A 72,089-nucleotide genomic window follows, 5' to 3' on the forward strand; every position below is an offset into this window, starting at 1 on the left:
TCACTCTTGCCATCTCCTATTTGACCACTTCCAATTTGCCTTGATTCATAGACCTGACATTCCAGGTTCCTATGCAATATTGCTCTGTACAGCATTGAACCTTGCTTCTATCACCAGTCAGATCCACAGGTGGGTATTGTTTTTCCTTTGGCTCCATCCCTTCATTCTTTCTGGAGTTATTTCTCCACTGATCTCCAGTAGCATATTGGCCACCTACCGACCCAGGGAGATCCTCTTTCAGTGTCCTATCATTTTGCCTTTTCATACTGTTCATGGGGTTCTCAAGGCAAGAATACTGAAGTCATTTGCCATTCCGTTCTCCAGTGAACCACATTGTGTCAGACCTCTCCACCATGACCCGCCCATCTTGGGTGGCCCCACACTGCATGGCTTAGTTTCATTGAGTTAGACAAAGCTGTGGTCCATGTGATCAGACTGGATAGTTGTCTGTGATTGTGGTTTCAGAGTGTCTGCCCTCTGATGCCCTCTCTCAGTGCCTACCATCTTACTTGGGTTTCTCTTACCTTGGATGTGTGGTATCTTTTCATGACTGCTTCAGCAAAGCACAGCCGGTGCTCCTTACCTTGGATGAGGAGTATCTCCTCACGGCCACACCTCCTGACCTTGAACGTGGAATAGCCCTTTTCGGCCCTCCTGCACCCTTGCAGCCACCGCTCCTTGGATGTACAGTTGCTCATTTTGGCCACCGCCCTGACCTCGGGCATGGGGTAGCTCCTCTTGGCCACCGCCCCTGACCTCAGATGTGGGGTAGCTCCTCTCGGCTGCCGCCCCTTACCTTGGATGTGTGGTAGCTCCTCTAGGCTGATCCTGTGCTGTTGCAGCCTGGTGATGGAGGAATTAGTTCCCCAACCGAGGGTCAAATCCATGCCCCCCCCCCTTTTTTCCCCTTTTTCCTCTGTGCTTAGTTTCACTCACTCATAGTCACATGGTAATGTTTCAGACATTTCAGACCTCAAGCCAGAGTTCCTGGTGCAAAATGACTGCACAGATACCTCAGTTCGGAGGGCGGTGTGCAGACGTACTGCACACGACACTCAATTCAAGATGGTGGCGCCAGGCTGTACATTTAAGGAAGCGTTATTATGTGTATCTTGCAAATGCAATTTGGTTTGTCCCCAATTGTAAGCACTATGGTTGAACCCAAGAGGAGTGATACAAAATTGAGTACAATTCCAGTTGCAATTTAATAATACTTGTTTTTGTAAGTCTATTAATTGATCTCCAGTCCATTGGATGGCTCTTTTTAAATCCTGAATTTTATCTTGGACTTTTTCATATATCTGAACCTGTGTCCCATATACTATGAGCATCTTTAGTCCAGTTTTGAATAAAGTTTTGTGTTTGAAGTTTGTAAAGCAATGTCTGCGACAGCAGCAATGGTGTAAATGGCTATTAACCCCCATATGCCAAGAATCAACCATCCGATGAATCACTTAGATCGTCGGAGTTATTTAGTGAGTAACTGATAGGTAAGTCTTGCCATGGGACCCTCTTTCCAGGGTCGTTGGAGATCTACTGGCAACCACAGACTATGTTGAGACCGAAGAATCAAAAGGGATTCGTTTTTTGTTTTTTTGTTTTTTTTTTTTTTTAGAGAAATAGAGGATTTAAGGCAAGTATACAATGTGCAATCTATACAAGTCACAGAACATAAAGTCTTATTAAATTGTAAGTTTCCTATGGCAATAACAAAAGGAAGGGGAACACAAGCTTGCATAAAATATGAATGAGTATAATGGAAGGAATAGTTACTATGACTATGACTGGTCCCTATGAACTATCCAGTCCAAGTTCCAAGTTTTTCAGTATTTGTAGCAAGTTTCCAGATGTCCCATTGTTCAGGCCCAATTCGTTTATTGAGGACAATTTGAGGGCGAGGAGGTGCCATTCCGCCATCAAGACAGCCAAGGAGTCCTTTGTCCATTGCACTGTTGGTAATCTTCCCTGTTACTTGAGTAACATAATCACACATAGTACTGTTAATGTCATCTGAGCAGTTAGATAACCACACACCATAGGGTCCCCAATCCACAATGGTGTGATTGGCCACAAACATTAATTTCCATGATTTAGCTTGACATCTATCTCAATAAATAGGAGTATATTTAAAATCCTTATAAGTAAACCCCTTACATTCCAACTTTTGTCCTTTTCCTAGAGTTTTGGTAGTACTGACATGGTTCTCATAAAAGGATAGGGCAGTAAACAGTCTAAACAATGTGCGGAAGTTCTTTTTTGGAGGCAGGATGAAAGCCCACGTTTGTTGACTAACATTAATACATAATTCTACTGGGCCCATGCATAAAGGAAGGATTTCATAGCCTAGAGAAATGTTAATTAATCTTTCTTCCTCAGGATGAGAGGGCCCCTCCAAGCTCCAAGGAGGAGGCATATGTACCAAGTCATTACTGGATACGACCAGTCCTATATCTGTCCATTCTACAACCTGCAATAAAGGGGGGTTAGGTATTTAAGGCCAATAAGTGTGATTAATCAAGTCAGCCTGAGCAGGGGAAGAAAAGCAAGCAAAGCATGCATAGCGACAAAAATGTTTTCAGGATTCCGAGACATTCCCTGTTGAGAAACCAGATTTTCAGCTTGATTAGTAAGGGTTTTTAATCTGTCCCCAAGTAGGGAGATCATAAGATTGATGACCTCGAGTCCAGTGTGTCTTGGAAATTTTTAAAGTCGCCATGGCTAGTACTGGAAACTCCTCCTCCTGGAGAGTTCCCCGTTTCTTCTCTATTTTGAAATACGGTGGCTCCCCTGGGGTGGATCTTCCGAAGAGGGAGCCAACTGATTTTGTTGGGTCCATCTGGAGAAATAGAAGCATACCCCTTTTCCTGTAATATTAATTTTCCAGATTTCCATTGTTTAGTCAACCCATCTTGATACCAAATGGGCAGAGGAAGGGAGGTATCTATCCTTCAATGCTTTGAAATGATTTTCTCTTTTGTCAAAATATCTCCTTGGGGTAAGTTTAAAAAATTTAAAACAAAGCTGTATTAACAATAGTTATAGGATTAAAGAATATATTGCATTGGAATCTAGTAAAGTCTGCTCTGGATAAGTGTCAGGGGACCTTCAACTTTAAGGGATCCAATATGTTGCATTTTCTTTCTTTGTGTGCCGTTTCTCAAGGACTCTCTGTTCCTTACCAGTTCCTGGAATACAGGATCGAGCAGCACTGCACGCAGTTCTCAGCACTGAGATCATGGGAAAGACCACCTGCTTGGATTCCCTTCAGTGACTCCCTTCAGTGACGTTTTACTTACAGGAGTATCCATTTTGTTGCAGCTGATGAAATTTCGTTCTTAATGGCTGAGTAATCATTTTATTGAAGATATATAAGCATGCATTTCTGCAATAAGGTACCGTTGTTTCACTGGAGACTTGGGTGCCTCGCGTCTTTGTTTTCTTTGCCTTCTTTTCATAGACTCCAGTCCCCAGGTACCCGTCTGTAAAAACCATAACAAGTGGTGCCCTAACAGGGACCTGGAGAATGCCCTTGTGAAGCGGACGGAGTGACTGTGGACCTACAGAGGTTGGTAAGTGCGGGCATATGGGACAAACGGCTGGAAAGACCCCCCACTTTTCTACTTTACTTCATCATTTATTTAAAGTTCAAGGACTTTCAGTTTCACATTAGCGAATAAAGGCTTATCTCCAAACGGTGGTTGAACATAATCCCTGATTCCCTGATGAAGGCAGTTTCAATTTAGAAATTTGGAACCAGATTAATGAGAATGTTAAATGAGCTTCAAGACAGGGAAAAACTATTCCAATAGATTTCTGGCCCATATGGGCTCTTATTAAAGCTGTGATTCTGCCATTTCAAGGTAATTCTAGCCTCCCCCCGATATTTGACAACAGGTGGAACACTTGTTACATGAATATGAATTAGATGATGAAACTTTACAAAAGGCTCAATTAGAACAACATGAAATATTTCAAAATTTCCCCACCAACCCTGCCCCAAGTGCTCCTCGTTTAATACAAAGTAAATTGCAAAACAGTTTCTTAGTTGTATTAGACTTCACTTACCTCTAGAGTTTTTTATACTCCCTTCTCTCCATTCCCCGACGGGACTTCTTGCCTGAGAAGAACACCCAATAGAATGGATCTATACCCATTTTAGAAGGACAAGGTCACTTACGCCCTATCTTGATTTGATCGCTCTAATAATTATCAATGGGAGAAATAGAACTAAGACTAATTGGCTCCAATCCTCATAAAACTGTAGTACCTGTTAGTAAATCTCAATTCGAGAACACATTACAAACTTCTACCGATTTCCAAATAGCCTTTCTGGAATATTTTGGAGAAATTTCACTTCATTATCCTTCTAACAAACTCTGGAATTTCTTCAAAAATACTGAATTTATTATCTCTCGCATTGTCACATCACAACCTATACCTCAAACTGATGTTTTCTATACAGATGGGACCAAATATGCCAAAGCCTCATTCTGGTCTCTCAAAGAATATAAAGTCTTTTATACTAAAATTTTTGTGGGCTCCAAAATCACTGCAGATGGTGATTGCAGCCATGAAATTAAATGATGCTCATTTCCTTGGAAGGAAAATTATGACCCACCTAGATAGCATATTAAAAAGCAGAGACATTACTTTGCCAACAAAGGTCATCTAGTCAAGGCTATGGTTTTTCCAGTGGTCATGTATGAATGTGAGAGTTGGATTGTGAAGAAAGCTGAGCACTGAAGAATTGATTCTTTTGAACTGTGGTGATGGAGAAGACTCTTGAGACTCCCTTGGACTGCAAGGAGATCCAACCAGTCCATCCTAAAGGAGATCAGTCCTGGGTGTTCATTGGAACGACTGATGCTGAAACTGAAACTCCAATACTTTGGCCACTTTATGCGAAGACTTGACTCATTGTAAAAGATTCTGATGTTGGGAGGGATTGGGGGCAGGAGGAGAAGGGGACGACAGAGGATGAGATGGCTGGATGACATCACCAACTCGATGGACATGAATTTGAGTGAACTCCAGGAGGTGGTGATGGACAGGGAGGCCTGTCGTGCTGCAATTCATGTGATTGTAGTCAGACACGACTGAGCAACTCAACCGAACTGATACTAAATTTCATTCTGCTCAACAAAATGAATTATATACTCTTATTCAAGTTATTCACCTACATCCTTACCCAATTAATATAGTCTCTGACTCCTTATACTCAGTTTTTATATTAGGAAATATAGAAACCTCTATTATAAATTCCAATGAACCTATTATTCAACAACTTTTTCTCGAACTAGAGTCTCTTATTGGGGACTGCACTTCCCCCATTTATATTACCCATATTTGAACACATTCCTGCCTTCCCGGCCCTATGACTCATGGTAAAGAACAAGTTGATAAAGTTGTTTCTTTTGCTACTCCTGAGGAACAACATGCTCTATTGTACAATAATCCTGGCTCCTTAAACCAGATTTAGAAAATTCCATACTGCCATGCTAAAGAAATCATTAATAATTGCTATACTTGTAGACCCCTACATCTTCGACCCATTGCACAGAGTGTTAATCCTCGAGGATTACAACCTAATGAATTATGGCAAATGGATGTAACTCATTGCCCTGAACTTTCTCCATCTTCTTTCCTACATGTCTGTATCGACACAAATTCTTTTATATGGGACACATCTCTTTGAGGTGAGGCTGCACAGCACGTCATAACCCACCTATTAGCTTGTTTTGCAATAATGGGAACTCCTAACTCTATAAAAACAGACAATGGCCCTGCCTATACTTCTAGGCAATTCAAACAATTTTTACAATCATTTTCTATTAAACATATTACAGACATTCCTTACAATCCACAAGCACAGGGCATAGTTGAATGAGCACATCACACACTGAAACTGCAAATAAAAAAAATTTTTAAAGGGGGAATACACAGGAAATTTCTATCTTCCTTATCCAGAGCAGATTTTACTAGATCTCAACACTATATATTCTCTAATCCTATAACTATTGTTAATACAGCTTTGTTTTAAATTTTTTAAACTTACCGCAAGGAGATTTCTTGACACAAGCAGAAAAACATTTCAAGGAATTGAAGGATACTTGTCTTCTGAAACTCCAGTACTTTGGCCACCTCATGCGAAGAGTTGACTCATTGGAAAAGACTCTGATGCTGGGAGGGATTGGGGGCAGGAGGAGAAGGGGACGACAGAGGATGAGATGGCTGGATGGCATCACTGATTCAATGGAGGTGAGTCTCAGTGAACTCTGGGAGTTGGTGATGGACAGGCAGGCCTGGCGTGCTGCAATTCATGGGGTCGCAAAGAGTCGGACACGACTGAGCGACTAATCTGATGTGATCTGATAGTCTCTTAGATGTTGGCTCAAGGAGTCAGTCGACAGAAGAATAACCAGTAACCAATAATTTTTTCCTCCCTCTGTATGCCATCCTGAGTCGGTGGCACAGAGACAAACAAGGGTGGGTGCCCCCTCAAAAGAGGAGACCATTCGGATGTCCATTTGGCTGGGTCCCCGGGGGGAGGGGGGTGGAACTTAGGTGCCTCTTAGCATTGACTGCTGCTGCTGTTAAGTCACTTCAGTCATGTCCGACTCTGTGCGACCCCATAGACGGCAGCCCACCAGGCTCCCCGGTCCCTGGGATTCTCCAGGCAAGAACACTGGAGTGGGTTGCCATTTCCTTCTCCAATGCCTGAAGGTAAAAAGTGAAAGTGAAGTCGCTCAGTCGTGTCCGACTCCCAACGACCCCATGGACTGCAGCCCACCAGGCTCCCATCTCCGTCCACGGGATTTTCCAAGCAAGAGTACTGGAGTGGGGTGCCATTGCCTTCTCCGCTTAGCATTGGCAGATCAGTATAAACCCTTGATCTGGATGTGTCTCACAGGCTGACACACCCTTGAGCCATATGAGGTCACCACGAAACTGCAAGCTAGGGCCCACTTGGACTCCATAGCCTTGAAGGCCGTGAAGCCACACAATCCAGCTTTAAGCGCCAGAAAATCAGGTCGCACAGTCGTCCACATTCATTTTTCGTCCGCCTGGCTGCTCTCCCGAGGGAGACTTAAGACGTATCTTATCACTGGCAGGTCGGTATAAATCCCTGACCTAGACCAGCCTCACAGGGAGGGATCAAATCCCCCAGAGACTGGCACCACCTTTCAGCCTTATGAGGTTGTCATGGAACCACAGGTTTTGGACCCTCTCAGACTCCGTACTCTGAGGACTGTGGAGCTCAGTTTTACTTCCTTCAGTCAGCAATCATGCATACACAATCACTCAGTTTATCACAATATGTCCCTTTTCCCAAGTTCCCAGGTCTCCCTATCTGATACTCCCTTCCCAAGGTGATCTGTCTCCTCTTCTACCCACTGGGGTAGGACCTCCTGACTGGGGACTGGCCCTGTGGCCTTACCTTACCCTGTGGCCATTCCTGGTGAGTCCAGTTGGGGTTTGGCCATCTGGAGTCAGAATGCTGGTCCAAAAGAGAATCTGGAATGAGGAGGTGGTGCGCCTTCTGATTCAACTCGGGGATCCTCTGCTCTGACTCAGCCAAGCCACAAATCCGGCAGCTCAAGAGGCCAGTATGGGTGGAATCTAGCTAGGGCCTCCAGAAATGCTGCACAAACCAGTACTTGAGAAACCAAGCACCACACTTGGGAGGTTGGAGAACTCAGGTTTATTATGCTGCTGGGCCCAGAGGAGTTAACACTCCAAGGTTTGAGCCCTGAACAAAGGGGTTAGCGTTTTTCTACACGGAAAGGCATGATTAAGCAGGTTTGCAGGGGCTAGGGCGATTGCAGACCATTCAGGTATGACCTAAATCAAATCCCTTATGATTATACAGTAGAAGTGAGAAATAGATTTAAGGGCCTAGATCTGATAGATAAGACTGCCTGAAGAACTATGGAATGAGGTTTGGGACATTGTACAGGAGACAGGGATCAAGACCATCCCCATGGAAAAGAAATGCAAAAAAGCACAATGGCTGTCCGGGGAGGCCTTACAAATAGCTGTGAAAAGAAGAGAAGTGAAAAGCAAAGGAGAAAAGGAAAGATATAAGCATCTGAATGCAGAGTTCCAAAGAATAGCAAGAAGAGATAAGAAATCCTTCCTCGGTGATCAATGCAAAGAAATAGAGGAAAACAACAGAATGGCAAAGACTAGAGATCTCTTCAAGAAAATTAGAGATACCAAGGGAACATTTTATGCAAAGATGGGCTCGATAAAGGACAGAAATGGTATGGACCTAAGAGAAGCAGAAGATACTAAGAAGAGGTGGCAAGAATACACAGAAGAACTGTACAGAAAAGATCTTCATGACCCAGATAATCATGATGGTGTGATCACTGACCTGGAGCCAGACATCCTGGAATGTGAAGTCCAGTTCACATTCAGAGAATCCCATTCACCAAACAAGGGTGAATGGGATAAGCTCCAGTTACTAGTATTGTGAGTTCCCACTTTCTGAGACCTATGTGATTTAGAGTTTGCAAGAAGCAAGCTGAGTTACAGAGGCAGAAGGAGAAGGAGGTAAAATTTTAACTTTTCCTCTTCAGTTTCTCTCCTGTATGAACTGCCTAATGGTCAGTTAAGGCTGAACATGAAATAGAAGCTTTGCCACATTCATTTCATTTGTATGCTTTCTATACAGTATGAATACTCTGATGAATTAGAAGGCCTGAATTCTAACTAAAGACTTTGCCACACTCATTACATTCGCACTGTTTCTCACAGTTGTTCCATTTGTAACGTTTTTCTCCACTATGACTTAATCTGATGCTTCCTATGATGGTCATTTCAAGCACCAGCCATACATCACATTTCTATGCTTTCTCTCCTGGATGAACTGCCTGATGGTGAGTTAAGGCTGACTGTGCACTAAAACCTTTGTCACAATTCTTACATTTGTAAGGTTTTGATAACTTATCATGAATAGTGTGGGATTCATGATCTCTGAAGATTTAGCTTTGGGACCAGGGACCAGGGTTGATCAATCAAGAGCTTTTGTGTAGCAGAGTTTTATTAAAGTGAAAAAGGGATAGAGAAAGCTTCTGACATAGACATCAGAAGGGGGATGGAGAGTGCCTCCCTGCTAGTTTTAGCAAGCTGTTTTATGTAGGTTGGAAAGTTATGCATCAGATAAGAGAGACACCTCAAGGCTGAGGGAGTTTCAGCAGGCCCCTCTCCCACAATATGCATTTTTTAGATAGGATGGCAAGAGATGTGTCATCCCCCAGCCATAAAACAACTGATACGAATACTGTTTTGTTGAGCTATCATCAGCCCATGGTTTGATGATAGTCAAATCTGATGATAGTCTTAGGAAGAATCATTCTGAAGAAAGGCCAATTCCAAAGCAATTACATAGTTTCATTAACATAGCTTAAGAAAAACATTGCCATAAGAAAAATGCTCGAGGTTTAGCTCGAGGTTAGAGAAAAGTTAAGTTCAGGTGGAACCAGGTGTCATCATAGCAACACAGAATTTTAAGACACTTGCAGCCTATTTCCTCTGTTTGGAGACCCATGTCCTTCCTGCATGTTACCCTCTCAGTTTCTCTCCAGAATGAATTCTTCGGTGAACTGCAAAGGATGCAGTTTGTCTAAAGGCCTTTCCACACACAACACACTTATATGGTTTCTCTCCAGTATGAATTCTCCGATGAACTGCAAGGCTTGCGTTGAAACTAAAGGCCTTGCCACATACATCACATTTATATGGTTTCTCTCCAGTATGAATTTTCTGATGAGATGTAAGGCCTCCATTTACACGAAAGGCCTTGCCACATACATCACATTTATATGGTTTCTCTCCAGTATGAATATTCCGATGAGATTTAAGTCTTCCATTTACACTAAAAGCCTTACCACATACATCACATTTATATGGTTTCTCTCCAGTATGAATTTTCCGATGAGATGTAAGGCCTCCATTTACACGAAAGGCCTTACCACATACATCACATTTGTATGGTTTCTCTCCAGTATGAATATTCCGATGAGATTTAAGTTTTCCGTTTACACTAAAGGCCTTACCACATACATCACATTTATATGGTTTCTCTCCGGTATGAATTTTCCGATGAGATGTAAGGCCTCCAATTACACGAAAGGCCTTACCACATACATTACATTTGTATGGTTTCTCTCCAGTATGAATATTCCGATGAGATTTAAGTTTTCCATTTACACTAAAGGCCTTACCACATACATCACATTTATATGGTTTCTCTCCAGTATGAACTTTCCGATGAGATGTAAGGCTTCCATTTACACTAAAGGCCTTACCACATACATCACATTTATATGGTTTCTCCCTGGTATGAACTTTCCGATGAGATGTAAGGCTTCCATTTACACAAAAGGCCTTACCACATACATCACATTTGTATGGTTTCTCTCCAGTATGAATATTCCGATGAGATTTAAGTCTTCCATTTACACTAAAGGCCTTGCCACATACGTCACACTTATATGGTTTCTCTCTGGTATGAACTTTCCGATGAGATGTAAGGCTTCCACTTACAAAAAAGGCCTTTCCACACACATCACATTTATATGGTTTCTCTCCAGTATGAACCCTCTGATGAATTGCAAGATATGTGCTTCGAGTATAGCCATGGCCACATACTTCACATGTATACGGTTTCTCTCCAGTATGAAGGGTCTGATGAACTGTACGCCTTGCTTTTCGACTAAAGGCCTTTCCACACACATCACATTTATATGGTTTCTCTCCAGTATGAACTCGCCGATGATATTGAAGGTGTGTATGCTGTTTAAAGCAGTGGCCACATACATCACATTTATATGGTTTCTCTCCAGTATGATTTCTCTGATGAACTATAAGGGTCGATTTATCATTAAAAGCCTGACAACATATGTTACATTTATATGCTTTTCTTCCTGTATGGATTCTTTGATGTCTAGTGAGTTCTGAGTCCTGAAGAAAAGTTATGTTACACTCATTACAACTGTAAGTGTTTTTCTTGTGTGCTTCCTGGTCTGGTACCAGTTCTGAGGGATGTATAACAGCACTCTCTTGTTTATGAGAATTGCCTTTATGGACACTACGAGTTCTCTGAGGTGGTAAACCTGAGGCGCTAATGTTGATATTCGCCACAACCTGACTACATTCAGAAACTGTCCCTTCAGATTCAAGTATCTGCAACTGATCCTGAAAGCTTGATCCATGCCTTTCAACAGGCTTATTTCCTGCATCACTTCTACTATCATGATCTCTTCTATTGGTGAGATTGTTGTTATGGGATGTAGACGTTCCTCTGTCATTTCTTTCATCATCTGTCCACAGACACTCAAAATCATGCATATTTTCTTGTACCTTCCTGAGGAAAAAATCTTCGATTTCATGGCTTTCAGCTGTTCCAAACACCACTCTTTGAAAACTTTCTTCTTTACCACTATTTCCTTTTGCCTGTAATTTCTTGATCATACGTATTTGAGACACATCTACAAAATATAAAAACCATATGCATCCTATCAATTACAATTCATAAATAAATTGTTTCATGCCAAATACATGGTATTATACCAAAATGCATATTCATGCTGAACAGGATTACACATGTTCCCAATGATGATCTTAAAAATATTTGAAAAGCTAAATAAATAGAACTCTTTAAAAATGAAAGAGCAATCATATGTAATCCAAATTAATTTTAGGATAGCCTAGCTTTAAAGATACAGTCAGACCATATTATTTTTTTCTAAACTCATGTCAGTTCTCAAAGAAAAGGGTATTTTCGCACCATGACTTCTAAACTCATTCTACTTGGTAGTAAACACACTGCTGTCTCATAATTGAGGAGAATTTTTAGCATATTGTATACACTTTATGCATACTTATACATAAGTAAATGGTAAAGAACAGACAGGGCTACGTAGGTGACTTGGTAGTAAAGAATTAGCCTGCCAATGCAGGAGACATAGGATAGGGAGCTTCAATCCCTAGGTGGGGGAGATCCCCTGGAGGAGGAAATGGCACCCACTGAACTATTCTTGCCTGAAAAAAATTCCATGGATGACGAGCTTAGCAGGCTACTGGCCATGAGATCTCAAAGAGTCAGACAGAACGATCAACTGAACAAGCATTCATTAACAGGCAATACACTGCAATGATAAATAATCAAAAAGAAGCACTTTAACGAACAATGGAAAACATAAATAGCAGTTGACAATTGTTCATGAAATTCCCTACAATAATGGGAAAAAAAAAAAAAAGAAAACTTTCCTAAATACCTCTTATAAATCTATCAATAGATAGACCTATAGGCATTTCAAGACATTGACAAGTGGTTCATGTCAGTTACATTGTGTAATACATAAAGACCATCATCTTTAAATAACAAAATATTAATAAATGAAACGTTGTCTACTTAAAGAAAAGTCATTCAGTAGAGCAATTCCCTATCTATACAGTAACTTTAACTTACCCAGTTCATTGGTTCCAAGATACATGTCAAGGAACAAGTTTTGGGGCCTCCCTTCTGGCTCAGAGGTAAAGAATCCACCTGGTAATTAACACAGGACACAAGGGTTCCATCCCTCATCTGGGAAGTTCCCACATACGTTGGAGAAACTAAGCCTGTAGGCCACAACTCCGTGTTCCAGAGTTTGGGAGTCACAACTACTGTGCACAGGCATAGAGCCCATACACTGTAACAAGAGAAGGCATTAGAATGAGAAGTCTGTGCACTGCAAGTGGAGAGTAGCCCTTGCTTGCCACAAGTAGCGAAAAGCCCCTGAAGCAACAAAGACCCAGTGCAACCAAACATTTTAAAAATGTAATGTATTGGTATGAAGAAAACCAATATTATTTGAAAACTTATTAACCAGAGTCAGAGACAACACTCACAAAAATGAAAAGTAAAATAAAAACATACAAGATGTAAAGTAGACAAAGAGATGTCACAATAAACAAGACAGGAAGTAAATATATTCTTTAAGCAAAAGTAATCTTTCAGGCAAATTCCCTGGTGGTCCAGTCATTAGGACTATGCACATACACTGGAGGGGGCACAGATTCCATCCAGGAATGGGGAACTAAGATACCACCTGCCACATGGCACAGGGAAAAAAACAACAACAACAAAACCAAAAAACCAGTAACTTCTGACCTTTTCTGTAAAACAGGCAACATTCTATGCCACATAACAGCACTAATAACCTCAATCTTACAAATAAAGGTAGTGGATTCACAGGGTTCCTGTACACAACTCCATGGAACATGAAAGTAAATGAGCAAAAGCAGGACTGACACCGAGACTTACAGATTCAGACATGCTCTGAACCACCAGGGCCCACTTGGGCAGAACAGAGGACAAAAAGTTACAATGAACTCTAGGAGTGTAAAAAGGAAACTTCAGATCAGACACAAGAACTGATGGCTGTGTTACTCAGCCATCCCTCTTGGAAATCATTTCCAAAGTACCAACAAGATATCAATTCAGGTCCTGTCTAAGAGAGGACCTCAATATCCACTGCCCTTACAGGTTTCCTGAGTTACAATCACAGAAGATCCAAACCACATTCCTGTTACACACACCCCTGAAGGATGTGGCAAAAGAAGTAACAACAGGAATAGCTGAGGGCTCTGAACAGGAAGACAGGTTGAAGGCAGCTCTGTGTAGGATCTGAGACACCAAATGCAATCAAAGAGCTGCTAGTCTTTCCCTTCTTCCAATGAGGTCTCCCAAGTGCAGCAAATAGGAAGAGAAACAGGCTGGGCCCGAAATAATCTCTGGAGGTGTCAGCGCTGTTCTACACAGACCAAAAAGCAGGGATCCGATGGAATCCAGCACAGAAGGGGGACAAAGAGGAAATAGATCCCATTGAAACACCACATCACATGCTTCCCATAGTCAAGCAAAAACATTGATGGGGGTCAAATGACAGATTGTTACAGATCATATAAAGACTTTGGCCTTTTAGGACCTCTTTTCTTGGAGGTCTACTTTGTATAAAAACTCTCCCTCTTTTCCCTAATTAAATCATTTTGTTCATTGAGAAACAGCCACCTGTAAGTCAGACCTACTTTCTTTCTCCCTAAAAAAATATAATTTTCTGGTAGGAGCCTGATGGGCTTCATGTTAAATGTCTTGAATGCTGTCATCTTCCCCTTTGCATTCCCTGAGATAAGAGATACATGGGATGGAATGTAAATTCCAGTTGAGGAATTTACACCCAACAAAAACAGGGTAAATAGACAGTCATTCTCTAATCTCAGGGAATAATTATGGCAAGGACAAAGAAAGGAAAAAACCCTGTTTGTTAAGGGAGACACTACACATGCCCAGAAAGGTTTCGTGGAGTCAAAACTCACAGGATAATTCCAGGCCATAATGAGTGTTGCTCCTCCCAGAAGCCTTCACTTTGAGATCCAACTTGGCTAAGGTGTGCATGCACACTCCACGGAGGGTCCTGAGACAAATTAACCAGGGAGAATAAACAAGGTGATTGGCCTGAGGGAAGATGAAAACCTGGAAAACCGCCCCTTTGTAAATAATTTACACTTCCCAAAGGCGTCTCTCTCTCTCAGGCTGCCCGTGTGCCTTGCCACATGTACTTTTCCTTTCAATAAACTTTTTCCTTTATTCTCTATCTTCTGCCTCGTCATCTGAATTTGTTCTTGACTAGGCAAGCCACACTAGGGACCTTAGCCCTAAATGTTGGCTCCTGTGGTCCAGGGGTTAGGAGTCTCGATCTGGGAAATTAGGAACTTGCTTCCAGCTTCTGCTCGCTCCCACTCACTGCTATGAGCATCCCAAATCAATTTCACTGCTCATACCTTTTGTTACTAAAAACACGGATCTTACTTTTCTTAAGCAACCATGAACTGTCCTTTATATTAGCATTTTGTAGCATGGTGACCATAAATACCAGTGATAACTTCTAAAAACATTTGCTTCTTATGGAGAACATCTCAGGGTAGCAGCAGACATATTCATTAATAATCCAAAATCTCTTTAGTTTCTCTATGAGAGGAAATTATCAGTAATCAGTGCCTATGTGAGTGCTAAGTCACTTCAGGCATGTACGACTCTGACCCAGGGACTGAACTCTCAAAAATCAGTGTAATACAATAAAAGCATTACACAGTTTGATAATTCAACTCATGTCTTACTCAGATGAGCAAACAATTGTTTTTACTAGATATTTAATGTTGAATATTTCCCAGTTCATGTGCCTCTGAAATTCATTTAGGTTAATTTCTCGTAACTGTTTGATCTGTAACTGCTTACTTTTTTTTTTTTTAAGCCAAGTGAATTAGATCTCACTTACAAACTAACCTCAGCAATATTATCCAAAAACAAAGACACACAGTGAGACATGCATAAATCCAGACACACAGATGGACAGACAGAGACCATAGTTTTCTGCCTGAGATTTAAAATGTCTCTTTGACCTTTGTCTTTCCCCTTGGTTTGGAATTTCTAATTTGCCCAAGGTTAAGGCCTCAGGGAAAGTGGGTTATGTATCAAGGACTTGGTAAAGGTTTCGTGCTGTGCTAAGTTGCTTCAGTCACGCCCTGTGATCCCATGGTCTGTATCCTGCCAGGCTCCTCTTTCAATGGGACTCTCCAGGCAAGAACACTCTGGTGGGTTGCCATTCCCACATCCAGGGGATCTTCCTAACCCAGGGATCAAAACCACCTTTTCCACACTTGCAGGCAGGTTCTGTACAATTAGAGTCATCTGGGATGCCCTGGTAAAGGTTAACTTCAAGCTTTTTTCTAGGCTAGCTGTTTCAAGGAGTTAGTTGCTTTTAAATCCATATGCTGGAGAAGGCAATGGCACCCCACTCCAGTACTCTTGCCTGGAAAATCCCATGGATGGAGGAGCCTGGTAGGCTGCAGTCCATGGGGTCGCTAAGAGTCGGATACAACTGAGCGTCTTCACTTTCACTTTTCACTTTTATGCACTGGAGAAGGAAATGGCAACCCACTCCAGTGTTCTTGCCTGGAGAATCCCAGGGACCGGGGAGCCTGGTGGGCTGACGTCTATGGGGTCGCACAGAGTCGGACACAACTGAAGCGACTAAGCAGCAAGCAGCAGCAAATCCATATGCAAAAAGAATCATTTGTGCACTTTCAAAGAGAAAAAAAAAATTCATTTTAACCAGTTTTATCCAGAGTCTAGAGAATATCACAGCTATCCTATGTCAAAAAACTTACCTATCCTTTCTATAGTCATAGTTTTGTAGCTAAAATACAGACCAAATAATGCTCAAATTGACTGTGAAAACAAGCGCTGATAGCCTGATAAAAATCTTGGATTGTCCCTCTGGGAAAATGGGGGTCTTGGATTGTTCAGAAGAATCTGAAGGGGTAAATAAACTTCCTAGAGTTGGGGGCAGGAGTGGGGGAAGCTGGGCTTATCCTCCCCTCTGAGAGACAGGGGCAGTTAGAAGGGGACCAGCTGATGGAGAGGGAGACAGAGGGGTTGGGAGGGGTGAAAGGCCACAACAGGACAGAGAATGGTGAGAGAAAGGGCAGTGGGGGACACTACTGGAGCTCTGGGCCGGCTCAATAGAGAGCCGACTTAAAAAGTGAGGATTTGATCAGCCAATATATGATTTTGACACTGTAATATGGACAAACATCCTCACTAATCACATAATTATTTTTCCAGTAACTTCTCTAAGACAGTTTTAAGTTCGCTTTCTGTACCTCACGGTAGGAGAGAGGAGGATCCAGCCTCTCATCCAGCAGGGCAGATTCTTATCCTTTCTCAAGGGGTGAGAGTCACGAACATTCAGTAACTACTAAGGGTTCAGCCCTGTTTAATTTACGGTTCCAATTCTCACACAATCCAGAGAAGATGTCCCATGTATTAGCTAATGAGTAATAAGGTGAAACTTACCATGTGGGAATGAAAATGTCATCAATCTTAATCTCTTGAATCTTAAAGAGTGGCATTTTGTCTCACAAATCCTGCTCACAGTGCCAATTAATGCCTTGCCAAAAGTTTTCACTTTCGTCTCAGGTTCCAAGGATTTGTTAAGAAAATAAGCCACTCGTTCTATACAAATAAATATCCCAGTATTTATTAGAGAATTATCTAGCTGACTTTCAATATACTAATCTAACCAGTCCATCCTAAAGGAGATCAGTCCTGGGTGTTCATTGGAACGACTGATGTTGAAGCTGAAGCTCCAGTACTTTGACCTCCTGATTCGAAGAGCTGACTCATTTGAAAGGACCCTGATACTGGGAAAAATTGAGGGCAGGAGGAGAAGGCGAGGACAGAGGAGATGGTTGGATGGAAGCACCGACTCAATGGACATGAGTTTGGCTAAACTCCGGAAGTTGGTGATGGACAGGGAGGCCTGGAATGCTGCAGTTCATGGGGTCGCAAAGAGTCGGACATGACTGAGCAACTGAACTGAACTGAAAAGACAAGGAAATAAAAACAGCAGAGGCTACATCACCAAATTGGCTTCTGACCAGCATCTAGACTGGAACAGCCCTGGGAAGTCCCAGGACACAGCACATCTGGAATTTCAATTGGGAAAAGGTACCAGGCAGCATGTCCACTCCATGGGTGAGGCTTTAACACTGCAGTTCGGGGTTCCTGCTTATCATCCCAGGATGCAAACCGATATCATCAATCTGTGAGCAAAATCTCACAGCAGCTCTGGTTTCATCTTAATGCTGTTTGTTTTGTCTTATGAAACTTGGATGTTCCTAAGCCTGGGGCTGGGTTGTTCAGAGCCTCTTTGAACAATCTCAAGGGTTTACAACCTGAAGATTTGTGTCCAGATTTATCTATGGTGCTGCAAGCCTTGCACTCACAGCAGGCAGTCAGGGTACTCACAGTCAGGGTGTGTCCAGGCAGGTTAGAGGAAAGCACAGAGGAATGCACTGCTTTGTCTTGAAGCCTAAACAGGATTATTTATTTAATTTCCCTAACACTCTGGTGGCCTCATGGTAAAAAGTTAGCTTGCTGATGCGGGAGACATGGGTTCAATCCTTGTTCTGGGAAGATCTCACATGCCAGGGAGCAACTAAGCTGATGAAGGACAGATACTGAGCCTATAGCAAAACTACTGAAGCCCATGTGCCTAGAGCCGGTGCTCCACAACAAAAGAAGCCACCGCAATGAGAAGCCATGCACCCTGCAAGCAGAGAGTAGCCCCCACTTGTCTCAAATAGAGAAATGGCCATACAGGAAATAGACCCAGTACAGCCAAAAAAAAAAAAAACAACCCAAAAGGCCTTGTCTTTGTCTCTGTGGGCACTAAAGCACCACTGGAGGGTGATGAACGTTTCATACATCAAAGAACAGAGCAGGAAGTTGAAGAGAAGAAAAGTCTCCTGTGAGAGTTCATAAACACTAAATATCTGTTTTCTCACAGAACTCTCACACTTTGAGAGCTTCCCAAACATGATGAATGGTGTGGCTTCCTCTCTGTCCTTGTGACAGCTGACCTGGGATCACAGTGTTGATCCTTTCCCACTCACCTGATTTTCTGCTATTAATACCTCATTCTCCACAATCCAGGGATCTTTCTCGTGCTACAAAAATAGAGTTATGATTCAGGTCAGAATCAGAAATTCCTGCTCAGAAGAAATGTCATACTTGGCTTCTTCCAGAATCCAAATTTTCATTTTTTAAAATAAATACATTTGCTATATTTAATAATTTTATTTATTCATTCATTTTGGCTGCAGCGAGTGCTCCTTGCTGCTTGGACTTTTCCTGAAGTTGGGCAAGTAGGGGTTACTCTGCAGTTGCAGTGCACGGGCTTCTTATTTGCTTTGCCTTCTCCTGGGTGCACGAGCTTCAGTAGTTCTCCCATGTGGGCTCAGTAATCGCAGCTTCCAGGACTAGAGTGCTGCTTTAGTCGTTCTGGCCCATAGGCTTAGCTGCTCTGTGACATGTGGGATCTTCTAGACCAGGCATCGAACCTGTGTCTCCTGCATTGGCAGGTGGAAAATCCCAGCTCTTTTGTCAGTCAAGAAATGAGGACATTATGATGGACAGAAAATATTTCACAAATTACTTTACTATCTGCCTCCTTCTGAACGCACAGGGAACAGTATACTATACAGTACAGTATATATCAGTTATCTAGTTCCTTTCCAAGAGTTACGAACCAAGAACAAAGGGATATAAAATAGGCAACTGGATATTTCAAAGTTTGAAATCAGCTTTATAAACACTCAAGCTCTGGAAAAATTCCTTGTGTATCACACAGTGGGCAGGTCATCAGAAGGAAAGACAAGTTTAACCTCCTGATGCCAATCATGAAGCCTTACATGTCTGAGTGAACAAGGTTTTCAGCTCAGTCAAGAAAAACAGGGCTCCCAAGACACAGTGAGGGAAAATGCAGAGATACCCCAAAGTAGATCCCTACTTCAGAGGGACGTGATCCTCACCCACAGACAGCAGGTTCCTGAGGGTCTCCACCATCACGTCCTTGTACAAGGTCCTCTGGGCAGGGTCCAGACAGTCCCACTCCTCGGGAGTGAAATCTATGAACACATCCTTGAAGGTCAACTGTGCCTGAAATGAAAACACATGTCACCAACGGGCCCTGAGGAGGGTCATTATTTTCACAGAAAAGGAGAAGAGGTGAGACAAGTGAGGTCAATTCAGCTGAAGTAATATTCTGATAGATCCATGCAAATCTATATGGAGAAATTGTTGCTCTCTAATTTAGTTTCCTATTTTTTCTAAGATGATGATATCCTCCAATCAACATGAATTCATCATGGGTGTGGACAAGACATGAAAAATATACAGATTACAATCAACAGTGGGTCATTGATGCAGAAGTGTTACGTTCAACACACTGAGTGACATTCACTATCTAGATGAGTTACAGCAAGACTGCTGTCTTCAGAGAGGACAAAGTCCACAGTGGCTTTAAAAGAACACAGACTGTGATGAGGATGTCATCATCACACTCACGAGAGGTGTCTCAACACTTCATACAAACTAAGCATTACTCTAAAGACTTTACCCATATGAACTTGTCATCAACATAACAGCAACAGTAGAGAAAAATCTGTGTCCATCTTACTGGGGAGAAAACTCTGTCACTCTAATAAATAGCTCTGATCAAACAGTTAAGAAATGAGGCAATAGCACCTGAGCTCAGGTGGTTGGGAGAGACAACTGAACCTAAGGAATTAAAGAGTTAAGTAACAGTTTAAAAGACCATCCCCAGAGAGTCCCCTGAGAATACCTGAAACAAGTTCAAGGGAGCTGAAGGGCAATGGAACAGCATGAATAGTCACTGTACAGGGTCACCCCCTCTACCCAACCCACACAATGTCAATAATCTGACTACTAATTACATTATTCATGTGATGAGGTAGAAAATATTAAAGGCCATTGAATACACACTTAAGATACAACTGCAACTGCTCTAAGCATAAACCGTATTTATGAGATGGTTTTGTAATAAAATCATGTACATCCATGCACTCATGCATGTACATGTAAACACATTATTGATTGAAAAAAGAAGACTTGTCTTTATCTTTTTCTTTCATTCAATCAAAATTTAGTGAGCATCAACTCTGTGTCCCTAACTGGGAGTACAGCAGTGAACATGACGGAGCTTACCATCCAGCAGCCAGCGAGTCAATTACATCCATAATTTTAACATCACTATTGTTATATGTGCTCTGAAACAGGCCTGGTGCTAAGGGAAGATTCAACAGAAAGTGTTGACCTACATCAAGAATCAGACAAGGTCTCTGTGAGGAAGAAACACTTAGGATTGGCAAGGTGGGAAATGGAAGAGTTTTGTGAGCAGACAGAAGAGCCTCAGTGCCGGCTCTGATGCAGGAAGATATTTACTGAACAGAAAGCCAGCCAGTGTGACTGCAAAGTAGGGAATGAAGAAAGGGTGATGCCAGGTAGAGGCTGATTTCTGCAAGGCCTATAAATTGAGGATGTTATTTCAAAAGCAACTGGACATCACTTAAGAATCTGCAAGAGGAAAGTTAGAAATTTAGGTTTGTTTTCAGCACTCTGCTTTGTGAGGAGGTTGTTGTTCAGTTGGCTCAGTCATGTCAGACTCTTTGGGACTCCATGGACTGTATGTAGCCTGCCAGGCTCCTCTGTCCATGGGATTGTCCAGGCAAGAAAACTGGAGTGGGTGCCCATTCCCTTCTCCTATTCATGTGTATTTTGGCATCTTTGGCACATTAAAAATGAATCAAATGTAAGTTTGATTCAGTAAGTTTGTTAACATTCTATTTCCTTTTTACAGCTTATCTGGTTTGGTTATGCTGGGCCTTCGTTGCTGTGACCCAGCTGTCTCTACTTGTGGCTGCACTGCAAGGAGTTGTGGCTGCAGTGCCCAGGCTCTCATTGCAGTGGCTTCTCTTGTTTCAGAAGACAAGCTCAAGCATGTGGGCTTCAGTAGTTAAGGATTCCAGGCTCCAGAGCACAGCCACAGCAGTTTTTGGGCATGGGCTTAGTTGCTCTGCGGCATCTTCCAGGAATTGGGATGGAACCCGTGTCCCCTACATTGGCAGACACATTGCTATCCACTTTATCACCAGGGAAGTCCTCAATATTATTTTATACTATTAAGAACATAAAAAGTAGTACGAGCAGAAAAAAATACACAAAATACTTTAATGCCATCTGTATAACATATCTGTATTTAAAAATAATATGAGGGTGTCCCCAGAGATTCAGTGGTAAAGAGTCCACTGACCAATATAAGAAACACAGGTTGTTGCCTGGTCCGAGAAGATCCCACATGCTGAGGGGCAACTAAGCCTGTGAACCTCAATTTCTAAGCCAGAGGTCCAGAGCCCAGGAGGTGAAACTACTGAAGCCAGCACGCTCTAGAGCCTGGGCTGCAAGACAAGAGAAGTCATGGCAATGAGAAGTTCGCACACTGCAACTACAGAGTGGCCAACTCATCAGAATTAGATAAAAGCCATTACAGCAATGAAGAGTCAGTATAGCAAATAAATATATTTTAAAAATAATATGTGACTTTATTCTTAATTTTAGGTATACAGTTATTAACTCAGAGTTTACTATTTTATTCCAATAATAAAACATTAAATCAAAATTAGTAAAGTTGGGGAATTCCCTGGCGGTCCAGTGGTTAAGATCCCACACTTCCACTGACGGGTTTCAGGCTGAACCACTACTCAGGGAACTAACCCCTGCAAGCTGCACTGTGCAGCCAAAAAAGAAAGAAAAAAAAATTAGCAAACTATATTTCATAGTTTAAATGAGATGATGTAATGAAACACTCTCCAGCCCTGAGGTCTTTTTTTGATCTTTCCATTCAATTCTGAAACACTAAGATTTTCAAGGAGGTCCTCATTTAGTTTTAAATGTACTATAAAAAGTGAGAACTAATTTCTCTTGGTTAGTTCCTTTTTCCAGATTTTACCACATACTCTGCATATGAACCTCTGACTCCAGGTGCAGCTTCTTTACCCTGGTTGACAGAGACCAGACAGTGCATCCAGATGGGCCCTAAGCAATCCCTGCTGCCCAACAGCACTGAGACCCCGTCTCCAACCCGTGGGTGAGAAGCCCTGTCGAGGACGGTGCCCAGGGGAGCCTCCTCACAAGGGCCAGGTCACTGGGTCATGGGGAGACGAGATCTAAGTGGAGATGACAGGCCCCGAGGTAAGTGTGCATGTACAGGAGTCAGATAGGACACTCCAGAGTCGGACATGATTAGCGAGTCCAGAGAAGGGCAATTCAGGAAGGACAGACTGAGAATCCTCTGAGAATATGACCTTACCTGAGAAAGAGCCATGCCTAACTCCTGTTCTTTCATCTTCCTTCTCTTCTGGGCTTCCTCAGGCAACACAAGTCTTCAGAGGTCTATCATGAAAGTGGAAAACATGCTGGCATCTGGTCCCATAACTTCATGGGAAATAGATGGGGAAACAGTGTCAGACTTTATTTTTGGGGGCTCCAAAATCACTGCAGATGGTGATTGCAGCCATGAAATTAAAAGACACTTACTCTTTGGAAGGAAAGTTATGACCAAACGAAATAGCATGTTGAAAAGCAGAGACATTACTTTGCCAACAAAGGTCTGTCTAGTCAAGGCTATGGTTTTTCCAGTGGTCATGTATGGATGTGAAAGTTGGACTGTGAAGAAAGCTGAGTGTCGAAGAATTGATGCTTTTGAACTGTGGTGTTGGAGAAGACTCTTGTGAGTGCCTTGGACTGCAAGGAGATCCAACCAGTCAATTCTGAAGGAGATCAGCCCTGGGTGTTCTTTGGAAGGACTGATGCTAAAGCTGAAACTCCAATACTTTGGCCACCTCATGCGAAGAGTTGACTCACTGGAAAAGACTCTGATGCTGGGAGGGATTGGGGGCAGGAGAAGGGGGCGACAGAGGATGAGATGCCTGGATAGCATCACCGACTTGATGGACATGAGTGTGGGTGAACTCTGGGAGTTGGTGATGGACAGGGAGGCTTGGCGTGCTGCAATTCATGGGGTCGCAAAGAGTCAGACATGACTGAGTGACTGAACTGAACTGAATGCTTAGGGTCATCACACCCCATTCCTGAGCCCCAACCACAGACGCAGGGAAGCCCTCACCATGAGGAACAGACAGTCCTCTGTGCCCACTGTCTCAGGAGGGACTCAGGACAGGCAACTCCGGCAGAGACCAACACAGGACTTTCACACTTTCCCTCGGATCACACTCCCCTCCTGGTGAGGCCTCATGCACACAGCAGCAGGGGGTACCTCCACTGACCCCACAATCCACTTCAGGTCACACAGCAGGCCCTGGTCCAGCCCCACTGAGAGCAGAGCGCCCTTCCCTCCCCCAGGGCCTAATCTCAGTCTCAGAAGTGGAGGCTAAAAGCCCTGGTGCTCAATGCAGGATCCAGATCGGAATCATCTGCAGTCTGTGCACATTCCTGGGGCGAGGCCCCACACGAGAACCTGAGGAGCATGTCTGTTGGGGGAGGGGTATGAAACATGCCCGGGCAAAAAGCCTCATGAGCTCATGTGAAGCCTGGGTTGAGCACTAGTGAAGGATTAAGCCCAGGCCACCTCCCACTTTCTTGTTTTCCAGCTTTACTGAGACTAATGAGAAGGGTTATGTATATATACCATACACCATATGATCATGTGACACTGTGAAATATTTATCACAATCTACGAACCAACACATCCATCACCTCCAAATTCCCATGTTGTTTGTGTGTTGCACACACCTCCCCAGGACCCACTCATTTTACAACTCAAAGTCTGTACCTTTCAACCAACATCTCCCCAACCTCCCCACCTCCCAGCCCCAGATAACCACCATCCCACTGTCTGGTACTAGTGAGTTTCACTTTTTTACATTCTACAGATAAGCGAGCACATACAATATCAGTCTTACCCTGTCTGTCCTAAATTCACTTAGCATAATATTCTCTACATTCATCCAAGCTATCCCAAGTGACAAAAATCTCCATCTTTACAGGAAGGGATAAGAAATCCTTCCTCAGTGTTCAATGCAGAGCATGAAAGTGTATCCACAGAGAGTTTTCTGAGAATACCTGAAACAAGTTCAAGAAAGCTGAAGAGCAATGAAGGTGTAGAATCCCAGATCTTTTGTCAGCCAAGAAATGATGGACATTATAGACAGAGAAAAAAATATTCACAAATTAATTTACTATCTGCCTCCTTCTGAATAATAGGCAAGAGTATAATATACAGTATAATATGTAGGTATCTGGGCTTCCCCAGAGGCTCAGCAGTAAAGAATCTGCCTGCAATGGAAGTGACATGGGGCTGATATCTGCATGGGGAAGATCCCCCTGGAGGAGGGCATTGCAATCCACTCCTGTATTCTTGCCTGGAGAATTTCAGGGGCAGAGGAGCCTGAAGGGCTATGGTCTACTGGGTCGCAAAGAGGCAGACACGACTATCAAATAAATGGTTACTGTATAGGGTCACCCCCTCTCCCCACCAACCCACACAATGTCAATAATCTTACCACTATTTCCATCAGTCATGTGCTGAGGTAGAAAAAACTTAAGGCCGTGGAAAACACTTAAGATACAATTTCAACCGCTACAAAGCATAAAACGTATTTATGAGATGATGTTCTGTAATAAAACCATGGAATTACAGATCCATGCACTCACACATGCACACATAAACACACAACTGGTTGAAACAAGGAAGAGTTGTCTTTACTTTTTTCTTTCAATCAAAATTTACTGAGCGTCAACTCTGGGCCCCAAAGTGGGAATATAGCAGTGAACATGATGGAGCTTACCATCTAGCAGCCAGCCAGCCAATTACATCCATAATTTTAACATCACTATCGTTATATGTGCTCTGAAACAGGCCTGGTGCTGAGAGAAGATTTAACAGAAAGTCTTGACCTACATCAATAAATCAGACAAGGTATCCGTGAGGGAGAAACACTTGGATTGGCAAGGTGGGAAGTGGAAGACTGATGCAACCAGGGAGTACAGCCTGAGTGCTGGCTCTGAGGCAGGAAGGTATTTAGTGAACAGAAAGCCAGTCAGTCTGACTGGGACACAGCAAAAAGAGCGGTGATGCCAGGTAGAGGCTGCTTTCTACAAGGTCTTTGGATTTAGGACTTTATTCCAAAAGTACCTGGAAGTCACTGAAGAATCTGCAGGAGGTAAATCAGAAATTTAGTTTTGTTTTTCAGAGCTCACTCTCCAGTGTGTGGAGGTTTTTATTGTTTAGATACTCAGTCATGTCAGACTCTTTGTGACCTCATGGTAGCCTGCTATGCTCCTCTGTTCATGGGATTTTCAGGCAAGAATACTGGAGTGGGTGGCCGTTCCCTTCTCCAAAAAGATGCCTTTGACACATTCTGGGATAATACTCCTGTCTTCTTTTATTCATGTGTATTTCAGCATCTTTAGGACATTAAAAAGCAATTAATTGCACTTCAGTAATGTGTCAGCATTCTCTGTCTTTTCTAAAGCTTATTTATTTTGGTTTTGCTGGGTCTTTGTTGCTGTGAGCACACTTTCTGTACTTACGGCTGCAATGCCCGGACTTCTCGTTGCAGTGGCTTCTCTTGTTTTTGAACACACGCTCCAGAGTGTGTGGGCTTCAGGAGTTATGGCTCCCAGGCTATAGAACACAGTCAGTAGTTGTGGCACATGGGCTTAGTTGCTCTGAGGCATCTTCCTGGACCTGGGATGGAACCCGTGCACCCTACCCTGGCAGGCACATTCTTACTCACTGTACCACCAGGAAAGTCCTCGACATTATCTTATACTAGCTCAAAAAAAATAATAATAATAATAATAATAATACAAGCAGAAAATAATATACAGATTTAAAAAATAATACGAGGGCTTCCCCTGTGGTGCCTGATCCGTTAAGATCCCACATGATGAGGGGCAACTAAGCCCATGAGCCTCAATTTCTGAGCAAGAGCTGTAGAGCCCAGCAGGTGAAATTACTGAAGCCAGCGTGCTCTACAATCTGAGTTGCAAGATAAGAAAAGCCACTGTAATAAGAAACTCATACACTGCAACTAAAGAGTGGCCACCACACACCAGAACTAGATAAAAGCCACTGCAGCAATGAAGATCAGTACAGCCGATATATATTTTTTAAATATATTAAAAAAAAAAAGTAATATGATTTTATCCTTAACGTAAGGGAGGTAGTTATTAACAGAATCCAATGTTTACCTTTTTACTCCATAACCAAATATTGCATGAAGATTAGGAAAGTTGGGGGAATTCCCTGTCAGTTCACTGGTTAAGATCCCACACTTCCACCACTGGGTTTCGGGTTTAATGCCTCCTCAGGGAACTGAGACCCTGCAAGCTGCATTGTATGGCCAAAAAAGAAGAAAAACTAATTAGCCAACTATATTTCATAGTTTAAAGTAGACACTGTAATGAAATACTCTCTAGACCTGAGGTCTGTTTCTGAACTTTCCATTCCATTTCCAAATATTTCAGATTTTCAAGGAGGTCCTCATTTAGTTTTAAATGCTATTTAAAAATTCAGATCTGATTTCCCCTTATTGGCCTCTTTTCCAGATTTTAGCACGTACTGTGCATGTTAATACCTCACATCTAGTGTGCAGCTTCCTTACCCTGGTTGACAGAGGGCAGACAGGGAATCCAGGTGGGCCCTAAGCAAAGCAATCCCTGCTGCCCAACAGCACTGAAACCCCATCTCCAACCCATGGATGTGAAGCCCTGCCCAGGACAGTGCCCAGGGGAGCCTCCTCACAAGGGCCAGGTCACCGGGTCATGGGGAGACGAGATCTAAGTGGAGACGACAGACCCTGAGGGAAGGCCCCAGGTGAGTGTGCATGTACAGGAGTCAGACAGGACACTCCAGAGTCAGACATGATTAGCGAGTCCAGAGAAGGCCATTTCAGGAAGGCAGTGTGAGAATCCACTGAGAATATGACCTTACCTGAGAAAGAGCCATACCTGACTCCTGTTCTCTCCTTCTTCTCCTCCTCCTCCTCTTCTGGGCTTCCTCAAGTAACGTGAGTCTTCATGGGGTATCAAGAAGATGGAAAACATGCTATTTAATGTTTAGAGTCAACAAATCCCCTACCTGAGTCCCAACCACACACAGAGGGAAGCCCTCACCATGAGGAACAGACAGTCCTCTGTGCCCACTGTCTCAGGAGGGACTCAGGACAGGCAACTCCTGCACAGAGTCCAACATGGGACTTTCCCACACTTTCCCTCAGATCACATTCCCCTCCTTGTGAGGCCTCATGCACACAGCAGCAGGGGGTACCTCCACTGACCCCACAATCTACTTCAGGTCACACAGCAGGCCCTGGTCCAGCCCCACTGAAAGCAGAGCGCCCTTCCCTCCCCCAGGGCCTGATCTTAGTCTCAGAAGTGGAGCTAAAAGCCCTAGTGCTCAATGCAGGATCCAGATCGGAATCATCTGCAGCCTGTGCACATCCTTGGGGTGAGGCCCCACACCAGAACTGATGAGCGTGTCTGATGGGGGAGAACCAACTAATGAAAGGGTTCAGTTTGGTTCAGTTCAGTCGCTCAGTCGTGTCCGACTCTTTGCGACCCCATGAATTGCAGCACGCCAGGCCTCCCTGACCATCACCAATTCCCAGAGTTCACCCAAACTCATGTCCATAGAGTCGGTGATGCCATCCAGACACCTCATCCTCTGTAGTCCCCTTCTCCTCCTGCCCCCAATCCCTCCCAGCATCAGTCTTTTCCAGTGAGTCAACTCTTCGCATGAGGTGGCCAAAGTATTGGAGTTTCAGCTTTAGCATTAGTCCTTCCAAAGAACACCCAGGGCTGATCTCCTTCAGAATTGACTGGTTGGACCTCCTTGCAGTCCAAGGGACTCTCAAGAGTCTTCTCCAACACCACAGTTCAAAAGCATCAATTCTTCGACGCTCAGCCTTCTTCACAGTCCAACTTTCACATCCATACATGACCACTGGAAAAATCATAGCCTTGACTAGACGGACCTTTGTTGGCAAATTAATGTCTCTGCTTTTGAATATGCTATCTAGGTTGGTCATAACTTTCCTTCCAAGGAGTGTCTTTTAATTTCATGGCTGCAATCACCATCTGCAGTGATTTTGGAGCCCCTCAAAGTTAAGGCTGACAGTGTTTCCACTGTTTCCCCATCTATTTGCCATGAAGTGATGGGACCAGATGCCATGATCTTAGTTTACTGAATGTTGAGCTTTAAGCCAACTTTTTCACTCTCCACTTTCACTTTCATCAAGAGGCTTTTGAGTTCCTCTTCACTTTCTGCCATAAGGGTGGTGTCATCTGCATATCTGAGGTTATTGATATTTCTCCCGGCAATCTTGATTCCAGCTTGTGCTTCTTCCTGCCCAGCGTTTCTCATGATGTACTCTGCATATAAGTTAAATAAGGAGGGTGACAGCATACAGCCTTGACGTACTCCTTTTCCTATTTGGAACCAGTCTGTTGTTCCATGTCCAGTTCTACATGTTATGTGTACATATGTGTACATACACCCTGTGACACGTGTACACTGTGAAATATTTATCACAAACCACTAACCAACACATCCATCACCTCCAAATTCCCATGTTCTGTGTGTGGTGACAACACTGACGAAGCATTCTCCTGACAAATTCCCAGCATGCAATAACAGAACAGGATTAACTATGGTCAGCATGCTGCGCATACCTCCCCAGGACGCACTCATTTCACAACTCAAAGTCTGTAGCTTTTGACCAACATCTCCCCATCTTCCTGGCCTTCCAGCCCCAGATGACCACCATCCTACCCTCTGGTACTAGTGAGTTTCATTTTTTTTTACATTCCATATAATGGAAGGACATATAATACCAGTCTTTCCCTGTCTGTCTTAATTCACTTACCTTAATATTCTCTACATTCATCCAAGTTGTCCCAAGTGAGACAAATCTCCAGAATTGTTTACAAGAAAGTCGCTATTGAACGAACAAATCATTATCCCAAGTTACAAAAATAATTAAATGTAAAGAGTGCAGAAAGCCAAAAGTAATACCATCACAAAGAACATGTTTAAAGTTCCTTGAAAAGGCATCATGTAGTAAGAGTCAGTCAGTTCTTGCCCCATTTCTTCTCTCACATAACCTCTACTCCTCACCAGGAATAGGGAAGGGGGTGACCCACACCTGAGAGAATCAAGTCACTGCCACAGCCCCCACCTCAACCGGCTCTACACATGCATGCTCTTTTAATACAAATAATTACAAAATACACATGCCTCACAGACAGAAGTTTTGCAATTCTCATTTGTATCTGTATAATTTAAAGAAGCAAGATTTGCATTAGATTTTAAAGCCAAAAATCAATGTATAACAACTTAATAATTCTTACCCAACTGATTCAGCACTCTTCGGGATCTAGTCCCCACCATCACCTGCACACTAGCTGTTTACACTTCATTTGGTTGATCTGTTTCCCTACTTCTTTCTACATGTCCCTTTCTCTGCTCTCATCTCTGCTCTCCTGCTGTGCGTGTCCTCCCTCTCTACTTCTTCCCTGTCTCCCATCCCGCCTTTCTCTGCCATCTGTTCGCATTCAAGTTGCTTTCTCTCCAACCTCCCTGGTGATCCTCAATCTCCCTGGATTTCTGCCTTTCATCCTCCATCTCTGCCCGCCCTTCCTGCCAACTCTCTGGCACCCCCAAGTGGCTATGCTTCCTTTCAGCTCGCTTTTTTCCCTCAGCTCCTCCAATCTCTAGGAGTCCCCTTTCTCTCCCACTAGGATATTGTTGCTCTGTAAGCCAAGGTCCGAACTCTTGTATCCCCTCGCGGGCTGTCTGTGTGCACTGCGTCTCCACTGTCGCCCTCTTTGGGACCCCTGATTTACATACCCTCTCCCTTGAAGGCTATAGAAGGGGGCGGCAGAGGATGAGATGGTAAGATACCATCCCTGGACTCAACAGACATGGATTTGAGAAAACTCTGGGAGATATAGGGCTCGCAAAGAGTAGGAATGACCAACCAGACCTCCCTATGTTGCTCACCCTTAACTCTCCAGAGACCATGCTTTTCTCTGAAGTTCTCTCCTTTCCTCACCCGCTCCCTTCAAGGCTCATTCTCTTTCATGAAGCTGTCTCTTCCAAGTTTCTCACAATCCTTTTCACTGCCATCGCTTGTCCATGCTTTTCTCAATTTTCCATTTCTCTAGGAGTCGCTGTCTCTGCTTCTCCTGATCCCGCCTTCCGCCCACTATTTACAGGGTAGGAGACTGAATAAGAAAGGCCCTCCCGCAAGAGCCAAATTCCAGCGGGTGGTATTTGGGGCCGAAGAACCATGGGTGTCCCGTGGCTGGCTCAGGTCACCTCCCCCGACCAGGGATCAGGGGAAAGGTCACTCTGAAGGGCAGAAGGACCGGCCTGAGGAGACATGAGTACAGAGGGCTGGGAGGGAGGGGGTCTCAGGAGCGGGGCGGGCTCTCCAGAATGCCAAGACTGCGGAGAGAACGCGGCCTCTCTGGGAGAGGGGCTTCCGGCGAGGCCTCCAGGGCCCAAGAAGGAGAGGCTGAAGAACGTGGAGCGAATAAACCACCTCGCCTAAATAGAATTGTTATGTGGTGCAGAAAGGGTAGAGGGATCACTGAGGTCAGTAAACGGTTTTAAGCTGGAAAAAGGTGCGAAACGCAGCGTTTCAGTGTTCCAAAAGCAGGAACCGGCTTCAGTGCGGATTTTTAAACCAAAAGGCTTAAAAGGCCTTCGCCGCTTACGGAGACGTCTGAATTTGGTGCGGGTGGTGGGGCGGGAGAGGGGATGTAGAGTCAGTAGCGACCCTCAGACCCGGGGTACAAAGAAAAGGAGACTGCGAGAGGCAAGTTTGACTCCAAAGAGAGAAACTCACGCTGCGCTGGGACCTCCACTCGCCGCTCTCCACTTCCGCGTGGGTCACGGTGCGCGCAACAGCAGACAAATAGCTGAACGGCCTGCAGGCGGGGCCCTGCCGTCAGTGGGTGGGTGGTGGAGAGAAGCCGGACCAGCATAGGGCCTTTGAAAGGTGAGGCGGAACCTCGCTGCCCGGAGGGGCGGGGCGGAGCGTCCCGGCGCGGCGGGAGGGGCGGGGCGTCCCGGCGCGGCGGGAGGGGCGCGGCGGCGCGGTGCAGCGGGCGGAGGAAACAGCTCAATACTGTGATCACTGCTAAAGGGGACTGCATCCAGGAAATAAAAAAACCAACTGCTTCTTGGAAGGAAAGTTATTATAGAACTAGATGGTGTATCAAAAAGCAAAGGAATCACGTTGCCAACAATAGACAATCTAGAGTTTTTCCAGTAGTCAGCTAGGGATGTGATTAAAAATGTGATGAGAGTGGTCCATAAAGAAGGCTGAGCATGGAAAAATTGATGCTTTTGAATTGTGGTGCTGGAGATCAGTCTTGAGAGTCCCTTGGAAAGCAAGGAGATCAAACCAGTCAATCCGAAAGGAGACCAACCGTGAATATTCATTGGAAGGACTGATGCTGAAGCTGAGGCTCCAATACCTTGGCCACATGATGCAAATATCGGATTCACTGGAAAAGACCTCGAGGCTGGGAAAGATTGAAGGCAGGAGGAGAATGGAATGATAGAGGATGAGACGGTTAGATGGCATTACCAACTCAATGAGTCTGAACAAACTCCAGGAGATGGTGAAAGACAGGGAATCCTGGCGTCCACGAGGTTGCAGTGAGTCAGTCGTGATTGAGCGACTAAAGAACAGCAACAACAACACATCACTGATAGGGCATAGACTGGGAATTTGTGGAGGGTGTGTCTGGTTTTTTCCCAGGAAACAGGGGGCCTAGTGGGGTCTCAAATCAGTGATAATGGGGAAGGGTGGCTCTTGGCAGTAAGTCTTTTCCTGGAAGTGAAGTGGGAGAATTCTTTAATCTTTGCTTTTTTCCATAATTACAGGATCTGAAGTGAGCTTCAACTCTGTCATCATAAGCTATAATACCAAGAAAAGTCAAAGAAGATAAATACACATGTAATAGTTTAAAAATGGAATCTTAGGAATATTAGCCCAATAATAATGAAGGAACAACAAAGGCCTGAGAACCTCGGTGTATGTACCTTAGAATGTTGGTGAGGGGCGCTGCGTGTTCCCTTGGGCTGTGTTGTGTCCAGTCCTGTCACATCTTAGAGACATCAGTATGTGTTGAAAGACGTTCCTCTGAATCAACAAGTCAGAGGTCTGGGTTGAACCAGAACCCAGAGGTTATACTGATGCCAAAATCTTGGCTTTCTGTGCACAAATGCCAAACTGAAATATTTGAAATACAAACACAGAGACAGAGTTATGGAGGAATAAGAGTGGCTTTCTATATGTGTGAGGCTAAAAGGGAACACTTTAGGGACTCTCCCTGGTGAGTAGGGAGAGGTTATATCACCTGCTAGGGATATATGCTAAGGATCAAGGCAGTAACAGTCTTGTATTCTTGTTTCCTCTGCAAAGTTGAAAAAGGACTGGGTTGGTGACAAGTTTAAGTTTTGTGCAGGGTCTTAGGTGGTCTGGTCTCCTAATCAGTGCAGTGTTAAAGAATCCACCTGCCAGTACAGGAGACTTGGGTTTGATTCCTGGGTCGGGAAGATCCCCTGGAGGAAGAAATGGCAACCCATTTTGTGTCCATTGGGTCACAAGAGAGTTGGACACGATTGACCCGACGTGAGCATCCTTCTCTGATTAGCAACTGTTCTGCCCTTTGGAACTCACAGAAGGTCATGGAGGCTGCAGTCCTGTCTATAGGAAATGGGAACCAAAAAGGCCTCTGTGCCTGGGAGCCCCACAGGGCCCTGCTCTGCAGCCTCAATACTAGGAAAAGTATTTTCCATTTTGCCATTTCTCTGATGATCATGGGAAAAAAAGTCTTTGCACAGTATCCTGGATACTATGTGTATGATTAGACAGTAATGAACTATCATACTGATGTAACTAAATTATCCTATCTCCTATTTTACCAGCTGTGCTCTGGTGAAGAAATAGCTGGTGAGAATAAGCCTTTCTTCATTAATAAAGTGAACAAGCAGTCAGTTGTTTTCTGTGCCCTGAAAAAGAAAGCTGCATGTGAATTGTCAACGTTCCACATGCATACAGTACACACGGATGTGGACAGATGTGGTGTGACCTTAAAACGGTTTGGCCCAGACACCTGGGGGAAAGTCTTCACGAAATTCCAAGAGTAGATGTACTGACGATTTAGCACATATGAAGTAGTAAACACAAACTGAACTGAATTATCCAAGAAATACTCAACATTGTTGGGAAAACAAAATTAAACACCAAAGTGAATGGGCCTGGAAATTATCATACTGAGAGGGTAACACGCAGGAAGGTCAGGGGTCCCCAAATGGAGGATATAGGCTGCAACTCTTAACGTTTTTTATCTTTCTCTAAGCGGCAGGAAGAGGAAACAAACTACAAATGTCAGATATTTTCCCCTTCTCTATTCAAAATTTTTTGTATAGGAGGTTTCTCTTAAAATTCTGTGTTGCCATGACAACACCTGGTTCCACCTGAACTTAACTTTTCTCAAACCTTGAGCTAACCAATGCATTTTTTCTTATGGAAATGTTTTTATTAAGCTATGTTAATGAACTATGTATTTACCCTAGAGTGTTTCTTCAAGTCCATTTGCTAAAGAAACTCAGACCTGATAATGGCTCAACAAACCAGTATGTTATACTCATACAATTGTTCTCCTAATCCATGTTAATGAAACACTTTATTTGCTTGGAAACCTGCCTTTCTTCAAGATTCATGTCAATTGTTTTATGGCCCGCGACAACTCACCTTGTGCCAGTGTTATCTCAAAATGCATGTTGTGGGTGAGGGGCCTGGTGCCAATCTCTGAGTTTTGAGACATTTCCTTTCTCCAATTAGCAGCCTGCTAGTAGCTATATAACATTCCACTAAAGACTAGCAGGGGGGCACTCTTTCTGTCTCCTTCAGTCTATGTCAGAAACTTTGTCCCTTAATACTTTAGTAAAACTTTATTACACAAAAGCTCTGAGCGACCTCATCATTGGCCCCTGACTGAATTCCTCTCCTCTGGATGCCAAGAATCCCAGAGTCTTTCACGGCTCAGCAACAACCTTTCAATACTAAGTGAATAAGTCAGAGAAAGACAAAGATTAGACATCACTTATATTTGGAATCTGAAAAAAGATACCAATGAACGCATTTACAAAACAGGAATATCTGATTGTATAGCACAGGGAGCTCTATTCAATGCTATGTGGCAGCCTGGATGGGACAGGAGTTTGGGGGAGAATGGATACATGCATATGTGTGGCTGAGTCCCTCGATTGTCATTTATCCTGACCCCTTAAAAGATCTGAATCCTCTTGGGACCCAGTAGTACCCTACAGCCATACTTCACCCCCCAGTATAAATCCACCTCATCCTGCCTCGTCTTTGCTCTTTTATTAAAATTTGAAAGGAGTAGAGTAGGTTCACAATGTTGTGTTAGTATCAGGCATAGAGCGAATTGAATGTGCTATATGTAAAAAATTATTAGAGAGAAAAAAATCTCCTTTAATGAGAAATGCATTCTCCTTTATAAGAAGTGTTTCTGTTTCATGCTTGTGATGATATAGCTTCAAATACTTGAGAAAAACTTGTATAATAATATATATAATTATATATATAATAATTCTAAATAGTAATTATAGTTATATAATCACTATGTAATAATGTATAGTTGTCAATATTTTCTCAATGTACCAGTGCCAGTGAAGTTGCTCAGTCATGTCCGACTCTTTGTGATCCATGGACTGTAGCCTACCAGGCTCCTCCATCTGTGAAATTTTCCAGGCAAGAGTACTGGAGTCGGTTGCCATTTCCTTATCCAGGGGATATTCCTGACCCAGGAATTAAACCCAGGTCTCCCGCATTGCGGGCAGAAGCTTTACTGTCTGAGATACCAGGGAAGCCCAATGTAATGGAACGTCAAATTACTATATGACCATTTGAGGGTAATCAGGCAATTTACGGAGAAGACAATGGCACCCCACCCCAGTACTCTTGCCTGGAAAATCTCGTGGATGGTGGAGCCTGGTAGGCTGCGGTCCATGGGGTCGCTAAGAGTGGGACACGACTGAGCGACTTCACTTTCACTTTTCACTTTCATGCACTGGAGAAGGAAATGGCAACCCACTCCAGTGTTCTTGCGTGGAGAATCCCAGGGGCGGGAGAGCCTGGTGGGCTGACGTCTATGGGGTCACACAGGGTCGGACATGACAGAAGTGACTTAGCAGCAGCAGCAGCAGGCAATTTATTTTTTTTTTAATTTGTAATCTATTTTTCTCTTTTCTTTGTTGTCTCTTTGAAAGCACTGTCACGTGTGAACAACAAAGCAGAGTATAAAATATAGCGTTTTCAGAGGACACTAGAATTTATTTTCACCAAAATTATCAACTATGCACTATTTGTAAATATTTCTGTGTATTAACTGTAAATAAATATTTGTGTATTAACTCAAGTCCTAAAGGAATTGTCTGTCTTCATATGTCCCATCACTGTCTTATGTATGTGCATTTTCATATACTAAAAGTCTCAAAACAACCCACTGAGGTGGATTTGTTAGAGCAAGGCAGGGAAGAAACGTAAACTAAACATTAAATCTGGGTCACAACATGCGGACAGAAAAAATTATGTTAAGGAAAAACTATTGAAAAAACAAATAGTGCAGTGTGATTTGAAACAATAGCACTGAAACATATATTGCCATATGTAAAACAGATAGCCAGTGGAAGTTTGATCTATGAAGCAGGGCACCCAGACAGAGCCAATGCTCTGTGAAGACCTGGACAGATAGGGTGGGGAGGGAGGTGGGTTCAGAAAGGAGGGGGCATATGTATGCCTATGGCCAATTCGTGTTGGTGCAGAGCAAAAACCATCACAATATTGTTAAAAAAAAAAAAAAAATTGTTTTCAAATACATCTAAGAATGAACAATGGAGCATATTACTTAATTCTATAATGTGACATCAAGACTTAATATCCTCTGGACTTCTATTTATTACCTAATAAATATTTCCAAACATTAATGTTCCTAATATTCTTAGGAAAACAACAGAATGGGAAAGACTAGAGATCTCTTCAAGATAATTAGAGATACCAAGGGAACATTTCATGCAAAGATGGGCTCGATAAAGGACAGAAATGGTATGGACCTAACAGAAGCAGAAGATATCAAGAAGAGATGGCAAGAGTACACAGAAGAACTGTACAAAAAAGATCTTCATGTCCCAGATAATCACGATGGTGTGATCACTCACCTAGAGCCAGACATCCTGGAATGTGAAGTCAAGTGGGCCTTAGAAAGCATCACTACGAACAAAGCTAGTGGAGGTGATGGAATTCCAGTTGAGCTATTTCAAATCCTGAAAGATGATGCTGTGAAAGTGCTGCACTCAATGTGCCAGCAAATTTGGAAAACTCAGCAGTGGCCACAGGCCTGGAAAACGTCAGTTTTCATTCCAATCCCAAAGAAAGGCAATGCCAAAGAATGCTCAAACTACCGCACAGTTGCACTCATCTCACATGCTAGTAAAGTAATGCTCAAAATTCTCCAAGCCAGGCTTCAGCAATATGTGAACCGTGAACTTCCTGATGTTCAAGCAGGTTTTAGAAAGGGCAGAGGAACCAGAGATCAAATTGCCAAAATTTGCTGGATCATGGAAAAAGCAAGAGAGTTCCAGAAAAGCATCTATTTCTGCTTTATTGACTATGCCAAAGACTTTGACTGAGTGGATCACAATAAACTGTGGGAAATTCTGAAAGAGATGGGAATACCAGACCACCTGACCTGCCTCTTGAGAAATCTGTATGCAGGTCAGGAAGCAACAGTTAGAACTGAACATGGAACCACAGACTGTTTCCAAATAGGAAAAGGAGTACGCCAAGGCTGTATATTGTCACCCTGTTTATTTAACTTACATGCAGAGTACATCATGAGAAATGCTGGACTGGAAGAAACACAAGCTGGAATCAAGATTGCCGGGAGAAATATCAATAACCTCAGATATGCAGATGACACCATCCTTATGGCAGAAAGTGAAGAGGAACTAAAAAGCCTCTTGATGAAACTGAGAGAGGAGTGAAAAAGTTGGCTTGAAGCTCAACATTCAGAAAACAAAGATCATGGCATTTGGTCCCATCACTTCATGGGAAATAGATGGGGAAACAGTGGAAACAGTGTCAGACTTTATTTTTCTGGGCTCCAAAATCACTGCAGATGGTGACTGCAGCCATGAAATTAAAAGACGCTTACTCCTTGGAAGGAAAGTTATGTCCAACCTAGACAGCATATTCAAAAGCAGAGACATTACTTTGCCAACAAAGATCCATCTAGTCAAGGCTATGGTTTTTCCTGTTGTCATCTATGGATGTGAGAGTTGGACTGTGAAGAAGGCTGAGCGTGGAAGAATTGATGCTTTTGCAGAGTGGTGTTGGAGAAGACTCTTGAGGGTCCCTTGGACTGCAAGGAGATCCAGCCAGTCCATTCTGAGGGAGATCAGCCCTGGGGTTTCTTTGGAAGGAATGCTGCTAAAGCTGAAACTCCAGTACTTTGGCCACTTCATGCAAAGAGTTGACTCATTGGAAAAGACTCTGATGCTGGGAGGGATTGGGGGCAAGAGGAGAAGGGGACGACAGAGGATGAGATGGCTGGATGGCATGACTGACTCGATGGACGTGAGTCTGAGTGAACTCCGGGAGTTGGTGATGAACAGGGAGGCCTGGCGTGCTGCGATTCATGGGGTCGCAAAGAGTCGGACACGACTCAGCGACTGAACTGAACTGAATGTTCCTAGGCTGGTGTAAAAATGTCACAGGCAATGGACAATAAATAGCAATCTATCTTTCTAGTCAAATAGATTAATAGTAATTTATACCATCTTCAACACCATATAGAATAGAAAATATGTGTACAGCACGAAAAGGAATGTAATAAACTCAAAGCACGAGTAAACATTCAGTGTTTTGTTACACAGTCTCACAATGTTTTTTGATGTTTGACTACTGACACCTTTAGACTTTATTTGGCACCATCTTGTTCCAGTGGGTGACTGCAAAGTAAAAGAACTGAAACGTTGGGGACTGAATATATGTAATTTCCAGTTTAGCAAACAAAAAACTTTCCCATTATTAGCCCTTCTAAATTATTTCCAGGGCTTCCGTGGTGGCTCAGGGGTAAGGTATTCACTTGCCAATGCAGTAGACAAGGGACTGATAATTCCTGGTCTGGGAAATTCCCATATGCTGTAGAGCTCCTGACCCCATGAGCCACAATTATTCAGCCAACAATAAGCAAAAAAAAAAAAAAATTTTTTCCAGAATGCTCCAAGCTCCAAAATACACGTCACTTTTACCCTATTTCCAAAGGTTTTTATTTCCTAATTTTTGCGTGTTTATTATTCCTATTTTCACTTCATGTAAATCAGGCACATAATTTTATTTGGGCACAAAAGATAACATTGGGAAATATCATATAGTGCACATATAAACGGGGGGTAGGTTTTACAGGGCCAGAATCTATAATTGCTCCGCTATGGACAAAGTGTGGAGAGAATAACTCAAGTGTATATTGTTAGTATATAATCCCAAGATTGTCTATTTGATTTCACCATGCAAAGAAACTCTTAAATTCTTTCAACCTTGAGAGTCTTTGGTGCATTGCTAGTTTCTGTTATGAAGTACTGAGGTGGATTAAAATTGTGTTGTTGAAAGAAATGATCCTTTCAGAGTTATGGAAAAAATGATACAAATTTATTAGAGCACAAGACTTATGATACATTCTGAATAAAACAAAGGCACATTGTAAATGGCAGCAGGTAATGATGAAGCAGATACACGGCCATCCTCTTTCTGGTTCTTTTGATTAACATTTTTCAAGAAAACTGCTCTCTTCAATTTCCAAGAATAAGTTTCCATTAATCATTTACACACAGTAGCAATTGCTCGGAGAAGGCACTGGCGACCCACTCCGGTACTCCTGCCTGGAAAATCCCATGGACGGAGGAGCCTGGTAGGCTGCAGTCCATGGGGTCATGAAGAGTCGGACACGACTGAGCGACTTCACTTTCACTTTTCACTTTTATGCATTGGAGAAGGAAATGGCAACCAACTCTAGTGTTCTTACCTGGAGAATCGCAGGGATGGGAGCCTGGTGGGCTGCCATCTATGGGGTCGCAGAGAGTCGGACATGACTGACATGACTTAGCAGCAGCAGCAATTGCTAGTTAAGGGAGAAAAGGACCACCATTTCCCTGGTACTATTTCTCCCACACAATCAGCTCCCAGTAACCTGTCAACTCCCCTCCCATGAAAAGCCCAAGGCGCTCAATGTCCAGCCTGCTCTTTGCATGGTCAGATGGTAGAGCATTCAGTTCTTTAACCATGGTGACCTGTGTACAGAAGGGCACCCTGAACATAATGAGCATGATGAGTCACGTCATGGTTTTACATGGTTTCTCTGTCTCTCGCTGATCCTAATTCACACACCATTGAATTTGACAACTCAGTGTCCTTGTTTTACCAGGATAGATAGATATAAATGAACCACACCTAATTAAGTCAGCCCCTTCATCTTACTCATTTCTTTGTAGAGACCATCATGAAAGTCTAAGAAAGCTGTAAGAATTTTAAACTTTCAGGAAATAAAGAACAATAATGTGACATTCTCAAGAAAATTCAAGTAATTAAACACACACTGAAGATAACGGCCCATTTCCACAAAAGTGGTTAAGTTTCAACATACTTAATTATTCTGCAGTAATATCGTAAGTTAGTGCTGGAGAACTGAAGATATATTTATTCCTCAAATGAATTCTTTCTTCTGTGATCTGCTGTAAGAACTGTCACAAAAGTTGGCCAAATTCACTACAATTGTAAGGATTCTCTCCAATATGAATTTGGCGGGGGTGGGGGGGTGGGGGGGGTGGGGGGTGGGGGTGGGGTGGGGCGGGGGGTGGTGGAATCTTGAGGAAATATTGTTTTCTTAAACATGTTTCCAAATTCGGTATAGTGTACAGTTTCTGATACACATGAATCACTTCATTATGCCCATGGTTTGACTATTTCATGGAACAGACTACATAATATTCATTACCTGTCCAAGTTTGCTCTCCATATATATCCTCTCTGCTGCTGCTGCTAAGTCGCTTCAGTCGTGTCCGACTCTGTGCGACCCCATAGATGGCAGCCCACCAGGCTCCGCCGTCCCTGGGATTCTGCAGGCAAGAACACTGGAGTTGGTTGCCATTTCCTTCTCCAATGCATGAAAGTGAAAAGTGAAAGGGAAGTCGCTCAGTCGTGTCCGACTCTTCGAGACCCCATGGACTGCAGCCTACCAGGCTCCTCCGTCCATGGGATTTTCCAGGCAAGAGTACTGGAGTGGGGTTCCACAGTTTTGATCTTTGAGTTAAAGCTTCAGTGTGCACATTACTTTTATGTGGTTTCTCAGAAAGACATATATTCTGAAGTCTAGTGTACTCTGAACCCTCCAGAAAGCCCTTGCCCATCCATTTCCAAGACTCCTCTTCACTATGGAGTCCTGTCTAACACTTCAACTCAAGGTGAAAATTTTCCCACTCCCATTGCATTTGAGCATTGCTCCAGAATGTTCCCGAGCTTGGATGTTTGGTAAAATCCTTCCCACAAATATTACATTTGTGTGGTTTAACTGTAGGATATATATTCTTACACACCTAAAGAGTGAGCAGTAGCTGTGAAAACTTCCATAAAGCATAAAGTAAAGTATAAAACTGCCGAAGTGTAAAGTATTTGGTGAATCCTGAGTTTAAGGTAGTACCTAAAGGTCATGCCATATTCTGTACACTGGTAAGGTTCTCTCTAGTATGGATCATCTGATGGCTAGTGCAGTGTGAGCCCCAAGTAAAGGTTTTACACACTCATGTCACTTGTAAGCTTTCTCTCCAGAATGACTTCTTTACTGAATCCTGACTTAGAATTGTTGTCTAAAAGCCGTGACACACTCATTACATTGATATAGTTTCTATCCAGTGTGAATATTCTTAAGAAGCCTAAGGTGTAAACACCTGAGAAAAGCCCAGACACACTGATTGCATTCGGATGGTCTCTCCAGTGCATCACCTGATGTCTTTTGAGGGCTGAATACCACCTGAAGGATTTGTCACACTCTTACATTTGTGTCTCTGCGTTATGAATTCTCTGCTGATGGGAAAGATGAGACCTGTTATTGAAGCCCTGGCCACACACATTATATTTACATGATTTCCTCCTTAAGATTGGAGGGACAGACTGCTCTAAATGTATGGATTCTCACCAGTATGAATTTTCTCATGTTTTGTAAATAACTGAATGCCTTCCAAAAGACTTACCACATGCATAATGTGGGTAAGATTTCCATTCAGAATTAATTATGTGATGGTTAGTTACATCTGAACACAGAACCAAAGCTTTGCTCCACCTACCACATTCGTGAGGTTTCCTCTAGTTTGACTTTTCTGAGGGTCAAAAAGTTGATATACTTTATGACTGAAGGGTTTGTCATATAAATTCCATTTATGTGGTTTCCCTCCTGTATGAACTGCCCAATGATCAGTTGAGGCTGAATATGCACTAGAAGCTTTACCGCATTTCTTTCATTTGTATGCTTTTTATACAGTATTAATTCTTTGATTAATTATAAGGCCTGAACTCTGACTAAAGGCTTTGCTACACTCATTACATCTGCACTAAAATGTTTCCCTTAATTGTTGTATTTGTAACATTTTTCTCCACTATGAATTATCTGGTTTCTTAGATGGTCCTTTCAAGCACTGCCCACATACATCACATTTCTATGCTGTCTCTCCTGAATGAATTGCATGATGTGAGGCTAGCTGTGCAGTAAAATGTTTGTCAGAATGGTTACATTTGTAAGGTTTCTCTCCAGTATGAATTCTCCAATGAACTGTAAGGTTTGCATTCAAAGGCCTTGCCACTGAGATCACATTTATATGGTTTCTCTCCAGTATGAATTCTCTGATGAATTCCAAGGTGTGTGTTTCCAGTAAAGCATCAGCCACACACAACACATTTACACGGTTTCTCTCCAGTATGAATTCTCTGATGAAATGCAAGGTTTGCTGTTTGACTAAAGGCCTTGCCACATAGATCATTTTTATATGGTTTCTCTCCAATGTTTCCAATGAACTGCAAAGACCTGCAACTGAAGACTTTGCCACATAAATTACCTTTCTACACTTTTCCTCCTGTATGAACTGCCTGATGGCAATTTAAGGATGACTGTGCACAAAATGTTTGTCCTAATTTTTATATTTGTAAGGTTTTGCTCCAGTGTGAATTCTCTGATGAATTACAAGGGTTGAATTTCGACTAAAGGCCTGTCCACATACATCACATTTAAATGGCTTCTCTCCGGTGTGAATTCTCCCATGAATTACAAGTTTTGACTTTTGAGTATAGCCACAGCCACATACTTCACATGTATATGGTTTTGCTCCAGTATGAAGGGTCTGATGAACTGTACGCCTTGCTTTTCTACTAAAGGCCTTTCTACACACATCACATTTATATGATTTCTCTCCAGTATGTACTCTCTGATGAACTACAAGCCTTGAATTTACACTAAAGGCCTTGCCACATACATCACATTTATATGGCTTCTCTTCGGTATTAATTCTCTGATTAATTAAAAATATTGACTTCTGAGTATAGCCACAGCCACATACTTCACATGTATATGGTTTCTCTCCAGTATGAACTCTCCAATGAACTACAGGCCTTACATTTACGCTAAAAGCCTTGCCACACACATCACATTTATATGGTTTCTCTCTGGTATGAACTCTCCAATGAATTCCAAGGTGTGACTTTCGAGTAAAGCAATGGGCACATACTTCACACGTATATGGTTTCTCTCCAGTATGAAGGGTCTGATGAACTGTACACCTTGCTTTTCGACTAAAGGCCTTTCCACACACATCACATTTATATGGTTTCTTTCCAGTATGAACTCGCCGATGATGTTGAAGGTGTGTATGCTGTTTAGAGCAGTGGCCACATACATCACATTTATATGGTTTTTCTCCAGTATGATTTCTCTGATGAACTATAAGGGTCGATTTATCATTAAAAGCCTGACAACATATGTTACATTTATATGCTTTTCTTCCTGTATGGATTCTTTGATGTCTAGTGAGTTCTGAGTCCTGAAGAAAAGTTATGTTACACTCATTACAACTGTAAGTGTTTTTCTTGTGTGCTTCCTGGTCTGGTACCAGTTCTGAGGGATGTATAACAGCACTCTCTTGTTTATGAGAATTGCCTTTACGGACACTACGAGTTCTCTGAGGTGGTAAACCTGAGGCCCTACTGTTGATATTCACCACAACCTGACTACATTCAGAAACTGTCCCTTCAGATTCAAGTATCTGCAACTGATCCTGAAAGCTTGATCCATGCCTTTCAACAGGCTTATTTCCTGCATCACTTCTACTATCATGATCTCTTCAATCGGTGAGATTGTTGTTATGGGATATAGACGTTCCTCTGTCATTTCTTTCATCATCTGTCCACAGACACTCAAAATATACATATTTTCCTGTATCTTTCTGAGGAAATAATCTTTGATTTCATGGCTTTTGGCTCTTCCAAACATCACTTTTTGAAAACTTTCTTCTTTACCACTGTTTCCTTTTGCCTGTAGTTTCTTGATCATACGTATTTGAGACACATCTACAAAATATGAAAACCATATGCATTCTATCAATTACAATTCATAAAAATTGTTTCATGCTGAATACATGGTATTGTACCAAAAGGCATATCCATGCTGAACAGAATTATGCATCTTCCCAATGATGATCTTAAAAATATTTGAAACACTAAATGAATAGAACTCTTTAAAAATCAAAGAGCAATCACATGTAATCCAAATTAATTTTAGGGTAGCCTAGCTTCAAAGATCGGAGAAGGCAATGGCACCCCACTCCAGTACTCTTGCCTGGAAAATCCCATGGATAGAGGACCCCGGTGGGCCGCAGTCCATAGGGTCGCTAAGAGTCGGTCAAGACTCAGCGACTTTGCTTTAACTTTTCACTTTCCTGCATTGGAGAAGGCAATGGCAACCCACTCCAGTGTTCTTGCCTGGAGAATCTCAGGGACAGGGGAGCCTCGTGGGCTGCCATCTATGGGGTTGCACAGAGTCGGACATGACTGAAGCGACTTAGCAGCAGCAGCAGCAGCAGCTTCAAAGATACAGTCAGACCATATTATTTTTTTCTAAACTCATGTCAGTTCTCAAAGAAAAGGGTATTTTCACACCATGACTTCTAAACTCATTCTACTTGATAGTAAACACACTGCTGTCTCATAATTGAGGAGAAAATATAGCATACTGTACACACTTTATGCATACTTATACATAAGTACACGGTAAAGAACAGACAGAGCTATGTAGGTGACTTGGTAGTAAAGAATTAGCCTGCCAATGCAGGAGACATAGGATAGGGAGCTTCAGTCCCTAGGTGGGGGAGATTCCTGGAGGAGGAAATGGCAGCCACTGAACTGTTTTTGCCTAAAAAAAATTCCATGGATGACAAGCTTAGCAGGCTACTGTCCATGAGATCACAAAGAGTCAGACAGAACGATCAACTGAAGAAGCATTCATTAACAGGCAATACACTGCAATGGTAAATAATCAAAAGAAGCACTTTAACGAATAATAGAAAACATAAATAGCAGTTGACAACTGTTCAAGAAATTCCCTAAAATAATGGGAAAAAAAAAAAAGAAAACTTTTCTAAATACCTCTTATAAATCTATCAGTACATAGATGTATAGGCATTTTATGACATTGACAAGTGGTTCATGTCAGTTACATTGTGTAATACATGAAGACCATCATCTTTAAATAACAAAATATTAATAAATGAAACATTGTCTACTTAAAGAACAGTCATTCAATAAGCAATTTCCTATCTATACAGTAACTTTAACTTACTCAGTTCATTGGTTCCAAGATACATGTCAAGGAACAAGCTTTGGGGCCTCCCTTCTGGCTCAGAGGTAAAGAATCCACCTGGTAATTAACACAGGACACAAGGGTTCCATCCCTCATCTGGGAAGTTCCCACATACGTTGGAGAAACTAAGCCTGTAGGCCACAACTCCGTGTTCCAGAGTTCGGGAGTCACAACTACTGTGCACAGGCATACAGCCCATACACTGTAACAAGAGAAGGCATTAGAATGAGAAGTCTGTGCACCGCAAGTGGAGAGTAGCCCTTGCTTGCCACAAGTAGCGAAAAGCCCCTGAAGCAACAAAGACCCAGTGCAACCAAAAATAAAAAACATTTTAAAAATGTAATGTATTGGTATGAAGAAAACCAATATTATTTGAAAACTTATTAACCAGAGTCAGAGACAACACTCACAAAAATGAAAAGTAAAATAAAAACATACAAGATGTAAAGTAGACAAAGAGATGTCACAATAAACAAGACAGCAAGTAAATATATTCTTTAAGCAAAAGTAATCTTTCAGGCAAATTCCTTGGTGGTCCAGTCGTTAGGACTATGCACATACACTGGAGGGGGCACAGATTCCATCCAGGAATGGGGAACTAAGATACCACCTGCCACATGGCACAGGGAAAAAACAACAACAACAACAACAAAACCAAAAAACCAGTAACTTCTGACCTTTTCTGTAAAACAGGCAACATTCTATGCCACATAACAGCACTAATAACCTCAATCTTACAAATAAAGGTAGTGGATTCACAGGGTTCCTGTACACAACTCCATGGAACATGAAAGTAAATGAGCAAAAGCAGGACTGACACCGAGACTTACAGATTCAGACATGCTCTGAACCACCAGGGCCCACTTGGGCAGAACAGAGGACAAAAAGTTACAATGAACTCTAGGAGTGTAAAAAGGAAACTTCAGATCAGACACAAGAACTGATGGCTGTGTTACTCAGCCATCCCTCTTGGAAATCATTTCCAAGGTACCAACAAGATATCAACTCAGGTCCTGTCTAAGAGAGGACCTCAATATCCACTGCCCTTGCAGGTTTCCTGAGTTACAATCACAGAAGATCCAAACTACATTCCTGTTACACACACCCCTGAAGGATGTGGCAAAAGAAGTAACAACAGGAACAGCTGAGGGCTCTGAACAGGAAGACAGGTTGAAGGCAGCTCTGTGTAGGATCTGAGACACCAAATGCAATCAAAGAGCTGCTAGTCTTTCCCTTCTTCCAATGAGGTCTCCCAAGTGCAGCAAATAGGAAGAGAAGCAGGCTGGGTCTGAAATAATCTCTGGAGGTGTCAGCGCTCTTCTACACGGACCAAAAAGCAGGCATCCGATGGAATCCAGCACAGAAGGGGGACAAAGAGGAAACAGATCCCTTTGAAACACCTCATCACATGCTTCCCATAGTCAAGCAACAACATTGACAGGAGTCAAATGACAGATTGTTACAGATCATATAAAGACTGCGTTTTGGGACCTCTTTTCTTGGAGGTCCACTTTGCATAAAATCTCTTTTTTTTTTTTCCTAATTAAATCATTTTCATTGAGAAACAGCCACCTGTAAGTCAGACCTACTTTCTTTCTCCCTAATAAAATGTAATTTTCTGGTAGGAGACTGATGGGCTCCATGTTAAATGTCTAGAATATGTCATCTTCCCCTTTGCATTCCCTGAGATAAGAGACTCATGCGATCCAGTTGAGGAATTTACACCCAACAAAAACAGGGTAAATAGACAGCCATTCTCTAATCTCAGGGAATAATTATGGCAAGGACAAAGAAAGGAAAAAACACTGTTTGTTAAGGGAGACACTACACATGCCCAGAAAGGCTGCCTGGAGTCAAAACTCACAGGATAATTCCAGGCCATAATGAGTGTTGCTCCTCCTAGAAGCCTCCACTTTGAGATCCAACTTGGCTAAGGTATGCATGCACACTCCACGGAGGGTCCTGAGACAAATTAACCCGGGAGAATAAACAAGGTGATTGGCCTGAGGGAAGATGAAGACCTGGAAAACTGTCCTTTGTAAAGAATTTACACTTCCCAAAGGTGTCTCTCTCTCTCTCAGGTTGCCCATGTGCCTTGCCACATGTACTTTTCCTTTCAATAAACTTTTTCCTTTACTCTCTATCTTCTGCCTCATCATCTGAATTTGTTCTTGACTAGGCAGGCCACACTAGGGACCTTAGCCCTAAATGTTGGCTCCTGTGGTCCAGGGGTTAGGAGTCCCGATCTGGGAAATTAAGAACTTGCTTCCAGCTTCTGCTCGCTCCCACTCACTGCTATGAGCATCCCAAATCAATTTCATTGTTCATACCTTTTGTTACTAAAAACACGGATCTTACTTTCCTTAAGCAACCATGAACTGTCCTTTATATTAGCATTTTATAGAATGGTGACCATAAATACCAGTGATAACTTCTAAAAATATTTGCTTCTTATGGAGAGTATCTCAGGGTAGCAGCACACATATTAATAATCCAAAATCTCTTTAGTTTCTCTATGAGAGGAAATTACCAGTAATCAGTGCCTATGTGTGTGCTAAGTCGCTTCAGGCATGTACGACTCTTGGCAAACCCATGGATTGTAGCCTGCCAGCTCCTCCATGGTATTCTCCAGGCAAGAATACTGAAGTGGGTTGCCATTTACTTCTCCAGGGATCTTTCTGATGCAGGGATTGAACTCTCAGTAATCAGTGTAATACAATAAAAGCATTACACAATTTGATGACTCAACTCATGTCTTACTTAGATGAGCAAACAGATGTTTTTACTAGATATTTAATGTTGAATATTTCCCAGTTCATGAGCATCTGAAATTCATTTAGGTTAATTTCTCATAAGTGTTTGATTTGTAAGTGCTTACTTTTTCTTTTTTAAAGCCAACTGAATTAGATCTCACTTACAAACTAACCTCAGCAATATTATCCAAAAACAAAGACACACAGTGAGACATGCATAAATCCAGACACACATATGGACAGACAGAGACCACAGTTTTCTGCTTGAGATTTAAAATGTCTCTTTGACCTTTTTCTTTCCCCTTGGTTTGAAATTCTAATTTGCCCAAGGTTGAGGCCTGAGGGAAAGTGGGTTATGCATCAAGGACTTGGTAAAAGTTGCGTGCTGTGCTAAGCTGCTTCAGTCACGCCTGACCATCTGCGATCCCATGGACTGTATCCCACCAGGCTGCTCTTTCCATAGGACTCTCCAGGCAAGAACACTCTGGTGGGTTGCTATTCCCTCCTCCAGGGGATCTTCCTAACCCAGGGATTAAACCTGGCTTTCCCACATGTGCAGGCACGTTCTGTACCATTAGAGTCATCTGGGATGCCCTGGTAAAGGTTAACTTCAAGCTTTTTTCCTAGGCTAGCTGTCTCAACGAGTTAGTTGCTTTTATCCATATGCAAAAAGAACTGGTTGTGCACATTCAAAGAGAAAAAAAAAAATCATTTTAACCAGCTTTCTCCAGAGTCTAGAGAATATTACAGCTATCCTATGTCAAATAACTTATCTTTCCTTTCTATAGTCATAGTTTTGTAGCTAAAATACAGACCAAATAATGCTCAAGTTGACTGTGAAAACAAGGGCAGATGGGGTGATAAAAATCTTGGGTCTTCCCTCTGGGGAATTGGGGGTCTTAGATTGTTCAGAAGAATCTGAAGGGGTAAAGAAATTTCCTAGAGTGGGGGGCAGGAGTGGGGGAAGCTGGGCTCATCCTCCCCCCTGAGAGACAGGGGAATTTAGAAGGGGACCAGCTGATGGAGAGGGAGACAGAAGGGTTGGGAGGGGTTTAAGGACACAACAGGACAAAACATGGAGAGAGAAAGGGCAGTGGGGGACACTACTGGAGCGGTGGGCCGGCTCAATAGAGACCCGACTTAAAAAGTGAGGATTTGATCAGCCAATATATGATTTTGACACTGTAATATGGACAAACATCCTCACTAATCACATAATTATTTTTCCAGTAACTTCTCTAAGACAGTTTTAAGTTCACTTTCTGTACCTCACGGTAGGAGAGAGGAGGATCCAGCCTCCCATCCAGCAGGGCAGATTCTTATCCTTTCTCAAGGGGTGAGAGTCACAAACATTAAGTAACTTTTAAGGATTCAGTTCATTTCAGTTCAGTCTCTCAGTCGTGTCCGACACTTTGGGATCCCATGAACTGCAGCACGCCAGGCCTCCCTGTCCATCACCAACTCCCAGAGTTCACTCAGACTCACATCCATTGAGTCAGTGATGCCATCTGGCCATCTCATCCTCTGTCGTCCCCTTTTCCTCCTGCCCCTAATCCCTCCCAGCATCAGAGTCTTTTTCCAATGAGCCAACTCTTCACATCAAGTGGCCAAAGTATTGGGATTTCAGCTGTAGCATCAGTCCTTCCAAAGAACATCCAGGGCTGATCTTCTTGAGAATGGACTGGTTGGATCTCCTTGCAGTCCAAGGGACTCTCAAGAGTCTTCTGTAATGCCACAGTTCAAAAGCATCAATTCTTCGACACTCAGCTTTCTTCACAGTCCAACTTTCACATCCATACATGACCACTGGAAAAACCATAGCCTTGACTAGCTAGACCTTTGTTGGCAAAGTAATGTCTCTGCTTTTGAATAGGCTATCTAGGTTGGTCATAACTTTTCTTCCAAGGAGTAAGCGCCTTTTAATTTCATGGCTGCAATCACCATCTGCAGTGATTTTGGAGCCCCCCAAAAATAGTCTGACACAGCTTCCACTGTTTCCCCATCTATTTCCCATGAAGTGATGGGACCAGATGTCATGATCTTTGTTTTCTGAATGTTGAGCTTTAAGCCAACTTTTTCAATCTCCTCTTTCACCTTCATCAAGAGGCTTTTGAGTTCCTCTTTACTTTCTGCCATAAGGGTGGTGTCATCTGCATATCTGAGGTTATTGATATTTCTCCCAGCAATCTTGATTCCAGCTTGTGTTTCTTCCAGTCCAGCGTTTCTCATGATGTACTGAAAGCCCTGTTTAATTTATGGTTCCAATTCTCACACAATCCAGAGAAGATGTCCCATGTATTAGCTAATGAGTAATAAGGTGAATCTTACCATCTGGGAATAAAAATGTCATCAACTTTAATCTCTTGAATCCTAAAGAGTGGCGTTTTGTGTCACAAATCCTGCTCACAGTGCCAATTAATGCCTTGCCAAAAGTTTTCACTTTCGTCTCAGGTTCCAAGGATTTTTTAAGAAAATATGCCACTCATTCTATACAAATAAATATTCCAATATTTATTAGAGAATTACCTAGCTGACTTTCAATATACTAATCCAACCAGTCCATCCTAAAGGAGATCAGTCCTGGGTGTTCATTGGAAGGACTGATGTTGAAGCTGAAGCTCCAGTACTTTGGCCACCTGATGCAAAGAGCTGACTCATTTGAAAAGACCCTGATGCTGGGAAAGATTGAGGGCAGGAGGAGAAGGTGAGGACAGAGGATGGGATGGTTGGATGGAATCACCGACTCAGTGGACATGAGTTTGGGTAAACTCTGGAAGTTGGTGATGGACAGGGCGGCCTGGAGTGCTGCGGTTCATGAGGTCACAAAGAGTTGGACATGACTGAGCAACTGAACTGAACTGAAAAGACAAGGAAATAGAAACAGCAGATACATCACCTGCGGGAGTCCAGCTCCAGCAGCCAGGGATTCAACCTGAAGGGAGGGGCGGTGTCAGCGAGTAACAACACAGCCTCGCAATTTTCTTGGACTGCGTAACTTTATTTCAAGCTTAAGATTCTTTTTATACTTTAACAAAAGCATTAGGTCAGAGGTTTGACATTTTCAATTTCCCCTCACCCAGATTTATTGTCTCCATAAATCATTGTTGCCCTTCAAACAGAGTTTCTGCTCCAGCGGTTCTCTCAGAATAGTGTTTGCTTTAACTCGTGATTACATTGTAACTCGTGCTTAAGTCTGGGCTGCATACCACAAATCTCAGCTTATTTCTTATCTTTCTAAGTCCTGTTTGCCCCTAGTATCCTGAGCTCACTAGCTCTTAAAAAGGGCTTCTAGCTATTAATATCTCTAAAGTTTCTAACCTCTATAAGCTATAGTAAAATATGCTAACATTACAACATTCCTTAAATCTTTAACTTCCAACTATTTTAATTATTCCTAAGCCCTAAATTCAGCAAACTCCTTTGCCATAAACATTTTCCTCACAAATAGGTTTCAAATAGCAATCCCTCCCATGGCTGTGGACTATTCTGGAACACTCTTTTGTAAAAGTCCTTGAACAAATGTCAATGATTAACTTTATAAATTATTCTCTGAGCACAGCTGCAGAAGGCTTTGGGCCTTCTCATGCTCCTCTCAAGAACAATAAGCACCTTAATATTCTTCTCAGTCAACTCAGTCGAGGAGAGGAAAAAACAAGTCAGAATCACAAGGCCTAACTCCTTCATCCCAGCTCTGTGCCTGCGGGACAAAGAGAGGGGGTTCGGGCTGTGCCTCCATTTTGTCAGTAATGCCTAACGCAACTCCTGACAATCACCAAATTGGCTTCTGACCAACATCCAGACTGGAACAGCCCTGGGAAGTCCCAGGACACAGCACAGCTGGAGTCTCAACTGGATAAAGGTCCCAGGCAGCCTGTCCACTCCATGGGTGAGGCTTTAACATTGCAGTTCAGGGTTCCTGCTTATCATCCCAGGATGCAAACCGATATCATCAATCTGTGAGCAAACAGCAGCTCTGGTTTCATCTTAATGCTGTTTGTTTTGTCTTATGAAACTTGGATGTTCCTAAGCTTGCGGCTGGGTTGGTCACAGCCTTTTTGAACAATCTCAAGGGTGAACAATCTCAAGATTTGTGTCCTAACTTATCTATGTTGCTGCAAGCCTTGAACTCACAGCGGGCAGTCATGGTACTCACAGTCAGGGTGTGTCCAGGGAGGTTGGAGGCAAGCACAGAGGAATGCACTGCTTTGTCTTGAAGCCTAAACAGGGCTATTTATTTAATTTCCCTAACACTCTGGTGGCCGCATGGTAATAAGTTAGCTTGCTGATGTGGGAGACATGGGTTCAATCCTTGTTCTGGGAAGATCTCACATGCCAGGGAGCAACTAAGCTGATGAAGGACAGATACTGAGCCTGTGTAGCGAAACTACTGAAGTGTGTGTGCCTAGAGCTGGTGCTCCACAACAAAAGAAGCCACTGCAATGAGAAGCCATGCACCCTGCAAGCAGAGAGTAGCCCCCACTTGTCTCAAGTAAAGAAATGGCCATACAGGAAATAGACCCAGTATAGCCAAAAAAAAAAAAAAAAACCCAAAAGGCCTTGTCTTTGTCTCTGTGGGCACCACTGTAAAGCACCACTGGAGGGTGATGTACATTTCACACATCAAAGAACAGAGCAGGAAGTTGAAGAGAAGAAAAATCTCCTGTGAGAGTTCATAAACACTAAATATCTGTTTCTCATAGAACTCTCGCACTTCAAGAGTTTCCCAAACACGATGAATTGTGTGGCTTCCTCTCTGTCCTTGTGACAGCTGACCTGAAATCACACTGTTGATACTTTCCCATTAATCTGGTTTTCTACTATTAGCACCTCATTCTCCATAATCCAGGGATCTTTCTCATGCTACAAAAATAGAGTTATAATTCAGGTCAGAATCAGAAATTCCTGCTCAGAAGAAATGTCATATACTTGGCTTCTTCCAGAATCCAAACTTTCTTTTTTAAAAATAAATGCATTTGCTATCTTTAATAATTTTGTTGATTCATTTATTTTCATTCGAGTGAGTGATCCTTGCTGCTTGGACTTTCCCCAAGTTGGGTAAGTAGGGGTTACTCTCCAGTTGCAATGTTTGGACTTCTCATTTGCTTTGGCTTCTCCTGGGTCCACGGGCTTCAGTAGTTCTCCCATGTGGGCTCAGTAATTGGAGCTTCCAGGACTAGAGTGCTGCTTTGGTAGTTCTGGCCCACAGGCTTAGCTGCTCTGTGACGTGGGATCTTCCAGACCAGAGATCAAACCTGTGTCTCCTGCATTGGCAGGTGGAAAATCCCAGCTCTTTTGTCCGTCAAGAAGTGAGGACATTATGATGGACAGAAAAATATTTCACATATTACTTTACTATTTGCCTCCTTCTGAATGCACAGGGAACAGTACAATATACAGTATAGTATATATCAGGTATCTAGTTCCTTTCCAAGAGATACTGAACCAAGAACACAGGGGTATAAATAGACATCTGGATATTTCAAAGTTTGAAATTAGCTTTATAAACACTCAAGCTCTGGAAAAACTCCTTGTGTATCACACAGTGGGCAGGTCAGCAGAAGGAAAGACAAGTTTGAACTCCCGATGCCAATCATGAAGCCTTACATGTCTGAGTGAACAAGGTTTTCAGCTCAGTCAAGAAAAACAGGGCTCCCAAGACACAGTGAGGGAAAGTGCAGAGATACCCCAAAGTAGATCCCTACTTCAGAGGGAAGTGATCCTCACCCACAGACAGCAGGTTCCTGAGAGTCTCCACCATCACGTCCTTGTACAAGGTCCTCTGGGCAGGGTCCAGACAGTCCCACTCCTCGGGAGTGAAATCTATGAACACATCCTTGAAGGTCAACCGTGCCTGAAATGAAAACACATGTCACCAACGGGCCCTGAGGAGGGTTATTATTTTCACAGAAAAGGAGAAGAGGTGAGACAAGTGAGGTCAATTCAGCTGAAGTAATATTCTGATAGATCTCTCTAATTTAGTTTCCTGTTTTTTCTAAGATGATGATATCCTCCAATGAACATGAATTCATCATGAGTGTGGACAAGACATGAAAAATATACAGATTACAATCAACAGTGGGTCGTTGATGCAGAATTGTTACGTTCAACACACTGAGTGACATTCACTATCTAGATGAGTTACAGCAAGACTGCTGTCTTCAGAGAGGACAAAGTCCACAGTGGCTTTAAAAGAACGCAGACTGTGATGAGGATGTCATCATCACACTCACGAGAGGTGTCTCAACACTTCATACACACTAAGCATTAGCCTAAAGACTTTACCCATATGAACTTGTCATCAACATAACAGCAACAGTAGAGAAAGATCTGTGTCCATCTTACTGGGGAGAAAACTCTGTCACTCTAATAAATAGCTCTGATCAAACAGTTAAGAAATGAGGCAATAGCACCTGAGCTCAGGTGGTTGGGAGAGACAACTGAACCTAAGGAATCAAAGAGTTAAGTAACAGTATAAAAGACCATCCCCAGAGAGTCCCCTGAGAATACCTGAAACAAGTTCAAGGGAGCTGAAGGGCAATGGAACAGCATGAATAGTCACTGTACAAGTCACCCCCTCTACCCCCCAACCCACACAATGTCAATAATCTGACTACTATTTACATTATTCATATGGTGAGGTAGAAAATATTAAAGGCCATGGAATACACACTTAAGATACAACTGCAACTGCTCTAAGCATAAACCGTATTTATGAGATGGTTTTGTAATAAAATCATGGAGTTACATATCCATGCACTCATGCATGCATATGGAAACACACAATTGATTGAAACAAGAAGCATTGTCTTTATTTTTTTCTTTCGTTCAATCAAAACTTAGTGAGTATCAACTCTGTGTCCCTAACTGGGAGTACAGCAGTGAACATGACGGAGCTTACCATCCAGCGGCCAGCCAGCCAATTACATCCATAATTTTAATATCACTATTTTTATATGTGCTCTGAAACAGGCCTGGTGCTAAGAGAAGATTCAGCAGAAAGTCTTGACCTACATCGAGAAGTCAGACAAGGTCTCTGTGAGGAAGAAACACTTAGGATTGGCAAGGTGGGAAATGGAAGAGTTTTGTAAGCAGACAGAAGAGCCTGAGTGCTCTGACACAGGAAGATATTTACTGAACAGAAAACCAGCCAGTGTGACTGCAACGTGGTTATGAAGACGGGGTAATGCCAGGTAGAGGCTGATTTCTGCAGGGCGTATAAATTGAAGACGTTATTTCAAAAGCAACTGGACATAACTTAAGAATCTGCAGGAGGAAATTTAGAGGTTTAGGTTTGTTTTTCAGCACTCACTCTGCTATGTGAGGAGGTTGTTGTTCAGTTGGCTCAGTCATGTCAGACTCTATGGGACTCCATGGACAGTAGCCTGCCAGGCTCCTCTGTCCATGGGATTCTTCAGGGGAGAAAACTGGAGTGGGTGCCCATTCCCTTCTCCTACATTTTGGCATCTTTGGGACATTAAAAGTGAATCAAATATAAGTTTGATTCAGTAAGTTTGTTAACATTCTATTTCCTTTTTACAGCATATCTGGTTTGGTTATGCTGGGCCTTCGTTGCTGTGACCCAGCTGTCTCTACTTGTGGCTGCACTGCATGGAGTTGTGGCTGCAGTGCCCAGGCTCTCATTGCAGTGGCTTCTCTTGTTTCAGAAGACCAGCTCAAGCATGCAGGCTTCGGTAGTTAAGGATTCTGGGCTCCAGAGCACAGCCACAGCAGTTGTTGGGCATGGGCTTAGTTGCTCTGCGGCATCTTCCAGGAATTGGGACGGAACCCGTGTCCCCTACATTGGCAGACACATTGCTATCCACTGTATCACCAGGGAAGTCCTCAACATTATCTTATACTATTAAAAACATAAAAAGTAGTACAAGCAGAAATAATACAGAAAATACTTTAACGCCAATCTGTATAAAATACCTGTATTTAAAAACAATATGATGGCATCCCTGGTGGCTCAGTGATAAAGAGTCCACTGACCAATATAAGAAACACAGGTTGTTGGCTGGCCCGTTAAGATCCCACATGCTGAGGGGCAACTAAGCCCGTGAACCTCAATTCCTGAGCCAGAGCTGTAGAGCCCTGGAGGTGAAACTACTGAAGCCAGCGCACTCTAGAGCCTGGGCTGCAAGACAAGAGAAGCCACCACAATGGGAAGTGTGCGCACCACTACCAGAGTGGTCACCGCTCTCCAGAACTAGGGAAAAGACACTGAAGCAAGGAAGTCAGAGTACAGGAAATAAATATATTTTTAAAATAATAATGTGATTTTTATCATTAATTTTAGGTATGTACTTATTAACAAACTCCAAAATTTATGATTTTATTCCACTAAGAAAATACTGAATCAAGATCAGTGAAGTTGGAAAATTCCCTCATGGTCCAGTAGTGAAGATCTCTCACTTCCACTGCAGGGTTTCAGGTTTGATCCCTACTCAGCGAACTATGACCCTGGAAGCTGAATCATGTGGTCAAAAAAGAAAGAAAAAAAAATTAGTAAGCCCGATTTCACAGTTTAAATTAGATGATGTAACGAAACACTCCCTAGCCCTGATATCTCTTTCTGAACGTTCCATTCCATTTCCAAACACTTAAGTTTTCAAGGAGGTGCTCATTTAGTTTTAAATGTACTATAAAAAGTCAGAACTGATTTCCCCTCATTGGCCTCTTCAGCAGACTTTACCATGTACTGTACATGTTAATACCTGAGGTCCACCTACAGCTTCTTTATCCTGATTGACAGAGAGTAGACAGCACATCCACATGGGCCTTAAGCAGCCCCTACTGCTCAACAGCACTGAGACCCCGTCTCCAACCCATGGGTGAGAAGTCCTGCCCAGGACGGCACCCAGGGGAGCCTTCTCACAAGGGCCAGGTCACCAGGTCATGGGGAGACGGGATCTAAGTAGGGACACCAGGCCCTGAAGGAAGGCCCTGGGTGAGTGTCCATGTACAGGAGTCAGACAGGATACTTCAGAGTCAGACATGATTAGCGAGTCCAGAGAAGGGCAACTCAGGAAGGCAGTTTGAGAATCCACTGAGAATATGACGTTACCGGAGAAAGAGCCATGCCTGACTCCTGTTCTTTCCTCTTCTGGGCTTCTTTGCCCATGAGTCTTCACAGTTCTATCATGAAAGTGGAAAACATGCTGTTTAGTGCCTAGGGTCAACACATTCCCTTCCTGAGCCCCAACCACACATACAGGGAAGCCCTCACACTGTGGAGCAGACAGTCCTCTGTGCCCACTGTCTCAGGAGGGACGCAGGACGGTCAACTCCCACAGAGAGACCAACACGGAAATTTCCCACACTTTCCCTCGGATCACACCCCCCTCCTGGTGAGGCCTTATGTACACAGAAGCAGAGGACACCTCCGCTCACCCCATGATCCCCTTCAGGTCACACAGCAGGCCCTGGTCCAGCCCCACTCAGAACAGAGTGCCCTTCCCTCCCCCAGGGCTTGATCTCAGTCTCAGAAGTGGATGCTTAGAGCCCTGGTGCTCAAAGCAGGAACCAGATCGGAATCATCCACAGCCTGTGAACATTCCTGGGGCGAGACCCCACACGAGATCTTGAGGAGTGTGTTTTTTGTGGGAGGGGTACAAAACATGCCCGGGCAAAATGCCTCATGATCTCATGTGAAGCCTGGGTTGATCACTAGTGAAGGATTAAGGCCAGGCCACCTCCCACTTTCTTCTTTTCCAGCTTTACTGAGACTAACGCAAAGGGTTATGTGTACATATACCATACACCATGTGATCATGTGACACGTGTCCACTGTGAAATATTTATCACAATCTACGAACCAACACATCCATCACCTCCAAATTCCCATGTTCTGTGTGTGGTGAAAACACTGACGATGTACACTTCTGAGAAATTCCCAGCAGGCAGTAACAGAATGGGATTAACTAAGGTCAGTGTGCTGCACACACCTCCCCAGGACGCATTCATTTTACAACTCAAAGTCTGTACCACCCTTCGACCAACATCTCCCCAACCTCCCCACCTCCCAGCCCCAGATAACCACCATCCCATTGTGTGGTACTAGTGAGTTTCACTTTTTTACATTCCACATATAAGCAAGCCCATACAATATCAGTGTTACCCTGTCTGTCCTAATTCACTTAGCATAATATTCTCTACATTCATCCAGGCTGTCCCAAGTGACAAAAATCTCCATTTACACGGGAAGGGGTAAGAAAACCTTCCTCAGTGATCAACGTAAAGAAATAGAGGAAAACAACAGAATGGGAAAGACTAGAGATCTCTTCAAGAAAATTAAAGATACCAAGGGAACATTTCATGCAAAGATGGGCACAATAATGGACAGAAATGGTATGGACCTAACAGAAGCAGAAGATATTAAGAAGAGGTGGCAAGAATACACAGAAGAACTGTACAAAAAAGATCTTCACGACCCAGATAACCATGATGGTGTGATCACTCACCCAGAGTGAGACATCCTGGAATGCAAATTCAAGTGGGCCTTAGGAAGCACCACTACAAACAAAGCTAGTGGAGGTGATGGAATTCCAGCTGAGCTATTTCAAATCCTGAAAGATGATGCTGTGGAAGTGTTGCACTCAATACGACAGTCAATCTGGAAAACTCAGCAGTGCCCACAGGCCTGGAAAAGGTCAGTTTTCATTCCAATCCCAAAGAAAGGCAATGCCAAAGAATGTTCAAACTACCACACAATTGCACTCAGCTTACATGCTAGCAAAGTAATGATAAACGTTCTCCAAGCCAGGCTTCAACAATATGTGAACTGTGAACTTCCAGATGTTCAAGTTGGATTTAGAGAAGTCAGAGGAACCAGAGATCAAATTGCCAACACCCACAGGATCATCAAAAAAGCAAGAGAGTTCCACAAAAACTTCTAATTCTGCTTTATTGAATATGCCAAACCCTTTGACTGTGTGGATCACAACAAACTGTGGAAAAATCTTAAAGAGCTGGGACTACCAGACCACCTGACCTACCTCCTGAGAAATCTGCATGCAGGTCAAGAGGCAACAGTTAGAACTGGACATGGAATAACAGACTGGTTCCAAATTGGGAAAGAAGTTCATCAAGGCTGCATACTATTACCCTGCTTGCTTAACTTACACGCAGAGCACATCATGAGAAATGGTGGGCTGGATGAAGCACAAGCTGGAATCAAAATTGCCGGGAGAAATATCAATAACCTCAGATATGCATATGACACCACTCTTATGGCAAAAAGTGAAGAAGAACTAAAGAGCCTCTAGATGAAAGTGAGAGAGTGAAAAAGTTGGCTTAAAACTCAACATTCAGAAAACTAAGATCATGGCATCCGGTCCCATCACTTCATGGCAAATAGATGGGGAAACAGTGGAAACAGTGACAGACTTTATTCTGGGGGGCTCCAAGATCACTGCTTATGATGACTGCACAAATGAAATTAAAAGACGCTTGCTCTTTGGAAGAAAAGCTATGTCTATGACCAACCTAGACAGCATATTAAAAAGCAGAGACATTGCTTTACCAACAAAGGTCTGTCTAGTCAAAGCTATGGTTTTTCCAGTAGTCATGTATGGATGTGAGAGTTGGAATATAAAGAAAGCTGAGTGGCGAAGAATTGATGCTTTTGAACCGTGGTTTTGGAGAAGACTCTTGAGAGTCCCTTGGACAGCAAAGAAATCCAACCAGTCAATCCTAAACGAAATCATTCCTGACTATTCATTGGAAGTATGGATGCTGAAGCTGAAACTCCAATACTTTGGCCACCTGATGAAAAGAACTGAGTCACGGGCAAAAACCCTGATGCTTGAAAAGATTGAAGGTGGGAGAAGGGGATGACACAGGGTGAGATGGTTGGATGGCATCACCGATGCGATGGACATGAGTTTGAGTAAGTTCCAGGAGTTGGTGATGGACAGGGAAGCCAGGTGTGCTGCAGTCCATGAGCTGGCAAAGAGTCAGACATGGCTGAGCAACTAAACTGAACTGAATATGTCGTTACAAATATGTGTGTATATTTGCCTGGGTTACCCATGAGGACTTCCCTGGGAGCTCAGAAGGTAAAGAATCTGCCAGCAATGCAGAAGACCCAGATTTGATCCCTTGGTTGGAAAGATCCCCTGGAGAAGGGAATGGCAACCCACTCCAGTATTCTTGCCTAGAAAATTCCATGGACAGAGGAGCCTGGCAGAGTACAGTCCCTGGGGTCACAAAGAGTGTGACATGACTGAGTGACTAATACTTACATGTTTTCAACCTGGATCCTGGGGCTCTTTAATCAATAGAAATAGTTATGAGACCAGGGGGGAATTTCAAGAAAGGCTTTATTGGGACTCTTGCTGCAGTAAGGAGGGACAGAAAAAGAAGTGTGTGCCCCTGCTCCTCCCAAAAAGGGGGGTGAGCTGATCCCTTTGGTTAAGGCTGGAAGGAAGCTGAGGTGATCTGCCCTGCCTCGGGCCCCCCGGTGGTGCTGTGAGCCGGGATCACGGGAAGTGACCTGCTTTTGCTTCTGGAGCCTCAGAAATCAAGCTTGGTTTGTGGCCTTTTACTTATTGTTCAGAATTGCTGTCCGCTCATGAATGTGGTTATAGTTTCTTCGTTCAATCACATTTTCTTTGAGGTCTGTTGCCCGAGAAGATGTTCGTCCAGGTGCAAGAACTGCAGTAAAATGTCCCAGGACCCAGCCTGTCTCATACACACATCACGGTTTCATCATCCACTCGGCGGAAAACAGACATTCAGGTTGTTTCTACAACACATGGCTGTTGTGAATCATACAGAATGGGTTACGGGAGTGCTGGTTACTCCTGAAAAATACTGATTTTTGCACAGGACTTCCCTGATGGTCCAGTGGTGAAGAACCTGCCTAGCTCTTGGGGGATGTGGGTTCAATCGCTGGTGGGGGAACTAAGATCCCAAAGGCAGCAGAAGGACTAAGCCTGAGCACCACACTAGAATTTCAGTGCGCTGAAACCAAAGATCCTGGAGGATGCAGGCAAAGCCAAATACATAAACAGTTTTTAAAAATTTGCTTTTCTTAGCTATATAATTAGAAGTGAGCTTGCGCGATCATATGTTCTATTTTTAATCTTTGGGTAACTCCGTACTGTTTTCCTGGAGAAGGCAATGGCACCCTACTCCAGTAGTCTTGCCTGGAAAATCCCATGGATGGAGGACCGTGGTGGGCCCCAGTCCATGGGGTCACTAAGAGTCGGACACGACTGAGCGACTTCACTTTCACTTTTCACTTTCATGCATTGGAGAAGGAAATGGCAACCCACTCCAGTGTTCTTGCCTGGAGAATTCCAGGGACGGGGAAGCCTGGTGGGCTGCCGTCTATAGGGTCGCACAGAGTCGGACACGACTGAAGCGACTTAGCAGCAGTAGCAGCAGTACTGTTTTCCATGTACCATTTACTTGCCTTCAACCGTTTACAACCATTAACTGTACTGTGCATGTACATAGCAGACGCCCGAGACCTGTAAAGATGATGAGAGAACAGTAGAGGAATCCACTGTGCTGGCAGCAACAAGTAGCAGCTGCGTCATCTCCAGAATAAGCCTCTGTACTACAGGTTCCTATGGAGCTGATAACCCTCGGATTATAAGTACAAGCCTTCAGTGCATCATGAAAAACTTCTGCCATCAAAGCTGAGGCCCAATCATTACCCTCTGAGGCTGAAAGAAACTTCCAAACCTGCATCTGGGCCAACACACTCCCCAGAGACCTACTAATAATCCACCCATCCTGCTAGGCAATCCCCAGAAGGTTCCAAGCCTTAACAACTCCTGTGTTAATGATGGAATAATATACACGAAGATGCCCAAACACCAACCAGACTCAAGACATCTTATCAGTCACAGTGACCCCAGCAGCCCCAAACTGTCATCACAAAAATCTAATAATACAAGACAGATGTGTAGGCTGATGCACACGCCCCAATGCAACTTCAACATCTTCCAAGGAACATGCCAACTTCTCTTTTTTTACCTTCCATCTGAAATCTTCTTCATTAGTAACTCAAATTAAGAGAAAAACTATGGGTAACCCACAAAGTGATCTCTGGAATTTTAATGACAGTTATTCTATGGGCCTAATTCTCGCCTTCCCTAAAGACTCTACAGAATCCACTGTGTGGAGGGGGTGCTATGGAGCATCTCCTGGATCCCATCCCCCTTCTCTGTGACCACTGTGCCCATCCTCCTGTACCCAGACCTCCCTGTGGGCTCAGCTCAGGCATTGATTCTAACACACTGCAGGGTAACAGTCCTCAATCCAATTCCACTTCCTTCCTTCCTTCAGAGGTGTGATCATGTGTTTCTCAATGAAACCCAGTCACGCAAACCTCAGTCACAGCATCTGTGTCCCAGGGAAACTGAGCTAAGACACTATGGCATGCCCACCGTTCCATGCAGCCCACAATTGGCCATGAGCCCACACCCAGGTCCTCCAGGTAGAACTGAGACCACCTTTGTCAACAGTTCCACACAACATGATCCCACAAGTATGAATGTCTCTCTCTCTCTCATACACACACATACATACACACATCCCCATTCATTGGGTTCATCCAGAGGCCTACTCTTGCTGCCACAGCCCTCCTGGAGACTCTGACAAGCTCCCCTTCTCTTTCCCCCATTTTTCTACCTCTTCATGCATGGTTAAACAAGAGGGATAAACAGCAGAGACCAAGGGCATGAGCATCGCAACAGAGTTGCGCACAAGCTGCAAATCCAAGGACACTCGGCACTCAGTACAGAGACCAAGGAGCTGGCCTTCCTGGGAAAACCTGCCAGCAACTTGGGATATCAGAAAGTTTTACAGGCCCTTGAGATTTGGTTGGATTGAGCTCAGTGAAGAATTAACAAAGATAGAGAGACCCCAGTCTCACTGATCCCTGTTCTCCCAGTGAGAGCTAACTGGAAGATATCCCTGATCTTTTAAGGAGGGGGGACTCCTTAATATCCCCTTGGATTCCAAACCTCCTGGCCATTCTAACCACAGTAAACTCAGCATCCCCTGATCTGAGCAGATAAACTGCTGGAAGGCAGAGCTGCTGTCTAAGATGGCAACCGGTCCCTGGGTGGACAGAGCTTAGAAGACCTGGGGGCTGCAGTGAGCAGTGACACAGCAGACTAAAACATGGGGACATCTCAAGACACTAGATCTATCAGGCTCATTAGGACTCCCCATATCTTTTTGCTTTTCAGTAATTAATTGTCCACATGGGGTAAGGATCAATTAGAGTTGAAATGTCCAGAACAGATACAGGAACCATCTTCACCTACCCTGTCCCCTCTGTCTCCCCTGAGAATTCTTCAGCCCAACCCACATTCCCAGTCCTCACCCCCAGAGAGAGATGCTGTGAGCATCCATGGAGGAAGAGGAACATGGTGCATCCTTCAATGGAGGGAAAAGAGGAAAGACTCCAAACAGTCAAAGGCCAAGGGCATTTCTGATGAAGGTGATTAATATAGAGGCAGTAAACCTGGTTAATGTGACAGAGAATATGGGAAAGAGACGGGGAGACCTCGCTGGCCTAGACCTGAAGGAACAGAAAGAGCAAGAGCCACGGTGATTAATGACCAAAGGCAGGCATAGAAACTAAGATCTGAGACAGAGAAGGTTTTGGTGTCTATGAGCAAGGACTAAGTGAATGTGACCAGGACAGCCTGACCATGAGAACGGGGTCAGCTCCCAGGATGAGGCTGGAGACACTGGCAGCGACCTGAGGGTGACAAAGGGCTGTGGAGCCATCTGAGGAGTCAGGATGCTGCCCTGAGGACACGGGGAAGCCAGTAGAGGTGGGAGGCCTCCCTGCAGATTGACACTTATTCATAGAAGACATCTGCTGATAATCTATCTCACTCTAAGCATATGCTCCCGCCTCCATCCTACTGTTGTCTTTTTTCATTTTGCAAAACTGGGACCCATTTCAAATTCTAGTAACAACTGGGCTCTCCTTCAAAGAAGAACTGCCACACACAGTCCCACACCCAATTTGGCCAATCATTTCAGCGGTCACTGTTGCTCAGATTCTGGACCCGAGGGAAACATCATCAGACCACCTCATTGCTCACTAGTTACCAGATCATATAAAAGAGAGGAAAATGGAGTATCAGACGAACTGCTTAAATTAGGTCGTGACTCTTAATATAAAAGATCACTGACATTCTTCCTAAGTACTCATCAAAACAGTCTACTTCTCTTTACTAGTTACCAGAAAAATGCTTCGAAAATATAACATCAAGAAGAAACAGCAAATGGGCCTCAAATAAACATGAAACAGACCTAAAGTGAATCAGCTAGTTAAAAAATTTTCCACTGAAGAATTATGGTGTCAAGTGAAAAAAAACTTTTGAGAACACAGCATACTTAGAAAACAATGACATGAATTAATTACAGAAGGGCAACAAATTTTATTTCAGAAGCGAATAATTCTTTACAAGAAAGTCAGTATTGAATGATCTAATCTATCCCAAGCTACAAAAAGAATTAAACGTAAAGAAAGGAGAAAGCAAAAAGGAAAATGATCACAAAGAACATATTTAATGTTCCTGGAAAAGGCATCATGTAGTAAGAGTCAGTCAGTTCTACACATGGATGTTATCTTTTAATACAAATAATTACAAAAGGCACAAGCCTTACAGACAGAAGTTTTGCAATTCTCACCTGTATAATGTAAAGAAAGTGAAAGTGAAGTCGCTCAGTCGTGTCCAACTCTTTGTGACCCCATGGACTATAGTCTACCAGGCTCCTCTGTCCATGAGATTTTCCAGGCAATAGTACTGAAATGGGTTGCCATTTCCTTCTCCAGGGGATCTTCCCAACTTAGGGCTCGAACCCGGATCTTCTGCATTGTAGACAGATGCTTTACCATCTCAGCCACCAGGGAAGTACAATGTAAAGAAACAAGTTTTAAATTTATTACCAGTTTTAAATTTATTAGATCCTAAAGCCAAAAATCAATGTGGTGGTTTTGTCACTAAGTTGTGTCAGACTCTCGCGATCCCATGGACTGTAGCCCGCCAGGCTCCTCTGTCCATGGGATTCTCCAGGCAAGAATACTGGAGTGGTTGCCATTTCCTTCTCCAGAGGATCTTCCCCACCCAGAAATTGAACTCAAGTCTCCTGCATTGCAGGCAGATTCTTTACCAACTGACCTATGAGGTAAGGCAAAAATCAATGTATCATGACTTCATAATCCTTATAACTGTTGCAGGAAGGCGGGCCCCTTTCAGGGCCCGAAACTGGGCTCTTGTCTAACATTCAGAAATGAATTGTCCAAGGAGACACATGTACTGACAAAGCAAGAGATTTTATTGGGAAAGGGCACCTGGGTGGAGAGCAGTAGAGTAAGGGAACCCAGGAGAACTGCTCTGCTGCGTGGCTCGCAATGTCGGGTTTTATGGTGATGGGATTAGTTTCCCGGTGGTCTTTGACCAATCATTCTAATTCAGAATCTTTCCTGGTGGTGCATGCATCGCTCAGCCAAGATGGATGCTAGCAAGAGGGATTCTGGGAACTGGACGGACACGCAGTGTCTCCTTTAGACCTTTCCTGAACTCTTCCAGTTGGTGGTGGCTTATTAGTTCCGTATTCCTTATCAGGATCTCCTGTCATAGAACAACTCATGCAAATGGTTACTATGGTACCTGGCCAGAGTGGGCGGTTTCAATCAGTGTATTTCCCCCAACAACTCCCCCCTGAGAGACTTCATACTCAAGATACTTCTTGGAAATTAGGGCAGAGGTCTCCTTCTTCTGTAACTTCTTCCTGCTATGCATGGGCGTAGGCCTGCCTAGCAGAGCAGAAGTCTCTGTCTACCAGATCTAAGTCAAGGTATTTTTTGCCTGAAACCAGCATTAACCCTTATAATAACAGCAATTTAGTTTGAAACTGTTGGCCTCTCTCAGAGAGAAAACAGACAGGGGCCAACAAGAGACCTAACAGGATGGTCATCTCTGGTCCCCGGAAACAGAAGGCAACATTTGGGGTGAGGGTTGCAGGGTTTGTGACCCTTTTTGATTGGTTGGTGGTGAGGCAACAGAGCTGTGCTCCAGGAATCTTGTCTTCAGTCTGAAGTTACCACCCTCCACCTGGGTGGGGGCCCAAAGACATTGTTATGCATATTTCTTTGAGTAGGAACCAGGACTCTGTCTGGAGACTGTACCAATTCAACACTCTCCTGGATCTAGTCCTCTCCACCACCTGCACATTTTTTTTTCCACTTCATTTAGTTGATCTGTGTCCCTACTTCTTTCTCAGTCTCCCTTTCTCTTCCCCTCTGCTCTCCAGCTGTCCTCCTCTCTACTTCTTCCCTGACTCCCATCCAGCCTCTCGCTGCCATCTGTTCCCTGTAAAATGCTTCTAATCCAACCTCCTTGATGATCCTAAATCTCCATGATTTTCTGCCTTTCTTCCTCCATCTCTGCCCTCCCTTCCTCCCAACTCTCTGGCACCCCCAAGTGGCTATGCTTCCTTTCACCTTGCTTTCTCAGCTCCTCCAATTACTGGATGTGAGTGAAAGTCGCTCAGTCCTGTCTGACTCTTGCGACCCCATGGCTGTAGTCCACGGAATTCTCCAGGTCTGGAGAATACTGGAGTGGGTTCCCTTCTCCAGGGGATCTTCTCAACCCAGGGATTGAACCCAGGTCTCCCTCATTGCCAGCGGATTCTTTACTAGCTGAGCCACGAGGGAAGCCTGATCACTAGGAGTCCCCTTTCTCTCCCAGCAGGATATTGCTCTGTAAGCCAAGGTTCCAACTCTTGTATCCCCTTTGCGGGCTCTCTATGTGAACTGCCTCTCCACTGTCGCCCTCTTTGGGACCCCTGATTTACAGCCCCTCTACATGAAGGCTATAGAAGGGGTCGGCAGAGGATCAGATGGTTAGATAGCATCCCTGGACTCAATGAACATGAATTTGAGCAAACTCTGAGAGATACAGGGGTCACAAAGACTCAGACTGAACAACACTACCGGGGTCCAGCCCCAGCAGGATTCAGGGGATTCGAAGGGGAGACGGCTTCGGTGATCAGGATATGATAGAATTAAAGATATAAAGAGTGGTTAAATAAGGATAGCTCAGTGAGAAATTCAGTGGAGAAAAGAGGCTGAATAACTTGGTTTACATGGAAAGCTAATAAAATTCCAAGATAAGGAATTTGCATCACCCACGTAGGTCGCAGGCATCCTCCTGTTCTCCCAAAGGAGAGGAGACACTAAGGCCTCCCCGGTTAGATCTTAGAAGCCCAGGCATAATTAGTAGGCTTGATGAGCCTCCATGCTCCAGATGGGAATTCAGCCAGAAGGTGAGAGAAAGAACGACATGGGGAGACCAAGCTTTGGTGAACAAGGTCCGCACTTTATTTTCCAAAGTAGTTTTTATACCTTAAGTTGTGCATAGGGATAATGGGGGAAGGAGTAGTCAGCAGTAAGCCAGGCTTTCTTCCTGCAAACTTATCATATGCAAAAGTTTAGGTGAATTACATCATCTTCTGGCCAAGAGGCCTGTTAACATTTTAAGATCCTTTCTTCAGAAAACTTATTTTTCTCTAAAGGTGATTATTCTAAAGTCAGGTGCCACCCTCCAAAGCATTAGATAAAGTTGCATTCCTATAGGCAAAGGTGTGGTGGGCTATAACAAGAAAAGAATTAACTCAAGGGTCCAAGGTTACAAACATTAAAGCTACTACTTATATTTCCTATACACCAATTATATTAATCAATACACTCCCAGGGACACAGTAGGTAAGGGATATGGAAACTTAGCAGCAAACATTGGCCCAACAAGTGAAAAACCCTTCACCAATACAATTTCTAATCAATCTTTTAACTGTTCAAAGGAATCCGTATTTAGACAGTTTAGAACATCTCATGCCTCTCACGGTTGGGAGGCTGTGAACAATCACATGTGGCCAGAAGAACCTGTTCAGGCAGGCTAGAGGATTTCCAAAGGAGTTTGTAGGTTCAAACACTCTTGTCACGCCCATGAACTTTATTAACTGGAGCTGTAAATTAACTCTTTTTCAGAGAGAGGTGGTGGGGAACAGCCCCCATAAAGTCAGAGGTGTAGGTGAGAGCACAAAGCAGTAAAGTAGGCAGACTCTGGTTTTGGGGGTAGATGCTTGAGAATTTCCAGGGGGACTCCTGAGGCTCGATCCCGCTTTTGTATATGCAAAGCCTCCTTCCTCATGACCTTTGCCACGGGCGGAGTTCCTCACGCTGCCCTCCCAGCACAACACCTTCCTATTTTGCTCACCTTTAACTCTCCGGAGATCCTGCTTTTCTCTAAACTTCTGTCCTTGCCTAGCCGCAACCTTCAAGACTTCCTCTCTTTCATGTTGCCTTCTCTTAGCAAGTTCCTCACCAACTCTCTTGGCATCGATTCTTCCTCAGGCTTTTTTCAGTTTTCTATTTCTCTCAAAGTCGAATGTCTTTGCTTCTCATGACACCAACACCCCACCCCACCCCACTATTTACGGGAATGGCTGCTGAATTAGAAGCCCTCCTCTGCAAGAGCCAAATTCCAGCTGTTGAATTTGGGATGGAAGACCATGGGGTCAAGTGGCTGGCCCAGGTCACCCACCCCGACACAGGATCAGGGAAAGATCATTATGAAGACAACGCCGGAGGAGACTACGGCCGTGGAGAGGGAGTGAGCCTCAGAGGGGGCCGCATCCCCAGAATCCCAGGACCTGGGAGAGGAGTGGCCTCCAGGGCCGAGAAGGCGAGGCTGAGGACCACGGAGCGTAAATGCCCACCTCGTGGAAGAGAATTTTATGCAGTACAGATGGGACAGTAAATGGTTTTAAGATGGAAAGAGGTGCGAAACGCAGCGTTTCCGAGTTCCAAAAGCAGGAACCGGCTTCAGTGCAGACTTTAAACCAAAAGGAGGCGCCCCTTCACCGCTCCGGAGACGTCTGAATTTGCTGGGGTTGGTAGGGCGAGCCTGGGATTTAGATCAGCAGAGACCCTCAGACCCGGGTACCGAGGGAAGCCGAGTGAGAGCGGCACGTGCACTAAGAGAGAAACTCAGGCCGCGCTGCTGAGACAGCTGCACTGCTGGCTCTCCGCTTCCAGATGTGGGACTGCGCGGGCCGGCAGTGAACAGCGGGGCCCTGGAAGCGGCTAATGAACAGCTGTCACGTGCGGTCGTGAGGGAAGCGGGTCTGCCTGCACCATGGGAAGGTGAGGCGGCGGGCCGAACAATTCAATAGTGTAATCTCTGAGGAAGGTGACTGCAGGAAATTAAAAGATGTCTGCTTCCTGGAAGGGAAGTTAAAAAGCAAAGGTATCACATTGACAACAAAGGTCCCTATAGTCAAAATAACGTAATGTTAGTCGCTCAGTCCGACTCTTTGCAACCCCATGGAGTCAGACTCCTCTGTCCGCCAGGCTCCTCTGTCCCGGGAATTCTCCAGGCAAGAATTCTGGAGTGGGTGGCTATTTCCTTCTCCAGGGGATCTTCCTGACCTACGTATCAAACATGTCTCCTACAATGCAAGCACATTTTTTACTGTCTGAGCCACCAGGGCTCAGATATAATGTAAGTGCTATGGAAATAGTTGAGATGAGTGGCAAATTCAAGTTGTGTTTTTTGGAATATCATGGAATTTTTCCCCAAATATTTTCCATGCTTCGATTGAATCCATGGATATGCAGATACGAAGGGTCCATTGTATTTTCTTCTCTCCAAATATCAAATTCCTAGCAAATATGTAATATCATATACAGTTTCAAATTAATTCACGGGTTTTTTGTTTGATTTTGCTTTAACCTGTCACGTAACATACTGCCGTTGAGTCTGGATGTGGCATCTAACCAAAAACAGCTGCATATGGTAACCCTCTGTATGAGAGGTGTAAATAGGTAAGACGACATTTTTGTGGACTATTTTAAAACATGATAAATGGCATTATCAACATTATTCATGACTTAAATATTATGTATACATTACAGATCATCTCCATTTCAACAATTATGTAAGGGGAACACTAGAAAATAAAAATTTTATAATGTTCTTATGCAGTGCTTAAGCAACTGAATGTTTTATCTGAAGAGCCTATGATATAAAAATTAGAATCAAGTTTTGCTTTTTGAATGCTGGTCCATAAAGAAGGCTGAACATAGAAGAATTCATGTTTTTGGACTGTGGTGCTGAAGAAGACTCTCGAAGAGTCCTTGGACAGCAAGGCGAGTCATCTAGGACCACCAATCCCTTGGGGCTGCTTTTAGGAGAACAGGAAGAACTCCATCTTGAGGCCTATCAGCCATCTTAAGACAGCAGGTAAACTGGGCCTGAACTTTGCCCAAGAATGAGGAAACCATCCTTAAAGTAAAACCAGGTTCCTTGGAGACCTCTTTCTCCACAGATGGCAAAGATTGGAGTTAAGGTCAGGCTGCCCTGGTTAGATTAACAATGAAGATATCCCCCTTGAAGTATAATTACTGTTCCCCTTTAACCTAATTGTTAGTTCTCCCTACACTACAGGTCGTAAACTAAATCATACACATCAAAAAAGTTGCGAACATGTAAACACTCAGTGAGGGGTATAAAACCGAGTCTCTCGAAAATGTCGGGGTCCTTGTTTCGGAACAGATTCCCCTGGGTGTGCTGGGGTAATAAACGTACTCTGCTGTCTTGAGTGTCCTCTGAGGTGTGCTTTGTGACTCTGGATTCTCATTTTTTCCATAACAAATCCTAAAGGAAATCAACCTGAATATTCACTGGAAGGACATGATCTGAATCTGAAGCTCCAATACTTTGGCTACCTGATGTGAAGAGCGACTCATGGAAAAGACCCTGATGCTGGAGGGATGGAAGGCAGGCGGAAAAGAGGATGGGTTGGGATGTCATCACGGACTCGATGGACAGGAATTTGAGCAAGTTCTGGAGATGGTGAAGGGCAGGGAACCCTGCCTGCTGCAGTCCATAGGGTTGCCAAGAGTCCGACAGGACTGAGCGGATTAACAACGACCCACTCTAGTATTCTTGCCTGGGAAATCCCATGGACACAGGAGCCTGGCGGGCTACAGACCCTGGGATCTCAAAGAGATCTGAGTGAGCATTGCGACCATTTTATGTTTCTCTTTGATTCTTATGCTCATACAAGTAACCAGCATCACTGAAAATAATCTCCTAAAATGAAGTCTTTGTAGTCAGTTTGCTACCATGCTCATATAAAAAAGGACAGTAATATGCCTCCCTAACACTCGAAAAAGAACTTCAGCTCATCCCAAAGCTGAAATTCTAAACTAGTTCCTGAACACGTGATTTGATACTTATAAAATCATCAAGTGCCACGTCATAATTAAAATGACTTTTTCCTTTAAATTACTATGTATTTCGTGCACTGTATCTGTTACCTCAGGATCTATAATCAAGAGGAAATCAGACCCTGGGCCTCTCACAGCAACGGCTGAATTTATTTGGACTAGAGGAAGGGGTCGGGGAATAGGGAGGTGAGAAGTGACTGGAGACTACGGATAGGGAGAAGGGGACCCACAGGCGCAGCTTAACAACAAAAACAAAAACAAGTACCTGACATTTCCAATGGTCAACTGCACCTACCAAGTCTCAGCTTCGGGAATTGGCTGTAGAATCGCTTGCGTCAGCGAGGACGCGAGACTCCTCACCCATTGGTATCAGAAGAATGCCACAGCGAGGGGAGGGGCCTAGGACACACGCATGCACCTGGGCGTGAGGGGCGGGGCGTAGGACACAGGCCTCCGCCTGGGAGTGTGAGGGGCCGAGCCAGCGGTGCCCAGCCGGGCCAAGAGGACACCTGCTGTGTTCTTCCTTTTGGTTCCCAGTCATCTTGTCAGGGTTTAGAAGTACATG

The 72,089-nt window shown here is 43.5% G+C and overlaps 1 protein-coding gene across 26 annotated transcripts; it reads right to left on the reverse strand.

Moving 5' to 3' along the window:
• Positions 1-7,685: 7,685 nt before the first annotated feature.
• Positions 7,686-31,672, reverse strand: LOC785630 (zinc finger protein 480-like). Of its 26 annotated transcripts, none has more exons than XM_059877160.1 (6): positions 31,348-31,388; positions 29,362-29,433; positions 27,446-27,510; positions 22,782-26,825; positions 19,426-19,552; positions 7,686-11,495 (listed from the first exon to the last, which is right to left on the reverse strand). In XM_059877160.1, exons 4-6 carry the CDS (start codon positions 22,815-22,817, stop codon positions 9,568-9,570), a joined length of 2,091 nt encoding a protein of 696 aa, XP_059733143.1. In that variant the 5' UTR covers positions 22,818-26,825; positions 27,446-27,510; positions 29,362-29,433; positions 31,348-31,388; the 3' UTR covers positions 7,686-9,567. The 26 variants fall into 26 exon arrangements, 25 of the variants coding, with proteins under 25 accessions (XP_059733143.1, XP_059733139.1, XP_059733149.1 ...); XM_059877156.1 differs by lacking the exon at positions 29,362-29,433 and adding an exon at positions 29,846-30,702; XM_059877166.1 differs by lacking the exon at positions 29,362-29,433 and having other exon boundaries at positions 22,782-22,864; positions 26,687-26,825; positions 29,846-31,388.
• Between the last annotated feature and the right edge of the window lie 40,417 nt (positions 31,673-72,089).

Source organism: Bos taurus, chromosome 18 (genome assembly GCF_002263795.3).
Source record: "Bos taurus isolate L1 Dominette 01449 registration number 42190680 breed Hereford chromosome 18, ARS-UCD2.0, whole genome shotgun sequence".
NCBI classification, from domain to species: Eukaryota; Metazoa; Chordata; class Mammalia; order Artiodactyla; family Bovidae; genus Bos; species Bos taurus.

Excerpts from the sequence above, each read along its gene's own strand:
- LOC785630 (XM_024979270.2), bottom strand. The coding sequence starts at position 31,657 with ATGCAGTCCCCTTTAGCAGTGATCACAGTATTGAGCTGTTTCCTCCGC. Across the intron at positions 14,466-19,425 it reads CAGGAACCTGCTGTCTGTGG|GACCCTCCGTGGAGTGTGCA; the intron begins GTGAGGATCACG and ends AATTTGTCTCAG. Across the intron at positions 11,496-14,367 it reads TTATGGCCTGGAATTATCCT|ATGTGTCTCAAATACGTATG; the intron begins GTGAGTTTTGAC and ends TATATTTTGTAG.